The sequence below is a fragment of the Sceloporus undulatus genome, chromosome 2, assembly GCF_019175285.1.
Source record: "Sceloporus undulatus isolate JIND9_A2432 ecotype Alabama chromosome 2, SceUnd_v1.1, whole genome shotgun sequence".
Classification (NCBI taxonomy): domain Eukaryota; kingdom Metazoa; phylum Chordata; class Lepidosauria; order Squamata; family Phrynosomatidae; genus Sceloporus; species Sceloporus undulatus.
In genome coordinates this window covers 177,160,967-177,226,315 of record NC_056523.1, presented here as the reverse complement: position 1 = coordinate 177,226,315, position 65,349 = coordinate 177,160,967, and the positions used below count along the sequence as shown (strand labels likewise).

General features: G+C 40.8%; 1 protein-coding gene across 1 annotated transcript; it reads left to right on the top strand.

Annotated features, from left to right (window-relative positions):
- The first annotated feature begins 16,589 nt into the window (after nt 1–16,589).
- Nucleotides 16,590–29,491, top strand: LOC121920838 (25-hydroxyvitamin D-1 alpha hydroxylase, mitochondrial). The gene is made up of 9 exons (XM_042448072.1): nt 16,590–16,796; nt 21,764–21,954; nt 23,883–24,079; nt 24,758–24,958; nt 25,319–25,482; nt 25,849–26,015; nt 27,029–27,110; nt 27,851–28,048; nt 28,588–29,491. Exons 1-9 carry the CDS (start codon nt 16,590–16,592, stop codon nt 28,699–28,701), a joined length of 1,521 nt encoding a protein of 506 aa, XP_042304006.1. The 3' UTR covers nt 28,702–29,491.
- Nucleotides 29,492–65,349: the final 35,858 nt, after the last annotated feature.

The following is a 65,349-nucleotide window of genomic DNA, read 5'->3' as shown; positions in this document are numbered from 1 at the left end:
GTCTGGAACAAGTATTCCCTAACTGGCACCTGCAGATGTGTTTGACTTCAATCCCCATCATCCTTGGCCATCATTGCATGATGGGTATAGTAGTCTAATGCATCTGCAGGGGACAGGATTGCGGAAAGCTGCTCTAAGGCATGGGTTTTGAGAGGAGGTTACCTCTTCAAGGTATGGTTATAGATTTGGGGAAGTGCAATCTGTAATACCGAACAAGAAGGCTTCTGTTGCTTGTGAGTGTGTGTATGTTGTGGCCTCAGTTTAAGAATACCTACATTTGTTTCCCTAACAGTGCAATGATCCCATTGTTGATCTCCTGGGGACATCAACAGAAGAGGGGAAGAAGGTTCAGAGAAATGGAGGGAAGACCTTCCCAGCTGTCTTCCGGCGGATCAGCGACACAACACAGGAAGTGGCAGGAACATGACTGGGGAAATTCCAGATCTCTCTCCAGTGTTACATTATCAATGGATGTCTGCATTAAGAAGGACCTTCAGAGCTTGTGTTGCATAAAGAATGAGGTAGACCGAAATGTCTGGTCACACTGGGGTTATGCTTCTATGAATGCAACTGAGGGAATCCCCAAAGACTTGCATAAGGCTCGCTTGTGTTATTCTACTTTGCCCATAAAAGGTGCCAGAATGGCTGTGGTGGCCTTAATGAATAGAAATTGGAGTTCCAGACATGAATGCAAGGACCATGATTATGAGACAGAAAGGTGGTGTATCTCTCAATCCATGGTATATTTGTAGATTTATTTCTAAATGGATAATAAATCAGAAGATACATCTAGTAGCTCTGTACTGCTGAATCCCACCTACAGTCAATTTCAGAGGGCCAGCAAGATAGTACATTTGTGGCTACGCAGGTCATGAGCCAATGTGGTGTAGTGCTTTGAACATTAAGGCTCCAGCTCCAGAGATAAGGGTTCAGTTCCTAGCTTTGCCATGGAAACCTACTGAGAAACCTTCAGCAAATCACACATGTTCAGCCTCAGACAACCCCATAATAAGTTTGCCATGAAGTTGCCATAAGTCAAAAGTGACTGGAATGTACACAACAACAGCAGCAACAGGGAGGGCATGACTGTGGCTGTATTTGTTTTCAATTGGAATGGTGACTACTGTGCTTTTTCCTCTGTTGACTAGCACATGCTAGAGAGATGGTAATGCACACCTCTTTCGCTCTCATCCCCAAATCAATGGCACTGCTAAACCCCTGGATGCTTGGCAAAGGAAAGGTGGGAGTCCTGTCATGGGGATGATCAGTGGTGCACTATTGTCTTCTCTGGTATCACTGCTAAAGGTAGTCATTTAGCTATTGCAATATGTGCATACTCTGAAGTATGTGTGTTGTGTACCTTCAAGTTGCTTCTGACTTAGGTAACCTTAAGGCCAGGAACCTATCAAGATTTGTTCAGATGAGATTTGCCATTGCCTTTCCCTGAGACTGACATGCAACTAGACTAAGGTCACCCAGTGGCTTTCATAGCAAATCTGGGAATCAAATCCTCGTCCATTATGCCATGCTTGCTCTCGTTCTGAGATGCAGGTGATTGAAATAAGAAAATACTCCAGGGATGAGATTTCTGAAGTGACCACTGGTTTTATCCTTTATCACCCAGATTACAGGAAAATTCCCTCCTTGGCCAGATATATGATTCTGCACTGTCAGCTGAAGTCTTTTGCTATAACTACTTCTCTATATAAAGCTGAAACTTTATACAGTTGGCCTGTCCTATCTATGGATTCAATCACACATCTCCCTCCCCCCAAAATTAAAAAAAAAACCCCAAACCTTTATTTTGCCATTTTATAAAAAAAGAACACAATTTAATTATGCCATTGTACATAATGGGATTTGAGCATCCATGGATTTTGATATCCAAACCCCAACCTAAGTGCTCACTGTAAATACCAGCAACTCCTGTCTCTAGGGAGCTAGTTACAAAATAAACTGGAGTTACATCGTGAACAATGATGATGGTGGCAATAATGGTAATTTTGTGGCTAAAGAAAGTGAATTCTGTGAGCTATTCATTAAATAACCTTAATAAGCCTTAATAAATTTTGCAAAATAATTAGCCGGGGGAGGACACTTGACTCCCAACCCATCCACTGACCAAAACTAGAAATCCTTAGCATTCCCCTTGAATTTTGGAGATATTTTCTACACATTTCAAGGCTATTTTTGCATCCAATGAAACCCTTTAAAACCATTGTTAAAAAGCAGGTATTGAGGCTGCTGAATTTTGCCACCAGTATGTGAGTTCTGGATTTGGGTGAAATCAGAAGAGAGACGTTAGGTGAACTGTGAGTGGTATTCTCCATTCTCAAGATACTCTTCTCAGATAAAGGCATCTTTTTCATTCAGGGGTATGAATCATTGCCAAAAAGGGATACAGCAAAGCGATAGGCTGTATGCATACACACCTTTGTGCTCCTGAGGCTGAGCTGTTGAATGAGCTAAACCTGAGTCATCCTTTGACTTGAGTTCTTAGCTCCTACGCTGAGCCAGAATAGCTCATGACATATGCCTAACAGGTGGTTTGCTTCCATTCTGGTTGCAGTGCGGTGAGACTGGGGTGCAGATTCTTTCTTGGTTGAGTATCAAGAACTTGACGTGGTGAGTTGGGTAATTCCTAGGTTGTGAGGAGGGAAGGAGGAAGACAGGGTTGATAAGCTCAGGATGATGGACATTTGGCTTGGGATGTGGACAGCCTTCCACTACAGTGGAGACGTGAAAAGTATACAGATGTCTCAGGCTGATTAATACAGGAACCAAGATGTTGTCTAACTTGACTTTTTAAATGATCTCAGCCCCTAATAGCTATAACTAGGCAAACTGCATTTGGGGCTTTTTGCTGCTGATACATATGTTGTCCTGCAGTACTCCTTTTTGTTTTGGAGAAAATGATATAAGCAGTGCCTCCCTGGGTCAGCCATGTAAAGATGTAAAGAAGAGACCAGGTCTCAGGGTGTTGAAAAAGATGCTTTTATGCTTACAAACAGCCCCATGTATTTTGGCCTAGACAGCTATTCAGTTGCCAGGCAAAAGCTTTGGAGGCACACTTTTTGGAATCCTTGTAGGCAGGTTAAAAGTTCCCTGAAGAAGACCACTAAATATTTCTAGACCAAAAACATGTTAGGCTATTTATAAGAATAAAAAGAATAGGAACAAAATCTTGAGATTCTCTGGCCTTTTTAAACAGGCTGGATGCACAAATTGAGTTCAAAGTACAAACATTGCTTGTGCACAGTTAACTTGGCAGCGGAGAGAGGAGAAGACCAGGTGGAATCTTGCCCTTGCAGGTCAGCTCAGGCAAAAGCAAACTCCTCTCCTAGATTGTGTGTTCTCAATAACTTTTACCATCTTGACCATACTCTGTTTCTTGGCCACATGTGTCCTGATTTTCATCTGTGAAATGTTGGAGTATACAATACAAAGACTGAATCTTAATCTTCTGAAAAGGTGCCCCAGGAGTTCAGGACAAATAACTGTGTGCATTTGTTCATAGTTATTATTTATATGGTACCTTTTGACTAGCATTCACCAAAAAGGCTAACAGGATATTTAAAAGAACTGGAGTACACTCATTGCAGTGACGCTTACTCATAAGTAAGTGTTCAGTGACGCTTACTCATAAATAAGTGTACAAATAAGTTGCAGATTAAAAAGTATTGTAACGTTAAGCAGGAGAAACATTAAATTGCAACATTAAATGTCTTGGCCAGCCCAAGACATTTTAATGCCTGAGACGAAGCAGCAAATGGCATCCTCCACAAGTCAAGTTGCATGATATTTAAGGCCAGCTTAGTTATTTTGGCATCTCCAGTCAAAAACCCTGTAAGCATCTCTTTCCATCCCTTGCGTTAAAAACAAAACTACTACAGTTTTCAGTCTGCTTCTCTTTCATGCAGATGGTATCTCAGGTGGGTGCCTGATCTCCCTAATGGCAGCCTCAAACAGCAGTCACATTAAGGCTGGCATCCTGGTAGCAAAATACACATTCGTAAGTTTCCATTAAGCATGCATATGTCCTTTTCTGGGCACTATAGGGGTTGGGCCATGGAGGATCTACACAAATTCAAACTAGACAATGAGAAAATAAAAATAGTAAAAGAGTTCCTATACCTTGTATCAAACATTAATCAGAATGGGGACTGCTGTCAAGAAATCAGAAGACTAGGAATGGGGAGGGCAGCAATGGAAGAACTAGAAAAGATCCTAAAGTGTAAAGATATACAACTGAGCATCAAAGTTAGAATCATACAAGCCATTGTATTCTCCATTAGCAGTTGTGAGTGCTAGACAGTGAGAAAAGCAGGTAAGAGGAAAATAAATTCTTTTGAACTGCAGTGCTGGAGAAGAATGCTAAGGATACCACGAACAGCTCAAAAAGACAAACGGGTCCTAGATCAGATCACACCTGAAATCTCCCTGGAAGCCAAAGTGATAAAGTTGAGGTTGTACTTCAGCCTCATCATGAAGAGGCATGACTCACTGGAAAAGACAATAATGCTAGGAACAGTGAAGGGATGTAGAAAGAAAGGAAAATCACATGCTTGATGTATGGACTCTATTAAGGAGTCACACATATCAGTTTGCAGGACCTAAGCAAAGCAGTGGAGGGCATGGAGTCTTAGAGATGTCTCATCCACAGGGTCGCCATGAATTGGGATCAACTCAAAGGGGGTATTCCCTTACTCTTTCTGCAGTGTCCAAAGGCCCCCCGCAGACATTTAACAGCAGCTCATCATACATACATATGCAAGTATTCCAAAATCCAAAAAACTCTGAAATCCAAAACACTACTGATGCCAACCATTTCGGATAAGAAAGACTCAGCTTATACCACTGTTGTAGGGAGGGATCAGGGATGATGTTACAATATAAAATCAATAAAATTTTAATTAAAAAAAATAACGTTTCATGGTCATTCCAATACCCAGCACATTTAATTTGAAGCATCTCTGGTGGCAGCTTATGGGAAAGAGAGAACAAACCCTCTCTGCCGGAAACCTTTTTAAGACTTTTACTGCCAGTCTGGCCACACAATATGTAGTGTGACCTGATTATGAAGGAGCTTCCTGCATTCCTTGCCCTTTAAAGCTTAAGGCCAACACTTTCAAATATTGTGGGAAGAAGCCAGTGAAAATTGGTGTGCCTGGTATGCAATTTCCAGGCTGAGGGAAATGAGTAGGACCATTTGTGATCCTGGGGAATTGCAGGAAAAATACAGAATGTAGCAATGCATCCAAAATACCAGCTTCCTGAGCATGTTTTATTGAAAACACAATCCCTGGAGCGGCAAAGATAAGCCACTGGCAAACACGAAGGCTGTGAAATGCAAAGGGGTGACAAGTCGCATTTCCTCAGTGTGTTCACATGGGTATTTATTTTCTTGTTTACAAGTGTTGTATCATGCCTTATCACTGATCCCTCACCACAGCTAAACAATGAATTGCATCCAATTAACCTCTCCTGCCTATGGAGCGGCATTCTCAGTTGCCAGTGAAATGGAAGGGGGGCAAGTGGCAAAAGGAATCCCTTCCACTCCCCATAGCTTTTCTGAATACATTCATGATCCTGTTCCAGCCATTAGAGGGGACTCTCCCCTAAAACAGAATCAGAGTGAGTTATTCCCACTTAAATATAGGCCATTAGCATCAATGTGTATGTGTATAAGCATGTATGTATGCACAGACCACTCAGTAGAAAAGTTCAGCAGCACCGATTAAAAAATAATCTAATGTGATGTGCAGATTTTATTCTAGAGTTGCTCACTTCCCTACACAGGGACAATGGATACAAAAAATTATATGTGTATTTTGTTTAACTTTTAGACCCTACAGCAAAAGCATACTGGTGATTGTAAAGCTAAATGAAAATTGTATTTTTCTTTTAAATTACCAGTTACATGTCAAATCTAGTGCACACCATTTTGTTGTGCCGGTTGTGTCGTCTAAGATCAAAGAGAAGGAATTTTCTGAATGTGACGTACTTGCTTTTTCTGGGGTATTAAGTCATTGGTAGGTAGACCATTTCAGCAGGTCAAGGGGACAGTTTTCTCCACACAGGGCCATCTGGAAGCTACACATAGACTTAATACAATGAAATAATTGTATTGTATTGTTTCATTAAAAAACAACCCAGCAACAATAGGAGAAAGTAGGTGGCATTCATTATAATAGTTGTGGGTGTCTTACCAGTTGTGGGTGTCTGACAAGTGCATCTACACTGTAGAAATAATGCAGCTTGACACCACTTTAACTGCCATGGCTTCAATCTTACAGAATCCTGGGATTTGTAGTTTTAAGAGGCAACAGCACTCTTGGGCAGAGAAGGCTAAAGATCTTGTAAAACTACAAATCCCAGGATTCCATAGAATGGAGTTGCAACACTTAAAAGTGATGTTAATTCTACAGCTTAGATGCAGCTCTTGAGTTATGCATCTGTAACTGATTTGTATTCATGGTCCCTTTGTATTAATGGTTATACACTACTTTACTGAGTAGCAAACACTGCGAGTAAGGGAGGTTTGTTCTCTGCTGATCAAGGCTCAGCAGACTGACATTTCCACCCTCCTCCTGCCAATGATGTTCAATGCAAGGAGTAATTGCTACAGATATTCTGCTTCTGATTGTAACAATGGAGATCAAGGAGGGTGGTGGTGGAAATGCCAATATACTGCACCCCTGAACAACAGAACTGGCCTCCATTGCCCACAGTGGCTGGTTCCTGGTAAATCAAGACTGGGGGTTGTGGGTGGATTAGGGCCAGGAGATGCTGCTTAATTAAATATATTTAACAAAGCATCTGTTCTAGGATCTCCACCACAATTTGTGACAGTGTGTTCTGGCTGAATACATAACATTAAGGTATGATTTTTAATATGGCTGGAATTCCACTTGAGGTTTTGGAAAAAGGGTATTTTTTTGAGTGCTCAACAGTGTGAGGATGAGAAAGGGGGAATACTACAGTTGGGGTGAGATAGTGGCTTCCATGTTAGGAGTGCAGTGACTGTGCTCTGGTCTTTATTCCAGACTATAAAGGAGGCATCTTAATGAATTTGAAAATAGGGTTTAGATCACACCACTGACATGAATGCCTCTAGGTGCCCTGGTGCAAGCTATATGAAAGGTGAATTACCACCCCTGGAGGTTTGTTTCCTAGAAGAGTAGGAGTAGATAGGAGAATGCTGCAAAAATTGTCCTCGGAGTGCCCCAGGCCCACACACTGACCACCTTTGTATTGTGTGAGCATATTCAGTGGGGAATATCTCTCCCTATAGAACACATCATGATCATGTTTACTATATGAGATAACTTGTAAACATAAACATAGATGCTTGTATTAGAATTAAATGTGTAGTTTTGTGATTTCCCAGCTAGTTTCAGTTTTTAAAAAATTTCAAACAGATTAAATTCTATTTTACACTTAGAGGTCCTGAGTCTCAGGGTGCATCTACACTGTAGACACAATGCAGTTTGACACCACATCAATTGCCATTGCTCCAGTCTACAGAATCCTGGGATTTGTAGTTTTGTTAGGCACCAGTACTCTTTGGCAAATTCTAAACACCTTGTAAAGATACAAATGCCAGGATTCCACAGGATGGAGTTACAGCACTTAAAAGTGGTGTCAGACTACATTATTTCTACATTGTAGATGTACCTCAGGGAACTGGACCCTCTTCTGTAATCCTCAGGGTTAAGGGAGAAATCTCAGAGAGAGATCATTGTTTTGAAAGTGTTTCCCCCCTACTTTTAGACTCTGGTTTTTTTATTTGAACGGCCTAATCTGTGCAACTGTGGTTGATGCTTAAGGACATAAACAGAGGCTACTTCTTGTAAGATCACCAGAGCTCACCCTCTGTAGTATCAGGGCCAGTGCCTGCACCACTTCTTTGTGTTTTCTGTGGAGACACTGGAAAATGCATACCCCCAACTACCCTGATTTGGCAGGGGCAGTCCTAATTAATCCTCTGCAGGCCCACTTTTCCAGATAGTTTTAAAATGTTCTGGTTTCTCTCACCTCTTCCCACTTTCCCCCTTTCTGCTCAGTTTACTTCAATTGCTGCAAACTGAGTTCAAAGTGCAAAAGTAGTTTGCACTAAATTAACTCAGTACAAGGGAGAGGAAGGAGGGAATTGAATCTTGTCCTTCCCAGCTCAAGCAAAACCAAACTGCTGCAGTTCATCCTAGCTTATCTGTTTTCCTCATTAATAACGGGACCAGCGCTCTGATCTGCTTGGCCACATGTGGCCCCCATTTTCCCATATAGGAAACGTTGGAGGGTAATGTAAATGCTAAACAGAATTATCACTCCATATAGGGTTTTACTGTGAATGGGCATAAAAGTTATAAATCTTTCTGCAGACAGCATTGCTCTATCAGCATGAACAAACTATAAGATAAAACTTTCAAAAACGTTTTCTTTAAATGCTGAATTGGGAAAACTGCCAGGCCTAGCTAAAAACTACGGAAAATCCCCGATCCTCCACTTAAATATGACCCCTAATAAACAACTAGATTTAGAACAAGCATCAGGAATCCCAGTAAGCTCTACAGCTATAAAATACCTGGGAAGTTTTATACCAAAGTACTAAACACAAGGCCATTAGGCTAAGCTGTAAGTCACTTTACAAACAGAAAAAGCAAAAATTGAACAACTGGTCGAAACTAAAGGTAACTTGGTTAGGCAGAGGGGCTGCTATAAAGATGGCATGCCAATCCTCCCCTCAATTACCTGCTTGCCCTTGCTAATCTCTATTGAGTTTAGGGACCAGCATTTTACACAGCAGCAAACACTTTTAATGAATTACATACCTGAAAATATGTTTTTTAAAAATCAGGAGTAGGTAACTTACACATTATACAAGAGACACAAGGGATGCTGGACTGGCCACACCAAACCCTGCTCTATATTTTGCAAACATTTCAGCCTGGGCAACTGGTACAATGAATCCACAACAAATGAGAAACTATGGCTTGCACTGCTTTTAACTGCCATGGCTCAATGCCATGGAATTCTGGGATTTGTTGTTTTGTGAAATATTAAGGCTTTTCTATCAACAGAGCTCTCGTGCCACAACAAACTACAGATCTCAGGATTCCATAGTATTGAGCCATGACAGTTAAAGTGTTGTCAAACTGTATTATGTTTACAGTGCAGATGAGGGCTATGTGGATTCCTTTGTAAACACAGAAGGCCAAGCCTGAGTAACTGAAGGCTCTTCTATTTGTCACACTGAAATTCAAAACAATAACATCTCATACATGAAAACAGTACTAAATGTTTGGGGGAGGGAGAACTGGCATGGAGGAAAACATACTTACCCTTCACTTCTATGCAATACAACCTCCTTTTCTGTGATGCAGCTAGGTTTACTCATTTAAAACTGGTGAATGGAAACATTGCTTCTTCTTTTTTTACTATGATTCCCTGCAGCTCCCTCAGATCCTTTTGAAGCTTCCTGGGAATTGCAATAATAATAAAAAAAAATAACTTCTCCAGGCTCAGTTTAAAACTGGGAAGCAGTTGGTCAATTTGTAAATGACAAGATTTCTTTCTGGTGTACAAATACTGTAGATGAATGGCTTGACACAATTCATACTGCTTGGATATAGAGCCATTAAATTATCCACTTCATTCCCAGTCTGAAAATAAAGATTAAGAGAGTTTGAGCACTTCTGCAATTGGAGGTGGGTTATTTATAACTGGATGCCAACATAAAGGTACCAGCACCCAAGATACACAATATAATTTTGGATATTCCATATGGAACCACAGAGGGGACATTCATGGAAGCAACAACTGGGGGGCATATAAATAGAATCAGCACACTGAAATAATCTTGAGGTCAGGAAGAAGAAAACAACTGGAGAAACAGCTGGAGAAAGTGCAAGGCCATTAGTATGTATATCCATATGCAGTGCTTCTGTATCCCAGTACAACTTTTTTGGATTACAAACATGTCTTATTAAAATATTGTAATGTCCCCAGTTCAAGGTCTATAAGAACTCTATACAGGAAATGACAACAGCTGTTTGTAGCTAGTGGCAAGACTGGATACAACAACATTCTGGGGGGAAAGGAACAAACAAACAGCTATCTAGCAATGGAGAAAATGTATAAAACTGGAAAATATAGTCAGTATTATGATTACAAAAGCTGCTATCCATTCATTTCACATGCAGAGCAAAACAAGAGTCATGCCAGTCCTCTAGGCATTCAAGGATGTCTGTTGAGAGATTTACTGGGTTACCTAAAATTAAAATTAACACAAAAGAACTATATTTAAATGCCATTATTGTTGTTGCTGCTGCTTTTATTTATGTCCTGCTATCTCCCCAAAATTGGGATTCCAAGGTGGCTCAAAATTTAAAAGAACAATACAATTAAAAACATATAAAATGTTAATATTAAAACTAAACTATTTACTGTATTAAAACAATTCAGCCTCAAGTGAAAAGAACAAAATACAATTCAAAAGATAAAAAGCTCTTACAAACAGTTTGGTTAAAATAACATAAACAAAGAGTGGTTTCCAATAATAATAAACAGTCATTTCAATAATAATAGACAGTCATTCCAATAATAATAATAATAAACAACCCACCATTTAAAGATGGGGGGGGGGGAGGACTGTCTAAATTTGTCTTATCTAGGGGAGAAAACCATAACAAAGTGGAAAGCGCCCTTGGGGGTCTCTTCCAACTCTATGATTTTAAATGTCCTTTTGAATTATCTCTCATTAGAGGATGGAAAAGGGAGAAGTGGATTAGACCTAAAGCTTTATTCTCATGCCTGCTGTTCAGCCTGGATAATGGTCTGAGCAACTTTTTTTGAGAAAGAGAGTTTTGAAAACTTTTAATCTAAAGTAAGAAAGGATGAATCAAGTTTCTGAGTACAGTATATGTTGAATTTCCCTTATCTGAAATCCTTGGGACCAGAAGTGTTTTAGATTTCGGATTTTTTTCAGATTTTTTAATATTTGCATATACATAATGGGACAGATCGGAGATGGGATCAAAGTCTAAACATGAAATTCATTTATGTTTTGCACCCACTGTGTTCAAATAGCCTGAAGGTAATTTTATATATAATATTTTTTATATAATTAAGTGTTTTTATATGTTTTATAACAACAATAAAAAAACAAACAATTAATACGAAGATAAACAATAGCCTTGGAGGTCTATATGTAAAGTTGCATAATAGCTATCTTTTGTGGGGTAATAGCAGTAACAAATTCCTGAAGACATCACTCAGATTTGCTAGTTGATGAAGCTGGGATCAAAAGTATCTTTCCAAAGAATAGCTTGATGCATAGGAGATCTGTTAGCAAATGAGTTGTCATTGTGGACTGGTCAACTCTGAAGAGCAAAAACAAAACAAAACAACAGCAACATCAACAAAAAATGTTGCTAGGAAAAAACCCAAAATTAAAATTAAAATTGACATGCACAGGGCACAACAATTTGACAATGAATTTAATAATCATTTTATAAAAAGATCTCTTCTATAAGAATGCCGAAAATACAAGCCTAAACTGTGCCCAACATTACCACTTGACAGAAGAGAAATAATTCAAGGTGATAAATGGATCACATATAAAGTTCTATTAAAATGTCAAGAAAGCAAATACAGAATAAAAACACAAGAGGAATGAAAACAGGAAGGAATTACTTGCCAATGGTTCTTAAACCAACAACAACGGTCAGAGAGGTAAAAAAATGGATCAAAAGTCATTAAAAAATAGACATGAAGGAGGCAGAATTTGAAGAAATGTTTTTCACAGAAAAAAATTAATTTATTTTCCAAATTATTTGAGTTGATATTAAAATTATAAAATAAATAATAAAATTATTTATACAATTGGAAAAATAAACAATATAGTAAAATAATGCATGATTACTTGGGCACAGAATAAAAGTTGCACCATTGAATTAGAAAAATGGGAAAGAACATGGAATAAGAATGTAAAAAACATATTATGTCATGACCTAAATCCTAGAATAAGACTTCTACAAAATGTTTTGCAGATGGTATTTAACACCAGAAAAAATGACAAAAATATATAAAATATATAAAAGTGGTAAAGATGAATGTTGGATGTGTAGGACAAAAAGAGAAACATTCCTTCATATGTGGTCGTATTGTGAAACAGCAAAATAATTTTGGATTCAAATTCACAAAGTGATGGAAGAGATTCTAAAAAATATGACCCCATTTAAACCTGAATTTCTTTTGAATATGACAGAATGCCAAAAGAAATAAACAGTGCAAAAAGAGAGAATAATTTACATGGTTATGACTGCATGAATACTATTTGTCAAAAAATGAAAATAGAAGACAATATGGAGTATATAGATGACTGGTTGTTGAAATCAATAGCTCTTGCAGAAATGGACAGTTTGATGATGCTAATCAGAGATAAAACGACAATTAATTTTAAGAAAGACTGGTCAATTGTAACAGAATTTTGGAAAAAGAAATCTACTAAGAAATAAGACATATTAAGTATATAAGGCATATATATATATATATATATATGGACAAGGATTGGGAATTAAAGACAAGGGAAAGAAGGGAAATAATACTGAGAGTAACTGTAAACAGAAGGATCAAAATAGATATATTATTAAGATGCAGATGATTGTTGGGAAATAATAATATGATTTTGTAAATAATAACAGAAAATGTTGAACAGACCAGGGGAAAAACCGCGAGAAAAAAATAATAAAATTCAAAAGGACATTTAAAATCAACTTTGAAATGGAAACTAATGTTTACTATTATCATTATTGCTATTAATATTATTTTATTATGATTGGGTGGTTTTTGTTATTTCTCTCTTTGTTTCGTATATAGTTGGTTAGTCAATATATGTATGATTTTGTCTAGAAACATAGACAATTTATGTACATATGCATGTAGTCTGTGGTTGAGTTTTTTCTTGTTGGTTCTCTTGTTGCTTGTTTTTAAGTTAATAAATATGTCTGACCCCGAAAGATAATAATTTGGGAGTTGTTTGTCACTTCATGTGCCGCAACTGTGTTGAAATTCAAACGAAGGGCCACCAACTGGGTGACAAGTGGCTAACAACAGCAGAACCCTGGAACACAATGTTCAGCCATGATGCTGATTGGATTTCTCCAGAAAACCTGGATGCACAAATGGCGTCAGTTCTGGGGAAATGGTGAACATGTTCTGAATGTTCAAGTGATGGCTGTGTACGCCACACAGAAATGGATTCTGCAGAAATGGGAGCGCTGGGTGGTTCAACTCAACCAGCTATTCCTTCCCCATTACTCCAATTGTGAACATCTTTGTTACTCATAGGAAATCTTCTACTACAGCATTCTTGATAGTAACCAGCCAACCTTTCCTTAGAGTCCATTACCTTTCAGGGTGGACCGGTTACACCATTAGAGTAAAATGTAAACCATTTAGTAACACATACACACTCCCCCCCTCCCCCGCCTTATAATTTCAATGGGTTAAAATACTTTAAGCAAGGAGGAACAAATCCTCTTTGGCTGCATCCGCACCACCAAAATAATCCGGTTTGACACCACTTTAACTACCATGGAATTCTGGGTTTTGTAGACTACAAACTACATAACTCTGAATTCCATAGCATTGAGCCAAATGGTGTCAAACTGGATTATTTCAGCAGTGTGGATGAAGCCACTGTCAGGGTGAGCAGACTTCAGCCATACAAGATTTCTTGTTTTCTCTTAGATCCCAAAATCTACTGAGAAACATACTTTGAATGAAAGAATTCTGAGGCCAGAAATTTTGGGGGTTTTTTTGTACCGAGTGAAGTCAGATCACACTACAGTCCTTTCACACAAAAATCTGCTACCTGCCACACTAAACTCTCTTCATTCCAGATCCTTCATTGGGTTACTGCTGTTTTTGGAGCCAGAAACCCCTTTTGGTTTATTGTAAAATTGCCAGAAATCTCAATTTCCTCGCTACCGTTAGATTTCCAATTAACTGCTGTCTAGCTCTGTGTGATACCCCTTCCACTATTTCATTGCATCTTTTCTGGGCTAAGCATAACCATTTCCTTCCACATTTTTTCAGAAGATCACCAAGTCCTTCATAAACTCTGTTGCCCTCCTCTGGCTATTTTTATACGTACAGCTTACTTTGTCAAGATCTGTCTAGTTGATGCTACTGTATAAAGAATTATCGTTCTAAATGACAATGTAGGAAATATGTGTGTTTGTGTGTGTGTGTGTATAAAGTAGGGAGATATATTGCTGTTGTTCTGTGTCTTCAAGTCATTTCTGACTTATGGTGACCTTAAGGCAAACCTATCATGGGGTTTTCTTGACAAGCTTCAGAGGGGAATTTGCCATGGCCATCTTCTGAAGCTGAGAGAGTGTGACTTGCCCAAGGTGGCCCAGTGGGTTTATACAGCTGGGCCAGAATTCGAACCCTGGTCTCCAACGTCATATTCCAATGCTCAAACCACTACACCACACTGGGTATATAGCTACATATCTAGCAATCTTGGTTTTTTGTTGGTTGTGGAGGGCAACAGAGTGAATGAAGGAGTTGAAACAACAATACACACACAGAGGGAGAAACAACAATAAACATACACACACGTCTAGATATTGGGATAGATGTGATTATAATATAATCTAAACAAAATGGATTTCTCTCAAAATGCTAATGCACATGGCTTTCAGACTGTTTTACTCATTAACAACTGGTTTAATTTATTAATCAAGTCATTAGTCTATTGAAATTATTTTTGTTTTGTTTTAACCGGTTCGTATTGATGTTACTTACATGGTGCTCTGAGTTTTCTTGATAATGGGATGAGATAGAAATATTTTAATAGAATAATAATAATAATAATAATAATACCATGATAATTAGCAGTTATAACTCATTGCTCAAATTTGCTACAGGATTTTAACCCCTTTTAAGTCAGAAGCTTCACCATTCCTGCTGTCTCCCAATGTAGCACCCTTGATTCCTATTTCAAGGCACTTTTACAATTTCCAAGGGTGCATCAGATTGCAGATTTACTCTCCGATTTAGTACATTGAAAGAGCAGTTTTGTTTATTTTTTTAAAGGCTATTCTGTATATCCAAGAGCCAGCCTGTTGTATATAACCCCATTGAAAGCAATGAAGATGGGAAGAGCTGTTAAGCCTGAAAGCATTGAGGAGAAAGAACTGGATGGTCTTTTTTAAGATCTTCCATCCTGACAGGTTACAAATTCATATAAATTGGGTTTTTAAAAGAACAAGAGCTAACATGGTGAGTGGTTTGTGTGCTGGACTATGACTCCGGAGACCAGGGTTTGAATTCTGGCTCCTCCGTGGAAACCCACTGGGTGACCTTAGGCAAAAGTCACACTCTCTCAGCCTCAGAGGAAGGCAACCCTTCTGGATACACCTTGCCAAGAAAACCCCATGATGGGGCCGCCATAAGTCGGAAACGAGCTGAAAGCTTCATATCATGGCGTAGTAGTTTGAGCGGAGACCAGGGTTCGAATCCTGGCTTGACCATGTAAACCCATTGGGTGCGCCTGGACAAAAGTCACACTCTCCCAGCCTCAGAGGATAGGAAAGGCATCCTCTTGTAAAAAACGCCCATGATCGGTTTGCCTTAGAGTTGCCATAAGTTGGGAACCGACTTGAAGGCACTCAACAACCACCACCACCTATATATATATGGGATCTATGGGATATTTTACATATATATATATATATATGATATTATATATATAATATATATGGGATCAATGGGATATAGATATATATACTGTAAAATGATATATGGGATATATTATATGTGTTGTGTACATATATATATATATATGGGATATATAGGATATATTATATCTGCATGTATGTGTGTGTGTATGTGTGTGTGTATAATATTATATATATATGGGATATATGGGAATAACCACCTTAGACCCGTATATCTTCACGTTCCTGGATTGACGCGTGTCATCCTCCTCGCATCGTGGGAAACAGGGCCAGTCCCTAGTGCGAACTTGAACCCCTCTCAGTACAAGGGATGCGAACTGGCCAGCAATAAAACCAGGCAGAGAGAGCCTGCGTGGCTTGAGTGTTGGGCTATGACTCTGGAGAGCAGGGTTCGAATCCTGACCCAGCCATGGGAACCCTTGGGGATGACCTTGGGCAAAAGTCACACTCTCTCAGCCTCAGGGGAAGGCAGGGGCAATACCCCCTTCTGAACAAACCTTGGCAAGAAAACTCCACGATACGGTGTCCTTAGGAATTTGGAAAGGACTTGAAGGGACACCAGAGTAACAAGGGAGGCAGGAGGTTTCCTTCTTCCAAGCCTATCCTTCTCAAGTGCACAAAAGCATGTACACATGTTCTCTCCGGGCCCCGCCCACCCCGCCTCCGCGCCCTGATTGGGCGACTCGGGACCTGTATTTGCATAAGGGGCGGTGACTTCGGGGGGAATCCCCGCGCGGCTGGTCCATAAAAGGGCAGCAAGGATGCTCCTCCAGCAGCAGAACCTCTGGTTGGTATTCTCTGTAGCATCCTATCCTTCCCTCCAAAGGAGAAGCCAAGATGCCCCAGGCACTGAAGCTAGCCAGCAGCAGGGCCTCCTGGCTCGCCAGGTGCCTCCCGGAGCTGTGGCCGGAGTCTCTCCTGAAAGCTCCAGCCAGAGTGGTCCAGAGCCACAAGACCCTGGAGGAGATGCCTGGACCCAGCACCCTCAGCTTCCTCACCGACCTCTTCTGCAAAAAGGGGCTCTCCAGGCTGCACGAACTACAGGTAAGAGGGAATGGAGGGTATGGGCATGTCCTATCCAACCCTCCCCTTGCTCAGGGTCACCAGGCACTTGCTCCTTGATTCCAGGAGATGTCCTGCATCCCAGCCTTCTGTTGCAGGTCTGTCTGCCCAGGAGGGATGTCAAAATAGCCTTCAAAAGGTGCCCTCCTCAGAAGCATGAACTTAGCTTTATATCAGTGTTTCCAGCTTTGGTTTTTGCAGAGAGATCTTGTATCACCTTTGAGACTGACTAAAAGGGAGAGGTTGACAGTATGAGCTTTCCTAGACTTAACTCTACTTCTTCCGATGCATTGAGAAGTAGACTGAAGTCTAGGAAAGCTCATGCTGCCAATTTCTTTCTTTCAGTGAGGCTCAAAAGGTACTGCGAGATCTCTCTACATACTGATTCTACAGACTGACATGGCTATGTCTCTGGATTCTACTGCCTTTTATTGGGTTTACTTTATTTTTTATTTTATTTTATTGTCTTATGTTAGTGTTTCTAGCTTTTATTTTGTAATGTGCTACATTTTTCTTGAACAGCCCACGTTTTGCGGGGCCTCGTCCGCCTTTGTGGTTAGGACATCTGGTCACCTAGTCTTAGGTGCCTTCTTATGGTGACCCTAAGGCGGACCTGTCATGGGGTTTTCTTGGCAAGATTTGTTCAGAGGGGATTTGGCATTGCCATCCCCTGAGGCTGAGAGAATGCGACTTATGGCCCAAGGACACACAATGGTCTTATGCTTGAGCAGGGAATCAAACCCTGATCTCAGGGATGGTAGTCCAGCACTCAGACACTACACCACACTAGCTCTGCATCTACAGTGTTGATGCACCCAAAGGATAAGGAATACCAAGTAGTCCCTTTTTAAAAAGTGTACCTTGAACCAGGTTATATTGCTATGCAAGCTTTTCAGTTTCAATGAACTCTTTGTCAGGAAGACTTCTGTGACACTGATTAACATCGTAGGTAATATCTGAGGATGGTGAGATAATCAGGTGCTTGGCCTCCCCGAGGCGAAGGAAAAAGTGAACCCCAATGAGGAATACGAAGGAACTCTCAAATGGCAATGCCAAACCCTCTCTGAACAAATCTTGCCAAGAAAGCCACAAGATAGTTTTGCCTTAGGGCCAAACCCAATACTGAATGACTTAGATGTGCATCAACACTGCAAAGGAGGTCAAGGCACCGCAAAATGTAGAACTTTGATTTCTTTCAAATCCCAGACGCTTTAAAAATGTGAATTAATGTACATTTAAATCCTTTAAAAATGTAATCAATGGGAGTTGGGCACCAAAAATTGACTTTCTAAAACCATAAGAACTGGATACTACATGCAAAAATAAAAGTTTCCTTTAGGTATGCTGCAGGGCAATGTTATTCTGATTACTTGTTTATGCCATTTAAACATGTCCCCTGCAAGGAGTTTACAAGGAGGTGGAAAGATCCTCCCTCAGGTGTACTTAAACCTTGCAGTGTACACTACTTGTCTCCAGCAAGGCTTGTAAAAGGCTATTTAAATAATGCAGACTAAGCATGTTAATTCTTGGCTTGCTTGTCAACACAGGCCTGTGTAACCTTGGTGGGAGCACAGGCTGACAAAACTCTAGTTGGAGAGTTGCATGAAGTGGTTTTGCTTTGCAGTAACAACTACCTGTGTCCTTAAATGTCGCATGCATTTTTGGGGTGGTAGAGACATAAAATTTTTATATACCCAAAATAATGTGCAAAAAAAAAAAAAACAACCCTTGGGGCTGCAGTTTGAATTTGTCTCCCTGGTCTAATAGTACTTCAACTTTTGCGCTCACTCTTACTGCAAAATAAAACAGTACATAAATGGATACTCTCACAGTGGATTTTTCCCCCACCTGTAATGGTTCTTTATCACAGAGATTAGCTTCTATATTGACAAATTTATGATTATATAACTTTTTTTTGCTGTCATTTGGCTTTTTTTCTTCTTTTTCTTTTTTTGCTGTCATTTGGCTTTCCACATTATTCCCTTCTTTCTTGGAAGATCAAATACTGGTTATGGCTAAACATTAGAGGATATGACCTAGATATATTGTAGATGGCACAATTGTTCTGGATTATCTTCTGCTGAAATTTCAGTGTATGCTTCTTAGTTGGAAACTGCCATGGGTCAAATCTAGTTTTTAACTCTCTATTGGTTTGAATGTATCTGTGTAGAACCAGGTCAGAGTCTAACTGAAACCAAAGGAAGTGCTCACCCTCCTGTCTAGTTATTCAAGAAGCAGTGTATTCCCATGAATACAGAGTTAGAAAGAAACCAGTGTTCAAACTCTTCCTCAGACATGAACAAGCAGAAAAGTCATTTCTAGCTAAACCAACATTTAACCAGAGTTCTCAATCTGTAAAACTAGGAGATTGATGTTGGCATAGGATATGATCCAACCAATGTAGTCACTTGTGTTGCCTGCTCCTTTCCATGTTCATTTAGAGGTACATTCTGCTGTATGAAAGGAGCTCACTCCTAAATAAAGCTATCCTTCTATGCAACCTTAAGTCCCAGTGATTTCAAGTACAGAGTAATAAACATTCTTTTAGTCTCTCCCAGTGATATCAATGGGACTTGAAGATGTTGAACTTTGCTTAGTTTAGCCTTAACTTCTTCAGATGCGCTGGGTTACATCTCCCAGCATTTCCAAGGGGGGAAAGTAGGAGAAAGTTGAATTAGACTTCATCACATTGTAAAGACAGGCATGACAGTGCTTGTGAAGCAGAATTTGCATATACAAGGACTGTACTACATCTGGTTTTCCTGAAAGGTAACTCAGCCAAAAAATAAAATTAAAAAATATAACTCAGCCAAAAAGAAAATAAAATCCCTGTTGGGCTGGTATCAGGTATGATTGTATGGCTGTCTGAAACTTGCTTCTCCCAAACTGTACGAATACAGTGATTCACTCATCCAGCCACTCCTATATGTCTTTAGCACCACGAATGGATTTGGCATTGCTTGTGATGCCCTAGAGTTATGTGAATGGCTCATAGAGGATGACAGAATAAGATTTCTCATAGCCAATTCTATGACGTGGCATTCTTGCAACAGAAATTCTATCCTACCCCAGGAAAGGTATCTGCTTCTTAATGGTTATGTCACTCAAACACAATTCTATATGTAAGTCAACAAATTTTAACTATCCCCCACCCCACGATACTGCTATAATAATAAAATATTTACTGTATTTATAACCCGCCTTTCCCTTTCGAGGATCTAGGCAGGTAACAACAGTCCAATATAACATTTAAAAACAGTAGTAACACGATCCCAGTCCCCTAGCCCTCCCTCCTTCTGCTAAAATAGCTGGCATATAGTCTTGCCAGATAGCCATTGGATTGTGATAATGGCCAGCGCCAGGAAAATCATATTATTTTACAATCTCACTCCTAGAATCCCCTTGGATCCCATTTTGGATCAAGAAATAAAATAAAATAAAATAAAATAGTAACATGGCCAAGTTGGCTAAGAAATTTAGGGAGTCATAGTTGAAAAGACCATTATTTTTCCAATCTCTGCTCTCATCTAGAAAAGTAGTTTGCTGGTAATTCCTGCTACGACAGTTCTGAATTTTCTCTCTCTCTTTCTTTCTTATCTCTGGAAAAGAATTGTGGGACCATGAAGGGCCTCCCAAAGGGGCAGGTTTTGAATAGTGACTGCTATTATTCTGGTGGCAATTGTTTTAATAGAGTTAAATAGATATCAGCTAGTCATTCCTCTGAGATATCAATTGATTTGTAGACTTCTTTCACCTTTTGAATACCTAAAGAAATGTTTGTGACTTGATATCTTAGATAACACATGGCAAGCCACAGGCAGAGTTCCCCTCAACTACTTTGGTATGATGCACCCTGCCACGATCTGCCACTGGTATATTGTCCCCTTTTGCAACTACATCCATATGATGTCTACTATGTATATTGCCAGTTCCACAAGTCTAAAAGTTCGCTTTCCCCTTTGCCTGTGTCATATGGGGCACAAAGACTAAGCACTTTTAAATATTATTGTCATCGGTGGAAGAACTGAACTATCTGCTTAAATCTATCCTATTGAATCGTCTTATTAAAGGAACATGGAATTTTACTTTATATAGTGTTCCCCAGGAAACTGCTATCTTGGTAATGATTATTTCTACATTGGTCATAGGATAATAAGTTGTTAGGATTCTTTCATTTTGGGGTGGATGCAATATCCCCTTAGTCAGTAGCATGTGGTCTCAGAGATGCTGTGATGCACCCATGTGGTTTTGCATTAACAAATGACTCCCCCCCCCCCCCCCCCCCGCTTTTTTGAGATACACAAATTGAGGAAGCAAAGGTTTTCCTAACATGAAGAAGGTACACTGTGGGAAACTTTGTTTGACGTCACACCTTTAATGGGTCTGAATAAAGCAGGCTAGTTATTCTGGTGGCTTTCAAGTGTTTTGCACTACAGTTGCCATAATCCCTAATGATCTGCTGGGGCTTATGTGAGTTGTAGTCAAAAATATCTTGAGGGCATGATGTTGCCTACTTTTTGGCTTAAAAGATGAAGATTCATCATAAGAACTATGCCAGCATACGCTAAAACCATCTCTTTTTAAAATTAGAAATATCTGTGCAAACGGGATCCTCTCTTTGCTTCAGGATGAAGGAGGAAAGAGCTGGAGAGAGTCCTATTCTATATATCTGTTTGAGAGTCTTGTTCAGTGTGATCAGATGTCCTAACCACAAAGGGGGATAAAGCACTGCAAAATGTGGGAAATTCAAGAAAAATATAGGACCTTACAAAATAAAAGCTGAAAACGCTTTAAATTCATGCTTCTTAGTGATGCTAAAAATGGAAGACATTTTGGAATTTCACCTGAACAGAAGGGTGAAATGTAGGACATGTCCTGGAAAAGTAAGACATCTACTCATCCTAGTCCTGTTATATCTAACAACCTCCCCAACTCTGTTTCTTTTGTAGATTGAAGGCAAAGCCAAGTATGGTCCAATGTGGAAGGCAAGCTTTGGGCCTATTCTTACTGTCCATGTTGCAGATCCTAGCCTGATTGAGCAGGTGCTGAGACAGGAAGGCAAACACCCCATCCGTTCCGACCTCTCCTCCTGGAAAGATTACAGGATCTGCCGGGGCCATGCCTATGGACTGCTCACTGCGTAAGTGGGGGCTTCTTCTCACTACATACACAACAGGATGTGGGGGTTTTCCATGGTGCATGACAGGGATTTCACAGTCCAAAACTACCCATCAACATTTAATCCCCCCCCCCCCCGTACCTTCTTGCATAATAACTAAAGGAGAGTTTTCTAAGCTAGGGATGAGGAAATCAGACATTTTTTTTAAAAAAAATCCAAATTGAAAGGAAATTCTCACCCAACAGTATGCAGAAATAATGCAGTCTGACACCGCTTTAACTACCATGGTGCAATGCTATGGAGGCCTGTGATTTGTAGTTTTGTGAGATATTTAGCCTTCTCCTTCAGAGATTTCTGCTGCCACAGCAAATTACAAATCCATAGGACACCATAAATGGTGTTGAACTGCATTATTTCTGCAATGGAGATGCAGCCCTTGACTCTGCAGCAACGTTCTGTGATGATATTTAGGAGAGGAAGAGGAGGATATATTATGTGATCCTCCAAATATTCTTAAACTGCAGATCTCAGCATTTCATTCCTTTAGCCATGCTGCATAAGGTACTAAGAGATTCGGTCCAGCCACATCCAGAGGGCTGCCTGATTCCTAGCCTTGTTCAAGAATCTTCAGATAGATCCATCCATGAGTCCTGGTGACCATTTAAGGAGTGATCCTACTGTGACTGTTTCTCTCAAGTAGGGGAATTGTTTTACAGTGTGAGATACTATAGAACATGGATGGGAATTGTGCAGCTTGCCAGATGTTGTTGGACTATATTTCCCACCAGCTATAATCAGCAAAGTCAATGGTGAGGAATTCTGGGAGTCACAATTCGACAATATTTGGAGGGCCATACAATTTTCACCACTGCTTTAGAAGCTCCTGCTTGGGTACATGGCTGCTAGACCACAGAGAAACAAATAACCTCGTGAGGCTCAAAACTGTGGTAAGTTCCTCTGACATGAAAATGTGTATCACTCCCCAGAAGGCTCGAGGCAGTTGCATAATACACTCTTACCACCTACATACTCAACAGTAGTTGTCTTAAAGGAGTGCATCAATTTCCTGCCTTCTCTCTGCTATATTTGGTTCTCATCAGCAGAATGAGGAAGCTCACTTCTTACACAATAATTGTCTTTTCCTAAAACCCGGTGCCCCCTCCAGATGTGTAGGACTGCAGTTCCCATTATCCTCAACAACCATAGCCATAATGGATGAAGATGATGGGGTTGTTTGCCCCCATGTTGAGAGAGGTGCTATCAGGGGAAGGCTGGTCTTGGACTGGAATCAAGCATCCTGGGCGTAGTTGTGGGTTGTCTAGTTAGGAAGAATGCCAAGTCTCCTGTGTGACACAGGAGCAGAGCTTGGGGGTCAAGGAGTTGCATGGGAAGAAGGGACCTCCAGGTTTCACTGACTTGAGTGTGTGGCAGTTTCCGGGTGCTACCCCCCTTCGTGCTTGCTTCCTGGAAGTGAGTCATACCGGAAGAACAGGATCTGGCCCAAGCTTTCGCAAAACTCCAAGCTGGAGAAGTGAGAAATTCTTCCAAAGCAGTTTATGAAAGTTTATGACTCAGGGATGCTTAGTGGGAGGTTTCTCCTCAGCTGGGCTGATGCTTCCGCAGTCTAGACACAGGATATGACTAACAAGAAGGACTAACAAAAGGCAGTTTTCCTAGGCGCTTTCTCTCTCACACTCTCTATCCCTTTTTAAGCAGAATCCAGTTGTGCTCTAGAAGATTGTTTATTAATTATGAAGGTGGGTGGGGGAAGTCTTTATGCTTCCCTACAGAGAAGAGAAATATATAGATCTCGAAACAGATAGTTTGGAGGGAATGCCTTTTCTTTTCTTTTTAAATAGAAGGGTTGTGTGCTCCTCATTACTCTGGCATGTGGATTTGGGCACGTCTCCAGCCTCATCAACTAACAGGGGCCTTTCTCCATTGTACAGGGAAGGCGAGGAATGGCAGCAAATACGCAGCATCCTGGGAAAGCACATGTTGAAGCCCAAGGAGGTGGAATCCTACACTGGCACACTGAATGAGGTGGTTAGTGACCTGGTTCAACGGCTGCAGCACCAGCGGAGCCTCCACGAACAACATGTAGTCAAGAATGTGGCTGATGAGTTCTACAAGTTTGGATTAGAAGGTATTTGGTTTGTTTGCAGCAGGGGTGGGATTTGTGTGGGCCTGAACTCCAGCACCTAGCATCCCATGCCATTTGGTTATGTTAGGTAGTATGCCCTCCAGCTGTCCTGATTTGGCAGGAACAATCTCAATTAATCCTGTTATCCCACTTTTCAGCTGCTTTTAAAATGTGCCAGTTTCTCTCTTCTCCTCCTGTTTGCCCTCTGTGTCCTCAGATTGCTTTACTTGCTGCAAACTGAGCCTGAAGTGCAAAAGGAGTGTGCACTCCATTAATGTAGCAGAGGGAGAGGAGAGGAGTGGGCAGAATCTTGCCCTTCCCAGTAGGCTTGGGCAAAAGCAAACTCCCACAGGCCAGCACCTTGTAGCATTCAGATATTCTTTTTTTTAAAAAAGCTGACAAAGTCACTTCTAGATTGTTGTTTACAGGGAGGAAAAAAAATAAAGTTGTAACTGTAGTGGCAACTAACCTGTGTGGTTGTGTAGCTGTTAAAAGTGACTTTGAATTTAACAAGTAGAAGCGAATTTTATTTTAAAAATGGGGACTGTAATGACAACTAACTAATTTGTATTGGTGTGTCAAAAAGTAACTTTTGAATTATTGTTGAATAACTAGAGGAAGATTTTTTTTAAAAAAATGGACTATAAAGACAACTAATTTGTATGTGCATGTCTCTCCTAGGCATTTCTTCTGTCCTCTTTGAATCCCGCATTGGCTGCTTGGAACCCAAAGTCCCAAAGGAAACAGAGACCTTCATTAGCTCCATCAATACCATGTTTGTCATGACTCTGCTCACAATGGCCATGCCCAAGATCTTGCACCAAATCTTCCCTAAGCCCTGGCAGAAGTTCTGTGAATCCTGGGACTACATGTTTGAATTTGGTGAGTGTTGCTGCCAGAGCAATTCCTTACAAATTTGATTAAAGCGTGCTGCATCGATACCTAGAAAGAAAGGTCCACCACTTACACTGAGGTGGGCAAAATATGGCCATCCAGATGTTGCTAGAATACAACTCCCATCACTACTACCTAGCATAGCCAATGGTACAGTATGATGGGAACTGCAGCCCACTAGCATCTGATGAGTTTGAATTAGACCCAAGCTTTCTTTCTCCTGCATGGGTCATACAATGACAAGAAATAGCAAGCCAGAGAGACATGTCTGTGGTGGGCAACTGAATGTACTATTTGAGGGCTGTCCCAGGGAAATGAGAACTCATCTCCTTCCCATTTCTTTTCCAGCCAAAGGGCACATTGATAAGCGGATGGCTGAGGTTTCAGAGAGAATCTCACGGGGAGAGAAAGTAGAAGGGAAATACCTGACTTACTACTTGGCTCAAGAGAAACTATCCATGAAATCCATCTATGGAAATGTGACTGAACTTCTGCTGGCTGGTGTGGACACGGTAAGCATTTTCAAATAAATCAAGGATGAAATAAGTATCTCTGTGCACATACAAAGTACCTTTCAGAGACTTCCCACCTCCCTCTATAGATTTCTAACTATTACATTTGAGGGCAAATGTCTTATCAACTCATCTTATCCTCATATATGATATATTTGGCCCTTGTTCACTTGATCCTACATAATATGATTGGCAGAACCAAAATTCAACTAGTAGACTTTCCTCCTCTGCCACTTAAAACAAGAATAAGTTGTGTTCTGCCTGAAGGGACTGTCTTTGTTCAAGGTCCCCATTTGACTGTGGCCCTTATTTCCTAGCCAATTTAGCCTAATAATTAATCCGCCCTGCCTGTCTGTATCCCTCCAGATCTCAAGCACCTTGTCATGGAGCCTGTATGAGTTATCCCGTCATCCTCAGATCCAATCTGCCCTCCACAAGGAAATTACGGCAGTCATGAAGGACAGCCCCATTCCAACTGCAGCTGATGTAGCCCAGATGCCCCTCCTGAAGGCAGTGGTGAAAGAGGCACTAAGGTGAGTGGATGGAAAGTTAGTACCTTAAGGCAGCAAAGACATGTTCCTTATCTATATTGTTAGGGGAAGCATAGCAATGTGATCACATTTCTGCTTGCCAAAAAGGACTGCTGTCTTTCGGAACAGAAGGTGACTGGCAGCAGTTCAGGACAGAGCTTGGGAAAGTTACATCTTTGGCCAAGCTATCTGAAGCGCATGTGAGCTGGAGTCCAAAACTAACTTGTCCAAGATCTAGTTCATATTCAAAGCCGGTGTCACATGATCAGAGGTTTACTCCAGTCTGGCCACAGCATCTTCTGTTCAAAAAATGTGACACCTGGATAGGGAGGTTCCATGAAATCTATCATAGCTGTTGCTAAACTTATTTTTGGTGAACTTTTTGTTTCATCTCCCTTTAAAAGCCCCATTTAAGTCACTGGCCACCACCATGTATTATTGTAATCTCAAACTGTTGATACATGTGTGGCAAAATACATCCTTCTGTGCCTGTCCTTAACTTACTGCCAATCAGCTTCTTAGGGTGATGGCAATGAAGAAATCTTGTCAAGAAAACCCCATGATAGGTTCACCTTAGGGTTACTGTAAGACAATATTACTTGAGGGCATATAGGCACACAGTGACAACATGAATCCCACCTTGAATCCCACTGTAGGAGAAAGACAGGATATAAATCCTTCAAATAAATATATAAATGAAATGAAACTGTATCAAAGGTGGGCCCATGGAGCAAATGTCTCACTATCTAGTCACTCACATGCACCCTGGGGATCCTTAAAGCTGGGGAAATACTAAATCTCTGCTTCACACTCATACACCTAAGCAAAGAAAGGTGGCTGCATCCTATTTTGGTGTCACTACAACTGTATCACAATGTCACAACTTAATCAGATAGCTTAGCCTAAAACGCTTGTGTCTTGCAGTCAACATTTGTAACTGAGCAAATGCTGAGTGCCTCTGGGGTGTTGATTCCTTTAGATTTACTGTATTCTGGTTTTCCTGGTTCTCCCCACAGATTGTACCCAGTGATACCTGGTAATGCACGTGTCATCTCAGACCGGGACATCCAAGTGGGAGATTATTTGATCCCCAAAAAGGTGAGTGTGGCAGTTATGAAATAGGGATGGGGCCAAGGTTGTAGTGCAGTAGTGCCTTGGGGCTGTAGTATCTAGGCAGGCCTCAAGCTGTAAGAAGTATCTGCTGAATTTAGCCATAGGGCAGGGCTTGGAAACACTGATGTTTACACTACAGCTCCCAGAATCCCCTAGCCAGCATGGCCAAAAGAGAATGGAATACACACTTGTTTAAAAAAGAGAATCAGAGAACCCTCGTGTAATATGCAGGCATTCCTTGGAAGATGTGTGGAAAACCTCAGCAGAGGAGAGACTGAGGTGGGGGAGGGATAAATATAACAAGGGCCCATGCACAATACAGACTTGTAGTGCTATTATTCCACTTGAATTGCCATGGTTTTGCTCTTGATAAGGGAAAGACCAGGGGCAATATGTAGATAAAATTGTGCAAGGGCAGTTAAGACTTTACTTTAGAGCTAGGAAACAGAAACAGTGCCTATAGGAGAGGGGTTAATGAAGGGATAAAGCTGTAACACCTTTCCTTAACCTGGTATCTGTGCTAGCTGTGGATGATAGAGGCTGATGTGCAAACATCCAGAAGACCCTGGGTTGTGGGAGGTTGTTTTGAGACTGGGGCTTCTTCTATGGTGGCTCTTGTAGCATTCCTGTGTATGATGGGGCTGCACTGATAAGAGATAATGTTCTGCATGTAGTTTTGTTGAGCAGCTTTTCTCATGATACTTTTTTCTCCCTGCTCCATTTAGACCCTGATCACCCTCTGTCATTACGCTACCTCACGTGATGAAAAGTATTTCTCTAACCCCAACACCTTCCAACCAGAGCGGTGGCTGCACAAGGATGATGCGCATCACCCATACGCCTCCATTCCCTTTGGCTTTGGCAAACGCAGCTGCATTGGCCGGCGCATTGCAGAGCTGGAAGTCTATCTGGCTCTGGCTAGGGTGAGTACCTGCTTGGAAATTCAGTTCTCTCTGCCAGTATTGAAAGAGAAAGCAGGCCAATACACACTAGCAAACACACTAGCACACTAAATCATTAGATGGGCAGAATTCAACAGTGAGCAAAAAAAACCTTGCTGGGTTAGTCCACTGGCTGATGAGGATTCTGGGAATTGTAGTCCAAATATAACTTTTCCAAAGTGTTGGCAAACTAAGGGCCTATCCAGTCCAGCTACCAGCCCTGGGGCTGCAATTAGCCATGTAATTTAGCAATCATGGGCCTGATCCCCCACATACCTAACTAGAAATCTGTACTCCATTTAATGCATCATTGCATCCTGCCCCCTACTTTTGCAAGCAGCACAGTTAAAGGTGCACCAAATGGCCCACTGAGTCACTGCAAAACCTCTTCAGCTCAGTGCCGATTTAATGCGAATCCACTTCATGGACCCTTCCTCAACCAGTGACCCTCTTTTAAAGAAGCATTATCTCAAGGGAAGCTAACAAGGTTCAATATTTTCTTTTTGTTTTCCCGATTAAAGATCCTGATGCATTTTGAAGTGAAGCCAGAACAAGAAGGACAAATAGTCAGACCCATGACACGCACACTTCTGGTGCCTGAGAAGGAGATCAATCTGCAGTTTCTGAATCGTTGAGAATTGGATGAAGTGGAATTTATTGATTTGGACTTCCCATCAAAGCATGGACTTGAGAGGAAATGGCAACTAGCCAGATGCTCTGCATTCTTTGGAATCTGTTTGAAGGATCCATGATGTAGAGAAGAAGTATGTCAATGGCTCAGGCCTCGTCAAGGAGCAACCCTAGAGTATTGCCTCTAGGGGAGGAGATTTCACTATGCCTTAACTTCTCTGAACCAGGGTTGCACCAGTTTCCTGCTGCCTATGTGATACCTGCACACATACACACAAATGCATACTTTGCTGTGTAAAACCTATGAAAAATGCAAACAACTTTTCAAACCTCATAATTTTCAAAACAAAAGAAGCTGACTTGAGAGGAGAGGAGAAATCAACATTGCTTGACTGTTGTCATGAACTGGGAAATGCTTCTGTAACTTACAGTACTAGTTTAAAATGGACAGAATGCCACTGAAGCTTAAAAGGCAATATATGTGTGTGTGTATGCATGCATTCTGTTCAGAGGTTTGGGATAGAGCAATAGTTATCTATTTAAATGTATTATTATTATTATTATTATTATTATTATTATTATTATTATTATTTCTATTATGCTAATCTTCTATATTTAATACACTTCCCCCAAATATTTATATTTTCTACTCTGTAATTTATAAATATATAAATATTTAAATATTATCATCCAAAATGTCAGAAACAAATGGAAAATTAATTTAATTTTTTAAAATGGAACCATGTTTTTTCTATATGTTAAACAACTTTATTGGAACAGTTCCTGTACCCTAAACTGTCAACCTGAAGCTTTCATGGTGCTATATTTAAATGTTATTTATTATATTTAGATAATATACTGTACATAAAATGTTTTTTTTAAAAAACAAACACCTGAGTTGTTTGTCTGTGATTTCTCTGAATCTGTCTTGCTGTCCAAGTGGTAGACTCCAACATCCAAACATGCCCATACTGGAACACATGTTTACTGTAACAAACTACCCACCCATATGTACTTTTCCTTCCTTGGCAAGAGGCAAGAAAGAGGCAGCAATCCAACATCCTCCTCAACACAGTATAATATCTGCATGTGGAAAGAGGCCATGCCAGCATTCTGCAACACCAAACAGTTTAGCAACACATGCCAATGACTGGGCTAATGTTGTGCAAATTGAAATGCACACTTGCAGTGCACAGCTGCAAAGCACAGTGTTTTGGTATGCACCACTCCACCTCTGCTGCTGCCAGCAGAATACGTAGGTTGCGCTAGGATGAATAATTTGCGCACATGTGTAGCATGATTAATGCATGGATATTTCATCAACTGGATGCTAGCCAGATATGGCTCCTGCTCCAACCATTTTCTTTCTTTGAGTAGTAAGCATTTCAATGCAGAACTATAGACCAATATGCAATGCATTTGAGCTCTTCTTATTTCTTTCCTTTTAGCAGCTAATTGTGAGGTGAAAAGTAAGAGATCTAGCAACATTACCTAGTATCACCCTAAATATGATAAGGTGCAATTTTTAATGTGGACACATCCCCATATTTTTAAGTCCTGGTAAGCAAAACTGAGGAGTGAGTCACCATTTCTGGAAACAGGGAGTGTACCAAGTTAAGGAAGGGAGTGCTTTGGCTTTGGGAGGTAGCATATAACAGTGAATGCTTGGATACAGCTTTGAATTATTTTCTTCCCATATTCTTTTGTCTTTTAATGTGTCCTCAAATGCCCTAAATGCAGGCTAGAATCCTGCTAGAGACTTACTTGTTTGTAAAAAAGGATTACATATGTGGGAATTAGAATTGGGCAGCTCCATAATGTCTGTATCCAGTAAGGAGCTGCTGTATCCAGCAAGGGGCTACCTGTTATAGAGGGAAGGCAGCAAAGTGATCAATGCACACTGATCCCAATGCACACTAGTCCCATTGTGAATTGAGACACCAGCTAGCGAATGCCAATGCACATTGGTAGAGCCCATAGGACACTCTTCTTAGTATCCTGTTATGCATCTTCACATTTTGCTAATCAGGTTTCTTAGCACCTCTGCTACATAGTCGGCCCTCTTTATCCATGGATTCTTTGTCCACAGATTCAACTATGAGTCACAGCTTGAAAATTTTAAAAAATATATAAATTTCAAAACCCAAATTTTGATTTTGCCATTTTATATGAGGGACACCATTTACTATGCCATTGTATTTAATGGGATATGAGCACACATGGATTTTTGGTACCCACAGGGGGAACCTGGAACCAAACCCCAGAAGACAATGAAAACAGACAACAAAACATTGCATCTTTTACACTGAAAGCAGAGCTTTTATCTTTCTTCCCAAACCTTTGTCTACTTGGTGACTCTCTATGTCTGTCAATAATATCACTGTTGAAAGAGCTGACCAGGTTTGCTTTATTTTTGCACCAAGGCTGTCACACTGAGGATGGAGCAAGCTTGTTTTCTGCTGCTCCAGAGAATAGAACACAAAACAATGGATGAAAGCTACAGGAAAAGAGATTCCACCTCAACATTAGGAGGAACTTCCTGACAGTAAGAGTTATTTGACAGTGGGACATAATCCCACAGAGTGTGGTGGAGTCTCCTTCTTTGGAGATCTTTATGTAGAGGCTGGATGGCCAACTGTTGGGGATGCTTTGATTGTGAATTCCTGCATGAGAGGGGGTTGGACTGGATGGCCCTTGTGGTCTCTTCCAACTCTATGATTCTATGAACTCTATGAATATATCAAGGCCCACTCTATAAATAAGTTTAGGTAATGGAGACAGCACAGAATAAGTAAAGAGATAGTCCAGGAATACCTAGTTAATCTAAATGAATATAAGTCTCCAGAACCAGATGAATTACATCCAGTGGTATTAAAAGAACTTGCAAATGTAATATCAGAGCTATTGACAATAATCTTTCAGAACTCCTGGAGAACAAGAAAAGTCCCAGCAGACTGGCGGAGGGCAAACGTTGTCCCCATCTTCAAAAAGAGGGGGGAAAGAGGATCCCAACAATTATCGTTCAGTTAGTCTAACATCAATACCAGTAAAGATTGTAGAGCAGATCATTAAACAGAGAGTCTGTGAACATCTAGAAGGCAATGCCATAATCACAAAAAGTCAACATGGGTTTCAGAGAAAGAAGTCATGTTGGACAAATCTAATCTCTTTCTTTGATAAAATTACCAGCTTGGTAGATGAAGGGAATGCTGTGGATATCGTATATCTTGATTTCAGTAAGGCCTTTAGACAGGGTTCCCCATGACATTCTTGCAAACAAGCTAGTGAAATGTGGGCTAGACAAAGTAACTGTTACATGGATTTGTAATTGGTTGAGCGGCTGAACCCAAAGGGTGCTCAATAATGGCTCCTTTTCATCCTGGAGAGAAGTGACCAGTGGGGTCCCACAGAGCTCTGTCCTGGGCCCAGTGCTATTCAACATCTTTATCAATGACTTGGATGACAGAATTGGGAGCATACTTATCAAATTTGCAGATGACACCAAACTAGGAGGAGTAGCTAATACCAGTACTCCAGAGGACCGAATCAAAATTCAAAATGACCTTAATAGACTAAAAAGCTGGGCCAAAGCTAACAAAATGAATTTCAACATGGAGAAATGCAAGGTACTGCACTTAGGGTGAAAAAATGAAATGCACAGATATAGGATGAGGGACACCTCACTGAATGAAACTACATGTGAAAGGGATCTAGGAGTCCAAGTAGACCACAAATTGAACATGAGTCAACAGTGTGATGTGACAGCTAACAAGGCCAATGCAATTTTCGGCTGCATCAATAGAGGTTTAGTGTCTAGATCAAGGGAAGTAATAGTGCCACTGTATTCTGCTCTGGTCAGGACCCACCTGGAATATTGTGTCCAGTTCTGGGCACCACAATTCAAAAAGGACATTGAGAAACTGGAGCGTGTCCAAAGGACAGTGACTAAAATGGTGAAGGGTCTGGAAACTATGTCCTATGAGGAATGACTTAGGGAGCTGGGAATGTTTAGCCTGGAGAAGATAAGGTTAAGAGGTGATATGATAGCCCTGTTTAAATACTTGAAGGGATGTCATATAGAGGAGGGAGCAAGCTTGTTTTCTGCTGCTTCAGAGACTAGGACCCAGAGCAATGGATGCAAGCTACAGCAAAAGAGATTCCACCTCAACATTAGGAGGAACGTCCTGACAGTAGGGGCTATTCAATAGGGGAACAAACTCCCTCAGAGTGTAGTGGAGTTGCCATCCTTAGAGTCTTTAAACAGAGGCTGGATGGCCATCTGTCGGGGATGCTTTGACTGAGATTTCCTGCATGGCAGAGGGTTGGACTGGATGGCCCTTGTTGTCTCTTCCAACTCTATGATTCGATGATTCTATGGTGCACAGCAGTGGGTGGCATCTCTGCCAGGAGGAGCAGCTGTTCTGCCACCCTCTTGCTCAGAAGTTGGCAGCACAGTTCGTTCCCCTAGCCGTGGCTTTCTCTGCTGTCTCTCTGTTGCCAATGGGATGCTAACTTTCAGGTTCCAGGTCAGCACATATGGAAGAAGCTAATTCTTTAGATACCTTGGCCTCAAGGATTCATGGCTTTCTCAGTGTTGGTTACTTTGATATCCTGCCCTTCCTTCAATAAGCTCAGAGTAGCCTACATCACTCTATTTCTTACAGCTTTATGTACAGTACAAATAACCCTATTAAGGCAAGCTGAGAGTGTGACTGGTCCCAGGTAACCCTGTGAGTTTCATGACTCAATGAGGACTAGAATCAGGATCTGCTCCCCTCTATCTCTCCTTTAAATTGGGAATGGGGGTTTCCATACAGGAAACTCTATTTAGAGGAGATAAAAGAAAAGATTTAAAATGGATTCCATATAAAGATTAAATAAAGTGGGAGGGTAATGATGTTAAACGTATGTCTCAGGAAGAGTTGGCCAGAGAAGGATTTGAATTTCACTGGTATTGCTATAAACAAATATTGGAAAGATTTAATGTAGATTTAAAAAAACTGTTGCGGTTTCATAAAGAAAAAAAATTGGGTTTGAACTGAATTTCTGTACTGACGTTGAACATTTGATTGGGAAAATTTATAAGATGTTACTGAAAACAGAATTGGTACATAAACAGATAAAAGACTATATGGTTAAATGGGCCCAGAATTTGGGTTATAATATTGAGATGAAACATTGGGAGAAAAAGTGGATGGTGCGCTTGAAATAACTGTACTCTTATATAATATGAGAGAGAAAAATTATAAGATGATGTATCAATGGTACTTGATGCCAGGCAGATTGTCTAAAATATATCAAAGACTTAAAAACAAATGTTGGAAATTTGGAGTACATAAAGGTACTTTTTATCGTATTGGGTGGTCCCATGACAAAACAAAAAGTTATTGGAGATAAATACAAAAGTTAATGCAATCTATTTTTAAAAAATAGTGTGTATTAATTTAATTTTAAATGCAATCTATTTTTAAACGTAGAATTGACTTAAGATCGGAGTTGTTTTTATTAGGCATATTTATTTTTATTTTTTTATTTATTTATTATATTTGTATGCTGGCTTTCACCCAGAAGGGACCCAAGGCATATCAATGGAGAAATTTAAAAGTTTAAACTGTAAAGAAATGCATTATATGATTATAGCAGCAAAACTGCTGTTTGCCCAAAACTGGAAAATGGAGTGTGTTCCTGTAGAAGGGGATTGCATTATTAAACTTCTGGAGTTGGCTGAGATGGACAAATTGGTTGAACAAAGAAAAATAATTGAATTTTTTAATTTGAAGAAGAAACAAGGGAAGAATGTGGTTGTGAAAATTGAGGCTTAAAGTAATTTTGTTTATTAATTTAGGTCAGAAGTAAGATAAGTGTTTGTATTTCAGGCTTGGGAAGCATTCAAGTATAGTTTCTATGAGTTGTGTTCAGTGGGTTTGTGGTTACTGTGTGAATAGTTATATTTTTGTAACAATTGAGGGATTGAGGGAGGGGTAGTGTAGATCAGTATGATTTAGAGGAGAATTATGTTATTATATTTGTAATTAAATGGTTGTTTAGTTATGTGTGTTTTAAAATGTAATAAAATATTATTTTAAAAAATACATTGGGATTGGCAGGTGTCAACACTTTTTAAAAAACAAGGGAATGTATTCCTGGATTCTTTATTCATTTATTTATATACTGTAGTCACTTCCCTTACACGGGTATCCATTCTGGGGGGGGGCGCATAAGGAAAAATGCTCAAGCCCCATTAAAGGTAATGGGGCTCATGCCTGTGGCAGTGTGTGGCGGCACGTGGTGCGCACACCATTACTTTTCCAAGTGGTAGACTCCAACATCCAAACATGGACTTTTTCTGGCACAGCTTCCAGTGTATGCTGGAAGCTGCATAACGTGGGTGCACTCTCTGTGTGTGTGTGTGTGTTTTAAATGAACATTTTATCACAAAATTTTTCTAGGTAATATGCGCAGTTGGGCCCATTCTCAAAGCCTCTCTGTGAGGTAGGTAAGGTGTGAGAGAAGGTAATGGGTCTCTGAGTGGACTTCATAGCTGAGTCCTCCTTCCTGGGTTTGAGTGGGAGAGGTTGTTTTACCAGTGGAAGGCAATTACTTCTACACACATGCTCATAATTTTCAAGAAGGAACAGGACTTCACACAATAAAACCCTGGTAGCAGTGCATTCCCCACTGTGACTCTACCTTTCTGCTGTGGTGTGATTGTGTGTTCTTGTGAGGCAAGACACTGTGCTGATGATAGCAGTGCTGCTGGTAGGGTCTTTCATGTCAAGCAGGCTTTTGCTGAGCAGCCAGACTAAATGTGCCAAACAGCTACTGGGCAACATCAGCAGTGGATGGTGATACTGGTGGACAAACTTTCAGGGACAACGGCAGTGGCACCACAGCTAACGCTTGCTACTACTGCGCAGTGTGAGGCAAGACAAACCTTCTTTTGAACTTTTATTACAAAAACACTATGATGAGGCAATCTAAAATGAAACAAGAGAAGATTAAACTCCCAGGTTGGATGGTACTCAATGAGCTACTGGGGTAGAGTTGAGGACAACTGTGAGTAATGCTGTGGCTAATGATGCATTTGGATTTGCCACACTTTGCAGAAAGGTTTTCCAGGAAATCCAGAAGACATCACTAGGCCGAGTTTCACTGAATCACTGTTCTCTTCTCATCATCTAAAAAGCAAGGGGGAGTTTTGTGGCCCTCCATATGTTGCTGAACAAGCAGCTCCCAGCTAGTAGACTGTCAATGTTGTGGGATGAAGTGGACTGGGATCCAACAACATCTGGAAGACCACATGTCCTTCATTCCTTTTTAAAAGATATTGGCCATGTTCCTACATCAAAGCATGCAGAGAACAATACTCCACATGTGCCCTACTCCCCAGTAGTTGTGAAGCTTCAGGGGGCACTGTGATGGCCATTTACTGGCTGTGGACACAGTAGGAGGCAATGAAACAATGCTTTTCTGAAGAGGAAGAGAAATGAAGTCACTCTCCTGGACCTCCAGTGGACCAGGGGGTGGGCATTGCATAAGGAGATAGGGGATTGCTGTAGTGCAATGTCCAAAACAAACATATATGCAGGTTAACCTGCATTGCCATTGCCCCAACATGTTCATGTTGGAAACATCCCAACATGTTCAATGGAATTGCAGTGCCACCACTTCATATGTGGACTAGCCAAGAGCTGATGACTTGTGACATAGCAGACACTATGAAGGAGTTGCACAAGTAGTTGCTGCTATTTTGTGGTTGTACTCAGGGATGTCACTGAGGCAACAAACTGCACCAGATGACACCCTTGGGGGGGGGGGTGACACTACTGCTTCTGAAACATCTGTGATTTAACAGAAATGGGTTGTGGCATGTGCCTGCATCCCTTTAAAACACTGAAGAGATTGTGTGAGTGGGGCAAGACGCAGTGGAAAGAGAAAGGATAGGTCTTAGGTTGGGCGGGGGGGAGGAATAATTTTGAATTTTGAATATTAATTAAAATTATTTAAAAAAATAAAAAAAATAACATATTACCAAATTTTCACTTTAGCTACATTAAACAATGTAATGTAAATACACTTTGGCCATGTGTATGGTGTAATTTAAAGGAGGAGGTCAAATGTGGTTACTGCACCATCACCTGGTGCAGTAACCATGAGTTACTGCACTTGGTGATACCAACCCTAGTGATGCCATCAGTGAGCCTCCTAGTGGATCCTAAGTCTAGGCAAAGAGGCAAACAAGGACTTTATCACACCAGGCTGCTAAGATGCCACAAACACATTAGCTTAAAAACATCTGCTGCTCCAGAGAACAGGACCCGGAAAATGGATGCAAGATCCAGGAAAAGAGAATCCACCTCAATATTAAAAGGAACTTCCTGACAGTAAGGGCTGTTCGACAATGGAACAAACTCTCTTGGAGTGTAGTGGGGTCTCCCTCCTTGGAGGTCTTTAAGCAGAGGCTGGATGGCCATCTGTTGGGGATGCTTTGATTGAGATTTCCTGCATGGCAGGGGGTTGGACTGGATGGCCCTTGTAGTCTCTTCCAACTCTACAATTCTATGATTCTATGATTCACATTTATGGTAGTCAACAATTGAAAGTGACCCCACAAGCATACCATTTCAGCCTGAGGGCATCCAAACCATAGGGTTTCTGAGGTGCCATGGATCAGAGGCACTTATGGCATCTCCAGTGCTCTCCCATTCACAAGGTGCATTGAATTAAGCAATTGTGGCAGGACCTTAAGGAGTCTCCCCAGCTACCTGGTCCCAATGCACTCCCACCACCAAGAGAGTGCTGCAAGCCTCAGCTCTCAGATCCCTGAGAGCCCTTTAGTTGGGGCATTGTGAGGCTGAAAAGGTGGTGTTTGGGGTATATGTGGCATTATCAGACATAACTACAATGACATAACTCATCTTCATGGTTACATGTGACAATGCAGAACCTCAGCCAAAGTTAGGGTTTGTAGACTCCTCATCAAGGTTCGACCTGTGGAGGTACTAAACAGTCAGTATATAAATATCTATTCTAACTGTCTAACTAAATTATTGTATGTACAGCGCTGTGTAAATTTACAGCGCTTTATAAAGAAAGGTTAATAATAATAATAATAAGTTAGAAAGAACTGTAAAGATAAAGATAAAGGTAGTCCCTTGACATAAAAGTCTAGTTGTAACTGACTGTAGGGGGCGGTGCTCATCTCTGCTACTAAGCCAAAGAGCCAGTGTTGTCCGAAGATGACTCTGCTGGTCATGTGGCCAGTATGACTGCACTGAACCCTGTTACCTTCCCACCAAAGTGGTACCTATCAATCTACTTGCATTTGCATGCTTTCGAGCTGCTAGACTGGCAGAAACTGGGACTAGTGAGGGGAGCTCAGCTCACTCCATCATGCAGCACTCGGGCCCCAAAATGCCAACCTTCCCATCTTCTGATCATCAAAACTGGTGTCTTAACCACTAAGCCACTGCATCCAAAAAAGAACTGTACTGGAGTCTAAAACATTTTAAAACAGGTTTGGGAAATACAAATGTTGGCCTACAACATCCATAATTTTCTGTCATTTTGTGTGCTACCTAAGAAGGATGGTAGATGCACAGAATCATTGATTCACAGAATCCTAGAGCTGGAATGTTCCTTATGAGCTATTGAGTCCAACCTCCTGCTCAGTCTAGGATCTCCAGCTAGAGCATCCCCAGTAGTGGCTGTTCAGCCCCTTTTTGAAGATGCCTATAGAAGGAGACCCCCCACCACCTGTCTAAGCAATTAGGTCTATTGCTGAACCACTCTTACTGTCAAGAAGTTCCTCCACATGTTCTATCTCAATCTCCCTTCCTGTAACTTCAAACTATTATACCAGTTCCTACCCGCTGGAATGGCAAAGAACAGGCCTGTTTCACTCCACTCTGTAACAGCCCTTGAAGAAGGCAGTCATGTCACCCCTCAGTCTTCTCTTCACCAAGCTGACTGTGCCCAGATCCTTCAACCTTTGCTAATATGCTTTGTTCTCCATATCCAACAACATCTAAAACTGTCCCATGTTGCTCACAATTATCTCAAAATGTGGAATCCAGTTTACAAGAGTACATTTTCAAACAAATACAGAAAAAAGCATGTAATGATTTAATATCTTCTTCTCAAGACACAAGGGTCTCTAATAGAGTCCTTACTGTCATCCATTTTGTAATTCCCAGTGTTCTTTGGTGGAAATTATACCTTTAAAATCCCCCAGAAACCAACAGACAGTATGGCAAGCCAACAGCATCTTAAAAAGTCCCAGTTTTGAGAGTTGTCTTCCCTCCAAAGTAATTTTTCCAACCTCCAGTTAAAATGGTATAAAAGTGATACAATTAGTGTACATAATAATAACAACAACAACAACAATAATATTTATATTTCCCACCTCTCCCTTCAGATCGAGACGGGATTACAGTCTGTCTCTTTGGGCTTGTCTATATGATTTAAATACTTCTCATTCTTTTAGAATACAATTCCTCCACACATGATTAGGAGGAATTTGAGCTTTTTGTGGGGAGTTCCCCTGAAAAACTCCTCAAACTCTGCAGAAAAAAGAATTGCTATTTTTACCAGGGTATCCAGGAGTATCCATGAGGATGCCCATTATCAAATTCACGTCCATCTGGCTGCTTCGCATCGATTTGCATGCCTGTGCATTTTCATCAGAGAGAGGACGAATAGATGCAAATGTGCATAGGAAAGTGAAGTTAATTAAGCATCAATGTAAACGTGAAAAATCTGCAGCAGTTTGCATAATACACTTAAGTGTAGACTAGCTCATTGTGAGTTCTGTGTATTGACGCTGCAGAAATAAAGCAGTTTGATACCACTTTAACTGTCATGACTCAGTGTTATGGAATTCTGGGATTTGTAGTTTTGTGAGATATTTAGTTTCCCTTTTCAGAGCTCCTTGATGCCCCACCAAACTACAAGTCCCAGAATTTCATAGAGTCATGACAGTTAAAGCGGTGTCAAACTGCTTTATTTTTGCAGCATGGCAGCAGCCTGAGAGAAGCAGCAGCAAAAACTCTGCCTTGTAAGGGAAGTCAGTGCCATTCTGACACAAGGACGTACCCCAGAGCACTTTAGAGTTACAGTGGGAGTTTTAGCATGGATATTGCAGCTGTGCCTCCTTTGGCAACTGTCTGCTTGTCTCCCTGGACTAGGAATAGCTGGCATGAAGGCCCTGGACATCTGGATTGTGGGCTGGCACCCAAAGTAAGCCAGGATTCAAGAGATGTAAGAGATGACAAAAGTCCTCAGAACCAATGCGTATGAAGAACCAAAGGTTAAACTAGGATAGAGGTGAGAGGAGGGAAACCAAACAAAGCAAATCCCAAAATTATAAGGTCACGGGGGTTCCTTTCAAGAAACATATTTCCTAACTGATGATTGGAAAACCTCAGCCACGGTTGCCATATGGAAGCTGTCCATCACAGATTAAACGTCAGCATGTACAACAATAACATATTTCTTCACATTACCTCAGAAGCAACGCTTTTCCATGGAATCAATTCACGCATTTGGCCACCTATTAGTAAATGATGAATAATAAAGTGGTAACATAGTAGGTGATGTACATGAAGAGGCAAAGGAACCCATCATTGCCAAAGGACAAACCAGCTTCTTCCCAAACTTCATGAACTATATTCCCTGAGGCATAAAAGTTGTCACTTGTGTTTTGCAGGAATAATAAATTAATATAAATTTGACTTTGGAAAGCAAAAGAGAGTGTTTGGTTTTGTTTTGTTTTTAATATTCCCTGCATGTGGAATCAATAAGAAATAAAAGCAGCCATGTTGAATCAGGCCAAAGGTCTCTCTAGTCCAATATTTTGTTTTGCACACTGGCCAAATAGCTGCCTCTGGGAAGCATATGGGCTGAAATGCATCCTTCATCTTGCACTCACCAACAACTGGAACACTGCCTTTGATAATGGAGATAATATATAATCATACACAATAGCTGTTGATGGCCCTTGTTTTTGTTTTCCTTTGAAAGCCATCCACATTGGCAGCTATAACTACATCATGTGCCAGTTAATCAACAGTTTAACTACATGCTGTGTGAAGTAGCACTTCCTTTTCTCTTTTCTGACTTTCCCACCATTTAGGATCAGTAGATAATCCGTTTCTGACATTAGGGGGGAAAGGCAGAAAAGCTTCTTCCCCTCTGCTTTCTCTACACCATGCATGATTTCAAACCCACTATCATTTCACAGATGAAAAATGGACACAGATGTCCAAGCGACATCAGAGGGTGGTCAAAATAGCAAAAGTTATTGATGAGTAAGAACAGGCAAGCTAAGAGAGGCTGCAGCAATTTGCTTCCCCTTGAGCTTACTGAAAAGGCAAGATTCAGCCTCCTTCTCTCTTCTTCCCCATGCTGAGTTAACTGAGTGCAAACTACTTTTGTACAATTGGTCCTTCATATCTATGGATTCTTTATCCATGGATTCAAGCATCCTCAACTTGAAAATATTTTTTTAAAAATATAAATTACCTTGATTTTGCCATTTACATATAAGGGGCACCATTCTACTGTTCATTGTATTTAATGGGACTTGAACATCCATGGATTTTGCTATCCACAGAGGGTCCTGAAACCAACCCCCAGCTGATACCAAGGGCCCACTGTAGAAGCCAGGGCATTTTAGAAGCAACTGAAAAAGTGGAATAAGAGAATTAACTAGTAGATTTATTTATTTATTTATTTATTTATTTATTTTCTGCCTTTCTCCCCAGATGGACCCAAGGTGACCTAAGATAAATTTAAAAAAATTAATACAATTCAAAACAATTAAAATCATCTACAAACAATATAAAATCAGATAAAAATACACAAAATTGAAAAGCATAACTAAAACCCACCTAGTCCATAAAAACATCCTGATATCAATTTTATATCAAATGCCTACTTAAATAAAAATGTCTTTGCTTGCTGATAAAAAGTAAGCAAGGAAGGGACCAGCCTAGCTTCCCATGGAAGGGCATTCCAGAGGGTGGGAGCAACCACCGAGAAGGGTCTCTCTCATGACTTCACCAAATGAGCCCATGAACATGGTGGGACCAAGAGAAAGCCTTCTCTTGAAAATCTTAGAGTTGGATTCAGAAGAAGCAGGAGGGAAGATAGGAGGAAGAAATATCAACAACTTAAAGTATGCAGATGACACAATAATACTGGCGGAAGACATCTCAGACTTGGAATAGTTAATGAGAAAGGTCAAAGATGAAAATGCAAAGGCAGGGCTAATGCTGAACATAAAGAAAACGAAAATAATGACCACAGAAAAAATACATAAATTTAGTCTGAACAATGAGGATATTGAAATATCAAAGAATTCCTGTACCTGAGATCAAACATTGACCAGAGTGGAGACTGCAGTCAAGAAATAAGAAAAAGAATAGGAATGGGAAGGGCAGCTATGAAAGAATTAGAAAAGATCCTGAAGAGCAAAGATATACAAAGGAGCACTACAGTTAGAATTGTGCAGGCAATAGTATTTGTCATCACCATGTATGGATGCAATAATTGAACAGTGAAGGGAGCAGACAGAAAGAAAATCAACTTATTTGAGATGTGGTGCAGGAGAAGAGTGATGAGGACTGCCAGAAAGACAAACAAAAAGGTCCTTGAACAAATCAAGCCAGAACTCTCCTTGGAAGCCAAGATGGTCAAACTGAGGCTGTTGTACTTCAACCACATCATGGAAAGACATGGATCACTAGGAAAAACAATAATGCTATGAAAGGTAGAGGGGAGAAAAAGGATGGGATGACTGCAAGCAAGATGGTTGGACTCAGTCAGGGAAGTCACAGGTATGGGTTTGCAGAAACTCATCAGTGAAGGATAAATAGTCTTGGAAGTGTCTCATCCACAGGGTTGCTATAAATTGGTGCTGACTCAAGGGCAGTTAACAACAAAAGAAGATCTAAGGCTCTGGCTGATTCATATGCAGAGATACAGTCTCTCAAATAGTCTGGACCTAAGCCATATAGGCTTTATAGATCATGACAAGCACATTCAATTGTATCTGGAAATGAACCAGTAGCCAGTGAATCTGTTTCAACAAGAGAGTTATATGCTCCCTATAACTGGCCCCAGTCAGCATTCTAGCTGTGGAGGCTTGCACACAGTGGTGTTTCCGAATAGTTTCCAAAGGCAACTCCACATAGAGTGTGTTACAATACTGCAAACAAGATGTAATCAAGGCAAGTGTCACCATAGTCAAATCTGACATCTCATGAAATGAGCACAGTTGGCACTGTGGGAATGCACTCTTGGCCACTCCTGAAACCTGGGCATCCAGGTTCAGAGTTGAGTCCAGGGGAACACCCAAAGCAAACACCCTGAGATTTCAGGGAGAGTGTAACACTGTCCAGCACAGGTAAAGTTCCTATTCCCTGATCTGCCTTACAAATGACCAGGAGTGCCTCTGTCTTGTCTAGATAAAGTTTCCATTTAATTCATCTAGTCCATTATTGGCAGCAGACACTTGTTCAGCACAGACATCTTCCTTGGAATCTGATGGAAAGGAGAGATAGAGCCGGGTGTCATCCACATATTAGTGACACTGCACCCCAAAACTCTGGATGATCTCTCCTAGCAATTTCGCAGTTTCATGTAGATGTTAAATAACATAGGGGACAGGACATAGGGGATCTCACAGGCCAATGGACAGGGGCTTGAACAGAACTTTCTCAACACCACTTTCTGGTCTCTTCCAACACTTTGATTCTATGATTCTGAGTTTGCCCCTCCAAGAAAGACTGGAACCACTGCATAACAGTGATCCCAAGTCTCATCTCACAGAGGTGTCCCACAAGGATACCATGGTCAATGGTATCAAAAGCCACTGAGAGATCTAGAAGGACCAACAGAGACACACTCCCCCTATTCAGTTCCCTGCATTGGTCATCCACCAAGGCAGCCAAAGTTATCTCCATCCCATAGCCAGGTCTGAAGCCAGATTGAAATGGATCTAGATAATCTGTCTCTTCCAGAAACCCTGGAGCTGGGAGGCCACCACTCATTCCAGAAACTTGCCCAAGAATAAAATATTAGAGATTGGACGATAGGTATCCAGGATGGTGAGATCCAGGAGATCTTTTTCAATAATGGCCTCACCACAGCCTCCTTTAGGGAGGATGGAAATCTGCCTTGCCTCAGTGAGGCAATCACCACTTCCTCTAGCTGCTTTCAGAAGCCAGGAATGGCAAAGATCCAGTATGCATTTGGTGGCCCTCACTTTCTCAAGGATCCTGTCCACATCCTCAGGCTGCACAAACTGAAACTTATCCAAATCAGGACAATTGGAAGGAATATGATTTTATACACCTTTATCTTATTTCTCTTAGACACCTTGTTCTAAAACAGCCCCAAACTCTGGAACCTTTCATCAAAAGGGAATTGCTCCAATCCCCTGATAATTTTGTTTGCTCTTTCCTACTCTACAATATCTTAAAATGATAAACTCCTATACTGGAACAAGAGATGGGAGAAGTGTCATTCCTTTTCCCACTGGTGTATTCGTTGATTCTATCAAACATTTCCCTTCCTGCCTGCACTTGAAGTCCTGCTCACAAGGGCAGGTGAAACAACTTGCAGCTTCATCTGGTAATTTAAAAGGTATAGGGCTGATCTTGTCTTTTCTTCTTATTTTGCTTTTATAATGTGATGAAGGAGACACTTTTATCTCACAAACCTTGCTCAGCCAACCCTCAGCGTTGCTCACTGCCAATAACTGCTATCAATAAAGCACAACTTGACACATAATGAAAGAGAAATGACAGCATCTATAATCCAGGAAATTAACTATCCAGTATCCTAACAGCAGCAATTAACTGCATCACAGGTTTTCCTGTAATTTTCCACATGTAATTTATAACAGATGCAGACCAGACTGCCCCATCTCTCACTACCAAATATCAAAGTAAATAAAAAGGCATGGTGTTTTCTCCTAACAAAAATGATCATGAGTGGATTCTTCTAAAAAGTCCCAAATTACTAAAGCTAGAGAGTATAAACATGAGACAAGGTTGGCACAATTATTTATGTTATGATTCTCTTCAAACTGATAAAGACTTTCAGTTACATCTTCTTAGAAAAACTTTATTCCGGATTTGGAAACATTACAAAAAAAAATTATCGTAAGATTCCTATCTGGACTTCCCCACAGGAAGCCTTTTATAATAATGATTATTCAGACAACACAACATGGATTAAATACAAAGAGTTAGAGCTAGACAAGGGAGAGGAAATGAAAATTAAGTCCAGAGAACAATTGCACCAAGAGGGCAAATGAATTGCCTAGCTTCATTTCTTGCAAATTAAAGAAAGATTCAATAAAGATTTAAAAACAATGGGAATTGAATCAGACCAGAAGGCTATTGATAAAATTTTATTAGGAGGAGAAAGAGGATTTATAAAAAAAAAAAAACTTACAAATTTTTGTTAGATATTGAATTAAAGGATGAAACTATTAAAGACTCAAGTGATCCGCTGGATGCAAAACATAGGAAGACCAATATCTTTAGACATAAGGGAGCATATATGGAAAATCAACCAAAAGTTTACAAAATGTAACAATTAAAAGAAAATTATTTAAAGATGTTTCATAGATGGTATCTAACATCATCAAGGCTTTCCAAACTGTCTAAACATCACGATGGCAAATGCTGGAAATGTAAGGAGAAAATTGGTACCATGTATCACAGTTGGTGGCAATGTGTATTAATTTAAAAAAAATTGGCAAGACATACATAAAGAAATGCAGAAAGTATTACAATTAAACATCCCTTTCTTACCAGAATTATTTTTATTAAATACAGTAGATATGTTTCAACCTAAACTGAATTCAAACAAAACCAGCTTGATCCTGTATATTATTACTGCAGCCTGAATTGTATTAGCCAAATACTAGAAAGTTACAACAATTCCCTCTACAGAAGAATGGAAACTAAAACTTCAAGAATTTTGGAGTATGGCTAGATTATCCATGTATGCAGCAGGGAGAACAACTCAAGAATATGAAAATGAATGGGAAATAGTTGAAGAAAGATGGTATCCAATAGATTAAATAGGCATTATATAGAGGACTGATGATAATTTGCAAGTCCAAGACCCTAAGACCCTATTTATTTACAGATAATGTAAGGTTTGACATGCATACGGTATATCATATCTTATGGGGTTGCAATGTACTGTGTTTTGAATTTCTAATTAATAACAGGTTTATCGCTTTAACAACAACTTAAACAGGTATCTTTCCTTTCCTTTCCTTTCCACCTTTCCCCCTTTCTCCTATTCCCCCCTTCCCGTTTGCCCCTTTCCTTCATTCCTCATCCTTCGTTCTTCCCTTTTTTCCCTTTCTCTCTTTTTTCCTCTTCTTTCTTTTCTTTGCATTTATTTTATCCCCTTTCTTTCTTTTCTTCTTTTAAATATTGTGTATACAACTTTGTTAACTCTTTATTGTATAAATGTCTAAACATTTTTTTTAAAATGATCATGCTGCCCGAGCAGACGTTGTGGGGGGAGGGTATTTCACCAGATAAGTGCCAACAATGAATTGATTCTGACCCATGCTTTCCCCAGAACTTGAAAATGTTGGCCTTAATTCTGTTGTTAGTCCTACCTAAAGTAGAATCATTGAATCAATGGGATTTTTTTTTAACATAAAGATTTGCTTTTTTTTCTATTATTGGTGGCCAGGCAGATCAGAATTACTCAACACCTTTTTTTGCTTCAGTCTTCTTAGAAAAGGAAAAGGGTGGTCAGCCTGAGGATAATGGAGCAGAGGACAGAATAGGGGAATTTCAGCACAGAATAAGTAAAGAGATAGTACAAACTCCCTCAGAGTGTGGTGTAGTCCTTGGAGGTCTTTAAACAAAGGCTGGATAGCCATCTGTCGGGGATGCTTTGATTGAGATTTCCTACATGGCAGGGGGTTGGACTGGATGGCCCTTGCAGTCTCTTCCAACTCTATGATTCTAGGTCATTGTCAGTGGTTGGAAGAATCCTGCAGCACCTAATTTACACCTATGGTATAAAATGTTATGTAATTTAGCACTCTCAAAAACACTAATGTGGCAAGTAAGAGGGATAAAATGTGGCAAGTAAGAGGGAAAATTTCTAATGTAAATTTGATTTACATTAGAAATGAATGGCAACCACATTATCTTGAAGATTATCTTCAAGATAATGTGGTTCCCATTCATTTCTAATGTAAATCAAATTAATGAAGAAAAAAGCCATATTTCACTGGTCCATGGATTCATCTGGAAAGGATTGATCCAATAAAATAATTAGCCTTGTGGAGCTCTCCAAGGTGCTGTGCCTGTTATTCGAGGGATAGGGATAACTCCTTTAAATTCTGCATTATAACTTGGAGTAGGTTTACACTCCCGTTGATGTGGAAGCCACTATGCCGCCATCGTCTTTAGGTCTGTTGTCACCATAGAACCTTTTTGTGTTTATCCTGTACATGTGGAGAGAATCATTACAGAGTTTAACCACTAGAAGGCAGTGGACTTATTTAGAGCTGGGCAGAATCAGCTTTATGTTCTGATCCTGTTTTAGAGAGAGAGAGAGAGAGAGAGAGAGAGAGAGAGAGAAGTTCTTGGTTAACTTCATGACTGTGTGTTCTCCTCCAAGCCTTCTATGACTTCAGAGCAGCAAGGGAAGGTCTAGTGAGATGATGCCAAGATGGAATGGGGAATTCCTGGCAAAGTGGCTGGTGTGTCTGTATACCGAACAGTATGCCAATGTTGTCTGGTAGAAGTCTTCATCTCTAAGAGGTCTTTGCCAATGTGTGTTTGCATGAAGAGACCGGAGGCTAAGGGGGAAGGAGCTGAGTCATTCTGCGGGCATCCTCTCAGACACTGGCATTCCTGTAGATGGCAGAAATTATGATGTGAACAGAGAAGCGATTATGTCTTTCCTTGCCAGAAGTCATCTGGTAACAACCTACCTGTTGGTGAAAGGGAAGGGCTAGCATACCAGCACATACCTGTGAAAGGCGTGCCTACAAGCAAATGCAGCATGTAGCACACCTCATGTTCCCACAGGAAAAAGAAGGATTTGTTCACACTGCACATATACAGTAGTCCTTCCACATTCACTGGGTTTAGGAGCATAGGATCCCTGTGGAAGTGGGAAAACCACAAATAAAAAAAAGGCGCTACTTTTTAAAAAAATCTGAGAGACCACCTCTCTAGGAATCTCTAGGTCCTCCAGCACATCTCTGTAGTCAACATCTGCCAAAGGTTGATCATAGAATCATGCTGGAGGACCTATAAATGCCTAAAGAAGTGTTTTCTTTAGTAATCTCAAGGTCCTCCAGTACAACTCTGTGGTCAATTTCCAGCAGAACTTCTCTATAGGACCTAGGGATTCCTAGAGAGAATATGTTAATAAAATCGGAAAATAATCAAAACCACACAAGTCAAATGGCAAATGAGGAGGGCTGACAGTACAGCAATTTGATCCCACTTTCATGTCCAAGGCTCCATCCTATGGGGAAACTGTGGTTTCATGAGGGATACTAAGAATTCTTCAGATGCTATGATTCAGGGTGTGCTGCAGAATTCTAAGCATCTTACCAAACTGCAAACCCCAAGTTTCTGCAGAACAAAGCTGCAGCAGTTAAAGTGGAATCAAACTGCTATATTTATGTAGTGTGATATACCTGAAAAGGGATGTGATTAGTCCTTCTGGTTGTAACTGCACTAAGGAATGGGGCAAGGTTAGAGAGGGTGCTGATCTTATTATTGACATATCATGGAACAAAATGAATATGGTGTGCCTTTTGTCCTCTCCAGATCCCAGGTCATGTAAAAAGTGCAAATGAAGGTAGTCATGGGCCACACAATGGATTGCATTTATGCAATACTGATAGATCAGATAAAATGTACTTGGTAGATGCTTTAGCTCAGAGTGCTTGAGGCAACCTCCTTTTATTACTGCCACACCTTATGGGATGTGATTGATTTGTTACAAGCACCCCTGGAGGGAAACAACAGGCCTCTACATGGAATAGATGGGAAAGGGCAACTGATGTGCAAATTCCAATCTCCATGTGCACCCCACTCTCCTTTTACCAGAATGCATCCAAATGCCTTTATTCTTGGACATGTTCTGTTTCATGGGTTGGGAATGCTGAGGGCCAGAGGAAAATTAATGAACAAGACACAAGATGTACAGGCATCAACCATCCTAAAATATTGAATGTGGTTTTGCTATTTAATTGATAGACCTTGCCATTATAAAGAAACAGATGAACATATTAATGCTGTTTCCAAAATGGCATCGCTGCTGTAGACTGTAGCAGCAATAAATTAATAAATGAGCAAGAGAAGGGGGGAGAGTTTTGTGGTACCTTAAAGGCTATCACATTTATTGTAGCATGACCTTTCATGGGCTAAAACCCCATTTCATCAGATGCATGAAGTATTATCCAAAGTTTCTGGTATGTGCACATATACAGTACTTTCAGTTGCAATGGTATTGTGAGGTCAAAGGGAAATTAAATACAGATAGTACTTAACAATGACAATTACACTATGCATTACTAATATGTTACTGGTACTTTGCTTCTGATGTTAATAATGCCAAGTCAATAATGTAATTTTCACAGCTAATAATACCCTTGGTTCTCTCAATCCAACTCCCTAGCCATGTGTTCTCTCTCAAAGGAGCTGTGATTATTCATGCATGTGATAAAGTGGGCTGCTGTCCTCTAAAGTTCATGCTATAATAAGCTTATTAGTCTTTAGAGTGCCTCTGAATTACATTTAAATTTTCACTGTATTACATTTAAAAATGAAAATAACACTGTAAATTATCTTCTGAAACAAATATTTTCATTTCAGACACCAATGCTACTAGCTAAAATTATCCCCGTATAAATTTTTTGAGATATGACATATATCTTTGACTATAAACCAACTTATTGTATACTATATACAGTGTTCCCTCCACATTCCCTGTGCTTAGGGACACTGGACCCCCGTGAAAGTGGAAAAACCACAATTTTTTTAACCTGAGAGATGACCTCTCTAGGAACCTCTAGGTCACCCAGCACAACTCTATGGTCAACATCTGCCAAAACTGATCATAGAATCATGCTACAGGACCTTAAAATGCCTAGAGAAATGTTTTCTCTAGTAATCTCTAGATCCTCCAGCACAACTCTATGGTCAGATTCCAGCAGAATCTCTCTGGAGGACCTAGGGATTCCTAGAGAGAACATATTAAATGTTAGGAATATTAACATATTCCTAAAATGCAAAGATATACAACCGAGCACAAAAGTTGGATTCATCCAAGCCATTGTATTCCCTATTACCATATATGGATGTGAGAGCTAAACATTTAAGAAAGAAGACAGGAAGAAGTCAATTAATTTGAAATGTGCGGCAAAAAAAAAAAAAATACTGGATTGGAATTTATAAAGTAATAGTAGTTGATCTTAAAATCCCAATAACCTTTACACCAGAAACATTTCTATTAGGGATGATAAGTGATGAGTTAGATGTGAATTTTGGAAAATTGTTATTTTACCTTCTTACATGTGCAAGAACAACCTACGCAAGAAGATGGAAGATGGAGGAAGCTCCTTCAACAGAGCAGTGGCTGATCAAAGTCCTCGAAACAGCAGAAATGGATAAACTGACATGCTGGCTAAAGAATAAAACAGAAGAAAGTGTTGGGAAAGAATGGGAGCGGTTCTATGATTTTTTAAAAGACAAATGGAAAAATGTGACTTTGATGTAATGTAATAAATAAGATAACGGAGAGTAAAAATAAGAAGTAGAAGATTTAAGGGAAAAAAGAGATCTTGATCATAGCCTCGGTTTATTTAAAATTAAAACTTTACTAGCTTAAAAAATGTTAAAGGCTAAATTTGGAAGGTATTATAAATTTGATAACAAATAGAAATGAAGGTATTTTATGTTTTAGATTTTACCTTAAAAATGTGAAGAAAACTTAAGAAGAAGAAGAATTTATGATAAAACAAGTTAAAGGAAAAAAAGAGAATGTATTATGTTAAACTACGAAGAACAGGAAGTAAATTTATGTTATGTGTGTTTTATAAATTGTAAGAAGGACATGTGGGTATGTGGGTGAGTTTAATGTATTCTGTGACGGTGTATTTTAAATGGTTGTTTTATGTCTGTGATGTTATGTGGAAATTATAAATAATAATAATAATAATAATAATAATAATAATAAAATTAATTTGAAATGTGGTGCTGGAGAAGAATGCTGAGGATTCTGTGGACAGCCCAAAAGACAAACCAATGGCTCCTAGAGGGATCAAGCCAAAAATCTCCATGGAAGCAAAGATGACAAAGGTTAGGTTGTTGTACCTCAGACACATCATGAGGAGGGAGGACTCATTGAAAAAAAACACCAATAATGCTAGGAAAGGGGGAGGGAAGTAAAAAGAGAGGAAGGCCACAAGCATTTGCAGGAACTAAGCAGAGTAGTGGAGGACAGGGACTCCTGGAGATGTCTCATCCTCAGGGTCACCATGGGTTGAGGTAAAGGACCAAGCAAAGGAAAACAATGCCAAAGAATTTACATAATTCCAGCAAGTATATATGAATATGTACAGTAATTCATCTTTCTCTATCTACTTCTTGGCATAATATTTGAACACAGGAAGTATAATTTCCTTGCTTATTACACTTATAACCCATCTTTCCTTCACTGAAGCATACATGGCTCCCCTTCGTCCCATTTCATCCTCACTAAAATCCTGTTCAGGCAGAGGGAAAGGGAGTCATGCCTAAGGGTCACCCAGGGAATTTCATGGCTCAATGGTGATTTGAACACCCATCATCCAGCTCCCAGCCCTGTGCTCCAACCACTCTGCTATTCCAATTTTCATGCTTTCTTGCTTTGATGGCTCCAGACTAGTCACACTTATAAATAACAGAATGTCCCACTCACCTGATTCCTCTCAAAAGCTCACCTTGTTGGAGTGAAAGCATCACTTCTGGGGAAAGCCTCCTGGAGTGAAGCAATGAAGGCCAAAAATAATTGTTAGCTTCATAACTATGGGAGGATCTCACACCGTGCATGGTTGATAACTAGCACCATGCTTAGCAAATTAATGGAAATGTTTGGATTCCCCAGTGTGTCCCAGTTTGCCTTTGTGAGGCCAGGATTTTCAAATATACAAACAGGAATGAGAAGAGTGGGGGGGGGATAGATTTCTTGGCTTCAGCTTTTAAGAATGCATTAGAAGATGTTTCTTAATGCTTTTGCTAAAGGGAGGTGGGATTTGTGTGACTTTTTCTCAGGTGACAGATCACACCCTTCTCAAACATGACCTTTCCTCTTGCTCTTCCTCTAATTGTCCCCTTTGTGTACCTGTTCCATGTAGCAGGCAGTTCAGAAGGCTAGTACATTCATAGAAAGAGATCAGTGCCTGGTGTTGAGATAGAAGATTTTTAGAGTTTCATATTTGGTATGCATATATATGTAGTTTGTAGAAATTAAATAAAAGGTACATGCATTGGAATGAATTTGAGAGGCCCAGGAATGCAGGCAAAAGAGCAAGATTTAAGACAGAGTGACCCAAGGCTCTGACCTCGAGGATCTGGAAATTGTTGTTAGTTAAAGTTAGCAGAGAGACATGAATCCTGGAGAAGAGGTATCTCCGCAAGAACTAGAAGGGGGGCAAAGACAGATAGGGCTAATGGAATGTGGCTAAAATGTACCTTTAATGTATTCATGCATCTGTACCCTGATTGTACGAAAATCCTATATGTTTAACTTTTACCATATCCAATGGGATATGCCAGATAGAGTTCTTTGTTTCTATCCTATATAAAGCAGCCATTTTCCTTGTTCGGGGCTCTGGGATCTTTGTTGGAATGTGAATTCCTCCCAGAGTGACAGCTGTCTAAAATAAACAATCTGTGTTTTGCAAATTCATCTTGGTCCCCTCCTTTCTGATTCTGTCAGACCGGGTTTGCTGTGAGTCAAGTGGAAGTGTTTTATCAGTTTTCCACAACAGTGTCCAGTGGTGACATTGCTCTGCATAGACCCAACACTTCAAGAAGTCTTGCTGCATCATGTAAACAGCATTCCTTGTCTTCACCTGTCTTCCTTGACACCAGCCTCCTTTCACAGTGTCTCCGGAAGCAGCTGCCTTGATACTGCTGGATGGAAAGGCCTAGGCTGATATTCAACCCTACATGGTTTGGGTCCAGATTACCTGTGAGGCTGCCTCCTTTGTTATAATCCTACCCATATACTCAGGTAAAAGAGAATTTAAAAAGAGAATTTAAGGCGCGTTACAGACCACCGAGAAGCGGCGGTCTGCTGCCGCCGCTGGTTGCACCATCCAGGAACCACAGCAGCCAAACCGCGCGGTTCCCGGACGCTGCACAGAAGGAGCGCAAAAATCGCACTCCTTTCTGGGCCCCGGAAGAGACGTCGCGAGGCACTAGTCGCACACTGCTGCCATTTTTTACGGACTCAGTCCATGCTAGGGTTAGGGGCATCTGGAAGACTGAGTCTGTCCTAGGGTGCCTGTTTATAACGGGCCAAAAACATGCTGTCTGAATTTAAAAGAGTATTAAAGTTTTATCTGTTCCGACAGGCCTACCCAGTCAATTTTAAATGATGAATTTTAAATTGGCATGTGTGCATATAATGTTTATTGATTTTTTAAAAAAAGTATGAAAACATAAAAAACAAAAATGCACAAAAAGTTCCACCAAAACCATGCAAAACATACACACATTCACATCAACAACAACCTTCTCCCCCCTTGCCCAAACACTTGGAGTTGTCATAAGTTGGAAATGACTTGAAGGTACACAACAGCAATAACAACAACATGCCAGATAATTTGCAAATGAGGCAAGGCTATTGTAGAGTAAAAGCCTATCTGGAAGGTTCCCTTTGTGTTTTTCATTTCATATATTTTCTAAGTTCTGAATGCAGCCCATTCTTTTTGAAGACAAATAAATACATTTAGAGGCTCTTGTGATCATAGATACTCTGTGTCTGTGTTTAATTTTTTTTTTTTTTTTAAAGAGAGATTTTCTAAGCACATGCCTTGTACCTTCTCACCAGTAAGCCACCACATGCATCAGGAGGTGGGAGAGTCAGCCTTTTTCCCGAATGGGCAGAAAGCATAGTTTCTCCATTTAGGTTTGAGAAGCCTCCTCCTGCCAGCTGGGACACTGAATGGGAAGAAAGCCATGTGAGAAGGATGCTATGCGGTTGCAGCTGCACCTTCTTCAGCAATATCTTGGGAAGGGCCTAAAGCTAGGCAGTCATTTCCCAGGGTAGTTTAGTGGTAGCTCAGAAGAGCTACAATTCCCTTTCTCAGCAAATTGATTCTGGTGGGACCCTGCAGGCTCAGGCCTGACTCTCCCCCCCCCCCCCCTTGAAACACGCTGGGGCTGGTTGCTGGCCAGCTTACTCCTGATTTGGTTGCCAAAGCACCTGAATGCCTGTGAAGCACTTTTGATGGGTTTGCCTTGAAGGCTCTCCCAACCATCTTCCAGAGCAGGAGGGGAAATGGCACTTGTTTCCTTACTGGTATACTTGGGGCAAAAGTGGGGCATCCTTTCTTCTTCAGAATCAGGAATCTAGTGCTCCCCTTGCTTCCCAAGCAAACCTATCTCCAACAAGCTTTGATGGGTTCTTCAGATGATTGTTAGAAGGTTACTTCTTCTTTTTGTTTTTTTTCTCTTTTGCATATTTTGTTTGTAAGATGCCTTGTGTATTCTTTTTTAAAAAAGAAAAGTATCCTATTATGATGCCAATGGCGATCACAGAATCATAGAATTGGAAGTGACCACAAGGGCCATCAGTCCAACCCCATTCTACCATGCAGGAAGACACAACCAGTGGTGATAATGATGATTCAATTAATTAATTAATCTCAAAGAGTGAGGTGGATCTCCCCACGAAGGCAAGAGCAGATCCTGGGCAGGTGGAAGTTCATCTTTCATCTCGTAATGTACAGGCCAACTCCACTTTGAGAACATAAGCTTCCTGCAATTCAGAAAAGCTTTATTCAGCAAGCCGAGATTATCAAATTACATGTCAGGACTTTTTGGCTGTCCATGGTATCCTCAGCAATCTTCTCCAGCACCACATCTTGAATGAATTACAGTCGGACCTTCTTATACACGGATTTTTTATACACGGATTCAAGCATATAGGTTTGAAAATGTTCCAAAAAGTATAAATTCCAAATATCAAACCTTGATTTTCCAATTTTTATAAGGGACACCATTTTTCTATGCCATTATATTTAATGGGACTTGAGCATCCATGGATTTTGTTATACACGGGGGATCTTGGAACCAAACCCCAGCATATAACAAGGGTCCACTGTAATTTTCTTCCTATCTCCTTTCTTCACATCCATACATGGTGATGGGCAAGACAATGGCTTGGATGATTCTAACTTTAAGAGTTCAAACAATTCCTCCTCTACAAAAGCCTTCAGCCCATTTGTCAGCAATTAAAAACAAATTATTTTCCCAGCTCTGGCGCTACCTTCTTTTCCCTCTGTACCAAGCTACAGATTTCCCCAAGAATGACTTTGGTAATTGGCAACTCTAACTTCCTCCCGATACCTCTGATCATTATCCCAGACTGTGCCTGATACACAATTTTTACTTCTCCCAGCCTCACCAATAGGATATCATAACCTATCATCCTCCATTTACACATGTATGTTCAAACTCAGCAATTAATCATGACAGGACCATGATCCTGACATATTTTTCCTCTCTTAGCTCTGACTTGGGGAAGAGAAAACCATACCTGGGTACACCTCCCATTCATTTCAAGGAGGCTTGCACAGCACAATAAACACTTAGTTAGATCTTGGACAGAGGTGTAGATATGGGATGGGGAGGGGAATGAGAGCACGGCCCCCCAGTTAAAAATTCGGCTCCTCTAGTAAAATTTTCCTCCAGTCTTAACATTTCTAGCATTGAAGTAACTTAATGTTGAGCAGATAGAAAGAGAGTTTAGGCATCGAAAGGGGCAGGACCAGTGACCAAGGGAATGCAGACACAGCAATTTGTAAGAGTCCTAAGGGTGAATAATTTTCAGTGTCTCACTTTCTGCAAATGCTAGAAATGTCCCCATTTTGCCTTTCCCTGTAGCTACATCCTGATGTTAGGTAAAAAGAAATGAGTCTCCACAGCAAAGTGGTCATATGCCTTACTTTATAAGGGAACGGTCTGATGATTATTTTAAAAACATGGTCTGTTTCAGAGATTGGGGGGGGGGAGTAGGACTGCTTCTGTGTCAGTACGATGGTGTTAATAAAATTTAATGGTACTGCCCAATGTGATGAGGAAGCCAGAAGAAAATATATCAAAGAAAGATCCAGTTTTGGAGCAGCATTTTACCATGAGGTAGTGTTGGTGTTTCAAGCAATATGTGATTTCCTTCCTGCCCCTAAGCTTGAATGGAGGAGAACAACCCCCAGGTAAATAATTCTGTTGTTAAACTCTTGGTGCCATGCAGAAATTTCTCCTAGTCTTCAACCAAAATCTAACTTCCTCCAAAGTAAATCCATTCTCCTTTCTGAGGCAGCTCTCATCTGTGTAGCAGCCCAACTGACTTTTTCAGGAGCAGCTTCTTATCCCCTCCTCAGTCTCCTCTTCTCCTGGCTGAGTGTAACATACCTAGTTCCTTCCTTCTTTCCTCATCTGATCTTGGAAGCTAAGTAGGGTCAGCCCTGATGAGTACTTGAATGGAAGACTGACAAAGGCTACCGGGTGCTGTGGGCTATATTTCAGAGGAAGGAACTGGGAGAACTACCTCTGAGTATTCCTTGTCTAAGAAAACACTATGGAATTTGTGTGGTCACTATAAGTCAACAAGAAACAGGCAACTTGAAGGCACATATACACAGTCCCTTCCTTCTTTCCTCACATGGTGTGTTTTTCATAGGCTGACCATCTTCATAGCTCTTCTCAAAAGGAATTTGTCTGTATGTTGATGAGAAGGAGGATAAATAATAATAATAATAATAATAATAATAATAATAATGACTCACCTTTTCCATCTTGCTTTCCCCCGTGTTCCTTAGTTCCACTCTTCTCCTTTTATGCTGCTGTAGTGTAATGGATGTCCTTGGTGCTATTAGTTTTAACTGTTTTAAAGATGATTGAATGATGGATATTTTATCTTGTATTTTACTGTTTAATACGGGGGGATTTCTTTTTATTGGAGTTTGCTGTTTTTGTATTATTAACTGATTGTAAACCGCTGTGATCGTGGGAATAGCGGTATATAAATAAAGATTCATTCATTCATTCATTCAATATCATTAGTCAGAATCCACTTGGGCAGTTATGAATGGGTAGCCACTGTACTTACAGTGCTACACAGTGACTTCTGGCCTGACCCCCCACAAATCCCCACATACTGCTGCATTTGATGGGTTTTTCCCAACCTGTCGCTTGGGAAGCAACTGGCTGACATTTGTATCTCCTCCTACGAAGTGGAGGTAGAAGTGGGGTCCCTGTCACAATTCTCCCTTGCACTAGAGATTGCTCGCATGAGGGAATGGCTGGAAATGTCAGTCAGATGCTTCCCAGTCAATAGGGAACAGATCCCATCAGTTGCAGAAGGCGCTGTCCAGTAAATGGGGACTGGAAGACTTTCACGGTCCAAGGTATCTGTTGAATTAGGGCATATGTAGGGATTGTGATTATGAAACACCCATGAATACATAACTCTACATTATGCATTTGTAACTGTCCAAGTAAATTCCAGCCATTGGAAAGCATCAATTGGTACCCTCTCCCAATCCAACATTCACACTTGTATATACTTATTTCATGATGCTTTTATGCATCTTTCACCCTTTCTTTCAAAATAAAAGCAGTAAATGTGCCTCCGGGGTTTTTTGGGGGGTTTTTTGTTATGGGAAAAAATGCTCTATCCCCCTTGATAGTTTTACAGTGCACCCATGCCATATGCACACTGTAGTTATCAACTTCCAAAGTTCTTCTCGTTATAAGAGTGAATCTGTTTTTCTATTATTCCAGAAGCCAGGCCCTGATATGATGGTTTCAAATGACAAAAAAGGGCTTTCAACCTCCCCTTAGGAAAACTTCCACATGGTACCAGCTGTTCAACACTGGAAGAGTCTTCCTCAGAAGGCAGTGGACTCTCCCTCATTTGAAGTTTTTAACCAGGGGTTAAATGCTGGCTCTTGGTACCCATTGTGGGAATGGATTCCAGGCAACAGCAGTAAATTGGGCTAAATCTCTAAGGTTCCGTTCCAGCATTACAATTCTATATCCAAAAACAGTATCTTTAAGTCATGTACTGGCTCATCTGACAATAAATCAGCCTCTTGGATCTTGTATGAGATTCCCACGTAAGTTAAGAGAGGTTTCAACAATAACTGGTTGCCAGAATGGAAGCGTGGCTAATAAATCTGCTTTAAATCTCTCTTTTCTTCTGCCTACCCTCTGCATGCTTTGACACACAGACTATATCTTGCTGCTGCTGACGCTGCAAAGTTCAGGCAAAGGAGAGCAGGAAAGTGGTCTGCCTGAGGTCCCTGTAAGAAAGGTAAAGGAAGGGCATTCAAAGCAAAAAGAAGAGATGCAGAACAGTTCCTGCACCAAAGGGCTTGGTGCCAGTCAGGTTCTGGTTTCAGCAGCAACTGTGAGCAAGAGGAAGAAGAGGCAAGAAAGGTTGTGAAATTCCAGGGCAAGGAGCAGGGAAGGGGAACAACTACCCTTTTGTGCTGCTTCTCCACCTGTTCAACACACAACCTGTGTTGCATGTAAATTAGGAGAGAGCACCAGTGGACTTTCCAGTGTCCCTTGACTGCATCTTCTGTCAACCCTAGCCAGTATGCCCAATGGTCATAGATGCTGGGTCTTGGAGTCCAGTAATAGCTGGAGGACCACACACTCCCCCTTTTTGGGTTTACCTGCCCTTGAATTGACCCTGTCTCATGGTGACCTTATGAATGAGATACCTCCAAGCCCCCCTGTCCCCCACTGCTCTGCTCAGATCTTGCAAGTTCATACTTGTGTCCTCCCTAATTGAGTCCATCCATTTAGTATGTGGCTTTCCTCTTGTTTCTATGTCCCTCCCACCTTCCTAGCATTATTGTCTTTTCTAGTGAGTCATGCTTTTTCATGATAGGGCCAAAGTACAACAGTTTCAGTTTGATCTAAACCAATAAAAGTCAGGCAGGTATTCCAAGGCTTGGCTGGACTAAAACCATTCTGAAATACCTGATTCCTAAACTAATTTTGGTACACAAAATGTTGGCTTTAGAAGCTTAGTTTTGTGCCTGCCCCTTACCTTGCTTATGTTGTTCACATGGCTGCCAATTAACCAATGAGGAAGGAAGCAAACAGGCTGGTGTGTCCCTGCACTCTGGATGGGAACTGTGCAGCTCTATGGATGTTCCCAGCATTCTTCACCACTGACTGTGCTGGATAAGGCTGCTAGGGGTTGTAGTCCAACATCATTCCTTATGCATTGTTCCAACTTCAGGTCTTTAATTTCAATAGATACAAAATTGACAGAAATCTATAAGAGTGGTTGCAGTTATGACATGCAGGGAGACATTTTCACAGGAATTCTCTCCTTGTTGCAGTCTGGCAGTCCATTTGTGATTCATTTTTTTTTTCCATTTAGCTAGGGCAGGGCTGGAATGGTGTGACCCTCCACACATAGGAAGTCTGCAATTCTTAGGTAACATGGCTAATGGTGAGGCATGCTGGGAGTTAGAGTCCAACCACATCTATAGGACCAGACAGTTTCTAGCACTGAGCTGATAGCAAAGTTGGGAAGGCAGTGGTCCTCTAGAAGTGGTTGGGCTTCCATCATCCTGACCATGGGTAATGTTAGTTGGAGTCAAACAACACCTGAAAATTCAGAGGTTTCCCACCCTTGAATTCGGGAGAAGTACTTTACGCACAGGGAATGCTGAGCAAGGGAAAGGCAGCATTATCTGGGATTGAGGTGCAGTGATTCTTTTGTGTATGGCCCACTGAACACCAGCTGGATCTTTGTGTGTGAGAGACACAAGCCTGGCCATTTTAGGGTCCAGAGTCCCCAGCGATTGACGTCAGCTAGTCAGCGTTTGCTGCCTTGTCCTCTCCTCTGCTTCCTGCGTACACAAGCAGATCATGCAGTGTGGCATTAACTGGCACAGAAGGGCAGCTTGGAAATGTCAAGACACAAACCTTTGGCATGCTTGGCTGATTAACCATTAGAAGAAGACTCTCCCCATTCCTTAAACATCATCATCACAGCCAAGCCTCCTGGCAACCAGCCACAGGATAGTTCTTCAGTGCCATTCATGGAAGAATACAGGGATTCTGTCCCCATTAAAGTGTTTTCCTCTTCACTCCTGAATGCATTGCTGAATAAAGCACCAAAGGTGAAGACAGACATAATGTTCTTCACTGTGGTCTCAACAATTATCTATCTGTCTGTCTGTCTGTCTGTCTGTCTATCTATCTATCTATCTAATCTATCATTTAACTCTTTCAATCATAAGAATTCAAAACAGTGATAAATAAAGTATCTATTATACACTATACAGAGTATACACTGAACATATTATATGTAAAGCTAAGGAAAGAGTCATAAAAATTCAGGAAGGAACATCAACAATTTAAGATATGCAAATGACACCATGGAAGAAAGTGCAAAGGCAGTCTTACAGTTAAACATAAAGGAAAAATGACCACATATGATTTACATAACTCTAAAGTAGACAATAGACACTGAATCAGTTAAAGATTTTCCATACTTTGGCTCAATCAATCAGAATGGAGACTGCAGACAAAAAATCAGAAAAAAGACTAGGACTGGGAAGGACAGCTATGCAGGAACGAGACAGGATCCTGAATTGTAAAGGTACATCCATTGAATATTAAAGTGAGAAGTGTCTGGGCCACTGCATTTACGTTGTCTATGTATGGTTGTGTAAGATGGACAATGAAGAAAACTAATAAGAAGAAAATCTAATAATTTGAAATGTCTGATAAACTCCTAGGAGAAGAAAAAAAATCTTACAACCTGATAATAAAATAAAGATGGGAGGAAACTGCAGGCATGATCTGGCAAAACATGGTTATAATAAAATAAGATATTTCGACATCTCCACAGTGAACCCAGCGTTGAGACCTGACTCACATGGAGAATGAGTAAAGTTACTGCTTTGGATGACAGCTACTAGAATCTCCCATCGTGGAAGTTGTACACCTCAAAAGTAATGTTTCCACCATTGTAATGTTTCCCAAGAATGTGTATGTGTACACACATCTGCAAGCCACATACTGGGTCACATCACCCTCCCTTAGTCTTTTAGATCTGCTTCTACCAAAAGGAAAAAAGAGGATATATTGTATATTTACGAACATACACATTCATCCTTACACACTCTAAAAAATAAAAAATAAGTTGGTACTACCATTAGGCACAATTACATGGTTCACTGATTGTAGGTCATGATCATGTTAGTTAATGTATTGTGTTTATTTTAATTGCCAAGAAGGGAAAGGGCTATTTGTGAGATTCTCTGTCTTGGATACTGAAGGAAATTGGCTTTGCCTGGGTACAATGCACTTCAGTGTGGCTTGGGTGGTGGAGTGGGGACACAGTTGGCCCTGTGCGTAGGTGAGTGTGCATAGCTAAAGTTCAGGAATAATACTTCTTGGTATTATTCCCTGCCCACATCACCACTTTTATTTACTCTCCTAAGAAATTAGATAGTAACAGCCTTCCCCAGCTAGATTATCCTGCAGATGTGTTGGACTCCCATCACTCACAGCCAACAAGCCACTGGACTGCAACCTCCATAGCTATGGGCTCTGATGACTGGGGATTATGAAGCTGATGTCTAACACATCTGTTGAACCTAACAGCAATCTAGAGAAGGTGCTGTAAAGAGTCGTATGGGTTTCACACTGTTTAAAATCTACATAAAACAAGTGTGAGAACTTCATACCCCTCTAGATGTTGTTGGATTATGTCTCCCAGCATTCCACCCCAGTGGCTATCCTGGCGTTGCTCTTTGCTGGGGATGTTCACTGTCATGTGTCACAGAGCATTAAACAGTTGAGACTAATGTACATGGTGAAGAGTGGAAGTAGGACTAGCATTTTGCACAAGAGCTTTGCAAGAGATGGTGTGGTCAGCTGATTGCTAGGGGACTGGAACACCTCCAAGCCCCTGCTACTAAAAGGCTGTGCTTTGCTGCCTCTTTCTGGGCATCATGCTCCACTACAATCTTGATGGAACTTTAAAGGTTTCTGTGGCCTCCAGACAGAATTTGGAAAAGCTACTTTTGGGACCACAGTTCCCAGAATCCACCAGCTACTCTGGATACTAGCAACTAGAGTCCAAAAAAGTTACTTTCCTGAAGGTCTGCCTCTGGGCAACTGGACATGCAGGAAGGAGAGGGCTTGTCTGAGCAAATTAATATAGAGAGTTACTTTGATTCAAAAATTATAGGCAATAAGTGACAATTAGCAAAGGAGGAAGGGCTACCACACTTCTAGTAAGTTATCCAGAATAAGGTATTTCCAAAAGCACAACTTTTCTCACCCTACACAGAAGGTTGTACTTCCAAACATTCTCTCTTTGGCATAGCATTGTTTCTTGGCTTCATTTCTATCCCACCATTCCTGCAAGAAGCTCAGTGTTATACCAGTGGCTCCCCATTCCCATGTTTATCCTCTCAGGGTGTACTCACTTGTAAGCTAGTGATTAAGCATCACTTAGGATGCATTTGACACCATTTTAAGAGCTGTAGCTCCATCTTATGGAATCCTCAGATTTGTGATTTTACAAGGTCTTTAGCCTTCTCTATCAAAGACTGATGGTGCCCCACAAAACTATAGATTCAAGGTGTGTACAGGCTAGTGCGACAACACTTAAAGCAATGTCAAATTGCATTATTTCTACAGTGTAGATGCACCCTCAAGAGTTTGAGCTCAGTGCTATCTGCCTTGGAAGGCATAGGCCCTGTGGGGTCTTATGGGGAGATCTTTCTCAGTTCTCTAACCAATGAACTGGTGCCTAAATTGACTTTTTCTCCCTCCTCCCTCCACATCTCCTTTTCCTTGCATGCCATGTCATTTTAATTGTAAGCCAGAGGGCATGGATTGTCTTGTTACTTGTAAGCTGTTCTGGGAGCCTTATATGCTAAAGAGCAGAAGAAGATTGCTATAAATAAATGACTAAACATGCAGGCAAGCAAGAAGACAAATCTTCTACCATCATTCCATTCCAGTGGAATGGAATTTACATGAGGTGAATTTCTGCCTCCTAAGAAGCTTAAAATGGGATGCAGGAGCTCTGCCAAGGAAAATATGGGAACCCTATTTGAGTGATACACTCCCCCATTGTTAATCAGATCTATCCTTTAACGAACTTCAACACAGGACAACATTCTCCAGGATTCGCCCTTTCTTAATATACTTCTTCTGCCAGATCTGGAAAGATGTCAATCCAAATAAAGATGTATCATTCTGATTCTTGGTTGGCGTGCTGCTTATTAATATCTGCAACACTGGAGCAGAAATTGCCTCTTCTTTCATTTCCATTCTCTAGGGATTAGTTTGGTCCTACTTTCCCTCTTTTGTGAGGAAAAGAAAGTTCCACTAGATGGAGCCACTTTCTCAGTGTAAGACACAAAGGCTATCGAATGGATACTATTCATCGACTTCAGTGTGACACTCAAACCACTACAGCAGAGGATTAGCCAGCATGGTGTAGTGGTTTGCATCCTGGGAGACCAGGGTTCGAATCTCTGCTAAGCCACAGAAACCCACTAGATGACTTGGATAAGTCAAACCCTCTCAGCCATAGAGGAAGGCAATAGCAAATTCCTCTCAATCAATTTGGCCAAGAAAACCTTAGTAAACGAAGGTACATCAAGCAAAAGTTTCAAAATTACTTGCAAACTGGAAACCCAGCAAGTTAGGCACTCTGTCCTGGACAATAAATACAGCAGCGTCATAGTAGAACTAGAGTTCACTGGCTTCAGATGCTGGGCCATTCTGTTCCCCTCTCAGGTTTCCCCGTTTCCTCTGAGTTCAAGTACAGTCCACACAGGTAGTGGAGGTAGATGGGCAGGGAGACAGGTGAAAGGATTTCCCTGTTGTTGTTGTATGCTTTCAGGTTGTTTCCAACTTATGGTGACCCTAAGACAAACTTATCATAGGGGTTTCTTGGCCAGTTTCTTCAGAGGGGGTTTGCTATTGCCATTCTCTGAGGCTGAGAGAGTGTGACTTGTCCAAATATGGCTGAACTGAGGTTCAAACCCTGATCTCCAGAGTCATAGTCCACTGCTCAAACCACTACACCATACTGGCTCTGGATTTTCCTACCAGCAGGGAATTGTTATGAATTATCCCTGTTGTAAGCCAATGTGGCATAGTGGTCTGAATAGGCTGACTAGGGTGGTGTCTGCACTGGCCAGAACTACTCTGGGAGCCACCCAGAGTATACTGGCACCAAAGCTGTCCTGACCACTCCCCCGTTACCTAAGGACCTCCATTGCAATGCTGGAAGGTTGTTTGCATGGATGTACTCCTGTGTCACCCAGCACATCCACCGCCACCACATGATGCTCTCTCTGAGGTCAGAACAAGGCACCCAGCTTCAATCACATGTAGATTTGTAGTTTGGTAAGATATTCAGTGTGGCGTAGTGGTTTGAGTACTGGACTGTGACTGGAGACCAGGGTACAATTCACTGCTTAGTCATGAAACTCATTGGGTGACCTTGGACAAGTCACTTGCTCTCAGCCTCAGGGGAAGGCATTGGCAAATGTCCTATGAACAAATCTTACCAAGAAAATTCCATGATAGGTTCATGGCCTTAGGGTTGCCATAAGTCAGAAACAACTTGAAGGCACACAACAACAACAACAACAATGTATTCAGCCTGCTCTGTGAGAGATCTCTGGTGCCTCAGCAAATGACAAATCCCAGGATTCAACAGAATGAATCCATGACAGTTAAAGTGGCGTCAAGCTGCTTTATTTCTGCACGACATACCCTGCATACCCTGCATTGTTTTGGGGCACAAATATTTTGTTATATTTTGTTATAACAGTAGTTATATAGAGGCCAAAAAGCATAAACTTGGAAAGGTCATAATGACTTTTAAGTGAACTTCCCATGAGTGGTCGCATAAGACCTGAGGTCAGTTGGAAAGGACCCATATAACTTAATGGCTGTGAGTATTGCTGCTTCACAACCGCCTGCCATGTGCATTTCTTCTTGAAGGTCAAAGACAAAGAAATCTGTCAGCATAAAGCAGTAAACCAATCTCTCTGCTAGCCTCCATTGACTTCCCAACACCTCATCCTGTCCCAAACTCCCTGGAGTTGTCCTGATCTTATAACTGCTTGATTAAATCAATGTCACTGTCATCAACAACAAAAACATTCCTTTTCTAACTCTGAAATTAAAACTAACTACCTGGGAATCCCATTGTTTCTGGGATTCCTGGAGAATCAACTCCAACTGCCTCAAGACAAGTTCAGCCCATAAATATGCCCACTTTGGACATTTTCACTTTGGTCCAGTTTGGAATCAAGCAGAAACCCTGTCTGATTCAGACTTGATTCCTCAATATTG

Coding starts and splice junctions, on each gene's coding strand:
- LOC121920838 (XM_042448072.1), top strand. CDS start 16,590: ATGCCCCAGGCACTGAAGCTAGCCAGCAGCAGGGCCTCCTGGCTCGCC. Junction 24,959..25,318: donor GGACTACATGTTTGAATTTG/GTGAGTGTTGCT, acceptor TTTCTTTTCCAG/CCAAAGGGCACATTGATAAG. Junction 27,111..27,850: donor ATTATTTGATCCCCAAAAAG/GTGAGTGTGGCA, acceptor TGCTCCATTTAG/ACCCTGATCACCCTCTGTCA.